Here is a 72,089-nt window from a genome sequence, read left to right as displayed (position 1 = left end):
CACCTCATGTTTAATGTCCCCACATGATGTAGAAAAATTAACCTCCACGGTCGAGAACTCCCGGATTTCCCCATGGATACCCATCATCTCCACTTTCCGTCCTTAGGGGTTGTAGCAAGTGACCCATGGACCAAAGTCACTCTGCTCCCCATATCCAGGAGAGCCTCTGTTTGGTACCAGTTCATGAGTACCTGGCATAGCTGGGGCTCGCTGTCAGAAGAACAGACTGGCTGGGCATACATAGACACATCGTGAGCATACCTGCAGTCCATGGGCTCAGACAATAAGGCAATAAGGGGCAGTTGACAGCTACATGGGCCCTCGGCATCACCAACAGTTAATTGCTTCAGCCTGACTATACCTTGGAGCCACTTTAGGGGAAGCAGAACTTTTGTCACCGTCACTTCGGGTTACCCCCTCATCTCAGACTCAATCCTGGTTAGCCCCAACTGTCATTTGTGGACTTTTCCCATGCTCCTGTACACAGTCCTGAGTGGCTGTATACCACTCAATCCAACTTATCAACTGGTCCAGAGTGCCCAGGTCCCCTTGCCCCACCCAGCGCTGCATGGGGCTGGCTCAGCCCACACCAGCCGGTCGACCACCACCCTCTCTTCCATCTGGGTCAGGGTCAAAGTCTCAGCCTGGAGCCATTCCTCCACCAACTGCAATAAGTCTTATGCCTGAGACCTGGCAGCATGTCTCTGCAATGAACCACTGGTACACCCTCTGATCGCCCCTTACCTTAGGGGTCTCTTCTTGACACTGCTGATTGCCCCTCAGTGCCCTCACCTTAGGGGTCTCCTCTTTACACTGCTGATCGCCCCTCACCTTAGGGGTCTCCTCTTTACACCACTGATGCTCCAGTTGCTGCCACTGCAACTGCAGCACCTTTTGCTGCTGCCGAACAAAAGTCTCTTTAATGCATTTACTTCACAGCATTAATGTCCTACTCACAGCATTACACAGTACACGATATCCTCCAGATCGCAGCTGGGAACCATATCTTCAAGTTTGCAGCCGATAAACACCCCAGTCCACCTTCAAGACCAGTTGCCGTGGGCGACTGCACCGCTATGTACGCTGTGGGTGCCAGGCATCTCAGCTCTCCTGGCTGTTTGGCTCCACTTGCCTGTGTTGCCTCACACAGGTAGAGCTCTGCAGCGCTGATGCTCTGCACTCTAGCAAACACCAGACTGACAGTGACTCTGACACACCCAAACCCTTTACTGCAGGGGTTTTAACCAAAGAACCTGTAGCCTTCGGACACATGGAAAAACAGGCCAGAAGGAAACGGACTGCCACACTACCATCCTGTAGTCCATTTTAAAACAAAAACCCAGCAGGTATATATATGTATATATACCGTATATGCCTGAATAGTTGTGTACTTAGCTTAATGGCATCTTCTTCCAACATGTTTCACCACTCATTTAGTCATTCAGGGATTTAACAGGGAATTCCTTCAATTAAGACAAGAAGAGGTGACTATAAGCATTACTGCAATGAAGATAACAGCTCACAGGCCCAGGCAATATGCCCCACATAGCCCCTACATACAACATGATCCCACATATAGCCCCCTACATACAGTATGAGTCTCTACACGGTCCCCTACTTACAGTATGGGCCCCCATATAGCCTCCTATATACAGTATGAGCTCGCACATAGCTCCATATATACAGTGTGAGCCCACACATAGCTCCCTACAGTATGAGCCCCCATATATCCTCCTGTATAGAGTATGAACCCCCACATAGCCTCCTATATACAGTATGAGCCTCCGTATAGCCTTCTTTATACAGTATGAGCCCATATATTATTATTATTATTATTTATTATAGTGCCATTTATTCCTTTGCGCTTCACATGTGAAAAGGAGAATACATAATAAAAAATAAGGACAATAATATTAAACAATACAAGTCACGACTAGTACTGGAGGAGAGAGAACCCTGCCCACAAGGGCTCACAATCTACAAGGTAAGGGTGGGGATACAGTAGGTGAGGTAGAGCTGGTCAGGCAGCAGTTTCGTAGATCAGGGTTTACTGCAGTTTGTAGACTTGTCAGAAGAGGTAGGTCTTCAGGTTCTTTTTGAAGGTTTCCATGGTAGGTGAGAGTCTGATATGTTGGGGGAGAGCTTTCCGGAGTAAGGGAGATGCACGGGAGAAATCTTGTATGCAATTGTGGGAAGAGGAGATAAGAGGGGAGTAGAGAAATACAGTATGAGTATAAGTATGCCTCCTATAGACAGTATGAGGCCCCACATTGCTTCCTATATACCGTATGAGCTCCTATATAGTCTGCTATCTAAGGTATCAGTCCATTATTATACAGTATAATGGGCCCCATACAATGCTCTATACAGTATATAATGGGACCATATAATATTCCATACAGTATATAATGGCTCATATATTGCTCCATACAGTATATAATGGGCCCCATATATTGTTTCATATAGTATATAATGGCCCTCATATATTGCTCCAAACAGTATGTAATGGGCTCATATATTGCTCCATACAGTATAATGGGTCTCACACAATGCTCTATACAGTATATAATGTGACCATATGATGTTCCATACAGTATACAATGGCTCATATATTGCTACATACAGCATAATGGCCTCATGTCTTGCTCCATACAGTGTAATGTCCCTATATATTTCTCCATACAGTATATAATGGGCCCAATACATTGTTCCATACAGTATAATGGGCCCTTATACAGTGCTCCATACATTAAAAAAAAATAATCAAATACTCGCCTCTCCCATCATTCATCGCTGGTCCGGTCTCTCTGTAGTGATGTCATCGCAGCCTCTGCCCTGAGACGTCAGAATCAGAAGACACTGAAGACTTTCGAGCTGCAGGGATTTGGGGAACAAGGAGAGGTGATTATTTGAGGGGAGCCTACTCACTGACCCTATATCGTGCCAGTGTCCCCGTCATCGAGTGCCCCCTCCCTTGTTCATCCAGGGCCGTGTCTGCTGAACTGTGATTCGGCACTGCACCTGTAAATGTGTCAGTGTTCCCGCCCAGCCGCATCACTGTACAATAGACACAAAGCAGTTCGCAGTGCATGGCCATGTCTGCTATACTTACATCACACAGCAGGCTGCCGGCCCTATACAGCTGCTGAAGGAGCGGCCTGGGGGGCATCTGAACCCATGATTTCAGGCCCAGCTCAACCCTGGGAGAGAGCTAAGATGGGAGAGAGCTAAAGAGACCCCTCTGACCATAAAAGCTTACACGCCACAGGAGAGAGATTAAGAGAGGACCCTACTGATCATAAGACCTTACACTCTACAGATGGGAAAAGACCCCACTCATCATAAGATTGCATTCAATATAAGCAATAGAGAGGACCCTGATCATAAGAGCTTACACTCTACAGCACCAAACGAAAAATTAAAAAAAAAGAATGATGATCCAAAAGGTGCTGTCACTGCATTTAATGTTTTTATTAAAACGTCTTTCTAGAATGAACTGCTCTCTTCATCAGGTACACATAAAAATGTTTTTATACGGTACTAGGTATGATTATCTGTAAGATGTGATAACAATAGGACATTATGGGGATGCCCACATTGCCACAAAAAAAGCCTCTTGTTCGCTCTGTGATGTTTAAAGGGAACCTGTCAGCAGGATTGTGCACAGTAACCTACAGACAATGTCACGTCGGGGCCGTTATACTGATTACAATAAGGATGAGATACACATCACTCCGTTACTGGAAGGTACACAGAATAGAATACCACTCCTAATTCATAAAAGATTAATAATAATCTTTATTTTTATATAGCGCTAACATATTCCGCAGCGCTTTACAGTTTTCACTCACATTATCATCGCTGTCCCCAATGGAGCTCACAATCTAAATTCCCTATCAGTATGTCTTTAGAATGTAGAAGGAAACCGGAGAAGCCGGGGGAAACCCACGCAAACACGGGGAGAACATACAGACTCCTTGCAGATGTTGTCCTTGGTGGGATTGGAACCCAGGACTCCACTGAGCCACCATGCTGCCCTAATATAATATAATATAATCGCGCAGAGAAACGGGCGCTTTCCTGTGGGCTATATACCCGTTTCTCTGCCTGATTTTTGGATTTCCTATACTCTTATTGGGACTCATCCGTCTTGTGGTTCTTTTTTAATCGTTGTTTTCAGTTTTGAGTTAATGATATGCCCGTACTGGGGGGCGGCCTGTGGAGGGTCTTCATGTGGTGCTCTGATTAGGTATTCATAATGCAGACTGCTGACAGGTCACTGATCCCTCACTGACCTGCCCACTAGTTTGCTTCATTCAGAACCTTTGCAATTTATGCCCTTTTTGATCAAATGCAGTGTTATTTTTCCCCTCGACATCAGTGATGATCTCGATGGGCTCCATTTTGAGTCAGTGTGGTTTGATATGCAGTATTAGTGTCCGTTGCACGCTGGATCCAGTACTGTGCAATGGTTTCCTTTCATAATGAAAACCATGAGGGGAGGTAGAGGTCAACAGAGCCCAATGGTTATAAAAATATTCCTCCACTTACCGACACGCCAAGAATTCCAGTGGAACATGAAGATACTGTTATGTGGTGACTGGGAAAGGACACAGCTGTAAGGACATGTTAATAATGACATTAAAGCTAAGCTTCACTTAACTTTCCAAGTGTTATTCTCTAGAAATTCCGTTTATTAACCTCTGACAGAAAGAATGAAGAAGTAAAGTAAGTTTCAATAAATATTAATAATTCCATTTCTGCTGCATGTTCCTCTCACATTTTCTTCTGCTGAATATTTCAGTAGGGTCTTTACTACATGCTCAGCAGCTTGACAATTCAGTGCAATGTACACATATCAAACTGGCAAGGAGAAGTAACTTACATAGTAATTTCACTGTGCGGGTGATTATCCTGCCAACATCACGTTAATGCAATACTGCGTAAAAAAAATACTACCTGTGATGTTAAATAAAAATACAGTCAGTACTGACAATAATAACTACTCCATCTATGATACCATTACATGTTCCAAGTGTAAAAAAGGGGGGGAAAATGGTAATTTGCTAGATTTGGAAAGTGCATAAGGTCTTGTTCAGATTACCATATTGAAACATGGGCCAGTCTCGTTCACACAATGCGGGTGTGACCAGCTCTATGCATGGGTTTGTGAAAATGGACCAGAATAGTGCACAAACAATTTTTCTACATGCACACCATTAATCTGTGAAGAAATTCGCCAAAGTGCAGTGGCACATGGACTGCGATGGGTCAGTGTGTTCTCTGTGATATAAACAAACAACAAAAGGAGCGATTAAACACTTGTCTGAATGAGCCCTAAGAAGTCTTCCATTGTCCCTCCTTGCTAACTTCAAATGAAACCAATCTATGGTCAGGAGGCAGCTTTCTGCAGCAGAAACCCACCAAATATTGTCTGCAATGAGTGACCAGATAACATCATTCAGGTTTCTTTAAGGGGACACTGTCACCTGAATTTGGAGGGAACAATCTTCAGCCATGGAGGCGGGGTTTTTGGGTTTTTGATTCACCCTTTCCTTACCCGCTGGCTGCATGCTGGCTGCAATATTGGATTGAGGTTCATTCTTTGTCCTCCATAGTACACGCCTGCGCAAGGCAAGATTGCACCTTATGCAGGCATGTACTACGGAGGACAGAGAATGAACTTCAATCCAATATTGCAGCCAGCATGCAGCCAGCGGGTAAGGAAAGGGTGAATCAAAAACCCCAAAACCCCGCCTCCATGGCTGAAGATTGTTCCCTCCAAATTCAGGTGACAGTGCCCCTTTAACTAAGCCAAAAACCCTGAGTTAGCAAACCAGCAAAATGGAGGGGATTAGTACTTTGTTAAGCTGAACACGTATTACATCAACTGCTTTGCTGTTCTTCATGACTCCACCATAAATATACAAGCTCATGGTGGTGTCATTACCATTATGTGGTGAAGGAGACAGAAACTGTCTAACAAAACGTGATTTTCATTTTTATTGATACTTTGCGTTCACAGAGCAACTTATCAGGAATCATTATGTAACGTAAAGCGAGGATATGTTCCAACCTAATCTCACAGGAATTGTGCATCTCATAGATCACAAGTCATATTATTATCATGAGTGTAGATCAAAGTTTTCGTAAGAGCTTGCTAAGCCCAACATAATGACTGCCGCACACTAGACTACCATAGCACACCACAACCATCAACTCGCCAGCTGCTACATTGGTACAACAAGCTTCGCATATTCTTGAACATCTTTATTTTAGAGAGAACCCAACATCAGAATTTTGCATATTGCTCTGACCTCAGTGTCCTGTTGTCAATGTAATGTCTATAATAAAGATTTTTTTTAGTCTATATATTGTGTAATAAATTGAAATTTCAAATGTTCTTACATGTATAGAAATCCTTTGCCCCGACGCTTGCACCCTCCAGACTCTTGCTTCTCATATCTAAGGCGTTCTGATCACGTCCAGCAACAGAGCATGTGACTGATTTCGGCGATGTCGCCTCTCATATCACCAGTTTCTACAGGAATATTCTGGGACTCACAAGAGATACTGTAACGCTCTGATGACTTGGATTGATGATGATGATGGATTTTATTTTTATATAAGGACGTGCTTTTTAAATATGAATTTTGTAGCACAACATCTGAACAAAATCAAAATTAAAAAAACTCCTTGACAACAAGACACTGGGGTCAGCGTAATGTGCAAGATTCTGGTGTCAGGTTCAATTTAAAACTGTAGATCTTTTGGTGATCTCTCATCTTAGGTGCTATGTTCTACTTCTACCTAATTATCTATATGGGACACATTTCAAGTGGACATGTCCTACTAGATGCACTGTAGGTGAACTCAGGACTCCACTATTAAATCATTGTATGTGAAAAATTTATTTTCTATGTTGAACTACCGTACTTTAATTTACGAAACAATATTTATTTTGATGAAAAAGACCAATCACTTGATAATTTGTATTCTATATAGTTTAGCCGGTTGGTCTTCATAGCTGGGCTGAAGAATAGTATAGAGAACTAGCACTGTCCTCTAGTGTTCAGTTTTTAAGCCCAGGCAAATAATAAAGGATTTAGAGGTTTTGCAAAAATACAAATACGTGGCATTGCGATATCTTTATTTTTTCTCTCTCTCCCCTCTCAGATATACGTAATATGGTATTTATCACTCACAAAATATACTGAAGATGGCTGCTAAGATTACCTCTCCTTAGCTTTGCTCTCAAGTGATGGCAATCTATATATGCAAATCCTAATCCATGACCTGATATGAATAACTTTAGAATATTTCACAGTCTGCCAGTTTTCCCACTGCGATAACCATTTAGACTGCCTTCGATAAAAATGGTTTTCAACAACAGTTGTGGTCAGCAGGAGATAAATTACATTTCTTACTGATGTGTGTGGAACAGTTTTCTCTTAATGTTCTATCAGACAAAAATACCTATTAAAACTGTGTGAGTGCTCCGTTTCTATTTTGCCTATTTTGCTCCATTGTAGTATACAATGTTGTGGGTGGAAATGTATCTCTATTAAAATGACCCCAGTGGTGAGGGTAGACAATACTGGTCACTTTGCAATATTTCTCAGCATGGAACAGTTATATTTAGTTAATTGAAGTTTCATAGGAAAATCAAAGAAAGCAAAGGTTTAGATTGCTGTAACGAAGAACTAATTTCTCTACTGACATTAAACCCTCAATAGGGCTAGAATATGTGTTAGTTTAGGAACACCTTGATGCTGTTCTGTTCGGGTCATAGTGACCCGTAGAGAATTTGTGAGGCCCTGTAGATATTTTTCTATAAGTTTCTAAAACTAGAGGTTACTTGACTTTTCTTCATTTGGGGGGACCTATCTATGATTGTTTTTGTGTGTGTGTGTTTACTTTTTGCTACATGCCGATTTGTACACTTGTCGTGTTCGGGTCATAGTGACCGGCATCATTTTTTACAGCTGTGAGGCCATATTTTCAGTGAAATAAAGGAGTTATAACCTCAGTTGGGTCTATTTATTGCATCTACTATTGCATATCAATTTATTTATTTCCTAAATTATTTCAATGGGGTCGTACACGCGCTCTGCCGGGTGTATGTATTGAGATCTGCGCACCATAAAAATGGCTTTATATTGATTATTTTTGGTGCACAGTCTATACTAAAATGTAGAGCGCATCCAGAGAGATCACTAGGTGTGCACTACACATGTATATTCTGCTCAGAACGGACAGCGCAGAACAATTCGTTTCGCACCATTATCAACCTTAAGGGCCTGAATAAGTTTTTATGGGTCCAATCATTTAAAATGGAGTCGGTCAAAACAGCAATAAAGCTATTGTTTGACAAGTGTTTTATGGTCATCTTAGATCTTAAAGACGCCTATTATCATGTCCCCATACACGCAGACCACCAGCGATATTTAAGAGTAGCAATTTTACTAGGTGGGACGGTTAAACACTTACAATACAAGGCACTCCCCTTTGGTGTTGCAGCTGCCCCTCGTGTGTTCACAAATTTAATGGTGGTGGTCATCTCCATTTACTTTCCTTAAATATTATAGATTAGATCTTGGTGGGTCCAACAATCTCACGTTTGGTAGAAGGGAGCTGGAAGCAGTAGTCCCTCCCTGATACTCTTTTCTCTGTAATTCTCTCGTTAGTGCTGTCATGGCGACTGAATAAATACTCAAGCTACTTACCAGGTAGCGGTGTTTTTCGGGAGCCCATGACAACACTCCTATATTCCCTCCCCTTCTACTGATATGTCTTATCACCACTTATTTATATAAATTTTCTAAGTTTAGTCACAAGGTGAAATGTGTTAATTATTTATGTGCTACTAACCAAGGAGGTCCTCTCATGCTCTGTAATCCAGCTGATGCGGGAGAGAGGTGCCGCCCTTTTATCTCTGTAGGTTTCCTGTGCCTGAAGGGCGGATCCCCTCTCTCGTTAGTGCTGTCATGGGCTCCTGAAAAACACTGCTACCTGGTAAGTAGCTTGAATATTTTTGCCATCTACATGGATTTGTTGTACAACCATGGATGTATGGAATAAAAATACTTGCACTGTTAACCTGCCTAAGTGATTTTTATAACCCAAAACATCAGATCCTCACATGCACCAAATACAGTATGATAGCTCTATGAGTATAACATATAATGGCATTTTTTATGTGAATGGTATACCACTATTATTTGTAAATATGGTATAGTATTAGGAAGTACCTAGGGATGTATGAGCAAATTTATTCCAGTGGAATTGAATTCTCCTTGAATTTTACAAAAATTCCACTTTTACAGAATACTGAGGGTTTTTTTCTTTAACCCCTTAGCGACCGCCGATACGCCTTTTAACGGCGGCCGCTAAGGGTACTTAAACCACAGCGCACTTAATTAACGTCGGTGTGGAAAAAGTAAATAGCGCCCCCCAGATTTGGATTTTCTCCGGGGTCTCGGCTACCGGGGTTAGCCGAGTCCCCAGAGAACATGATTCGGGGTTTTTTTTACCGACCCCGCTTTTGCGATCGCCGGTAATTAACCGTTTACCGGCGATCGCAAAAAAAAAAACGCGATTTCTTTTTAATTTCTCTGTCCTCCGATGTGATCGCACATCGGAGGACAGAGAAAAGGGGTCCCCGATCGCCCCCCGATACTCACCTGTCTCCCGCGGTGCTCCTCGTGGCTCCCAATGGACGCCGCCATCTTCAAAATGGCGGGCGCATGCGCAGTGTGCCCGACGGCCGGCCCCGGGAGAATCTTTGGGGTCTCGGCTACCGGGGGTAGCCGAGACCCCAAAAAGCATGATCGGGGTCGGTTTTACCGACGCCTGTTTTGCGATCGCCGGTAATTAACTGTTTACCGGCGACCGCAAAAAAAAAGAAAAGTGTAATTCTCTGTCCTCTGATGTGATCGCACATCAGAGGACAGAGAAATAGGGGGATTCGGGGACCCTATCATACTGTGTCCCTGGGTCCTCCTGCTGCTCCTCCTGGCCGCCGGCATCTTGTGGGGAAAAGAAAATGGCGGGCGCATGCGTAGTGCGCCCGCCATCTGTCTCCATCTGCCGGCTGGCAGGAGAAGAGCAGTTGGGGTTAAAATTAGGGCTAGGGTTAGGGTTAGGGCTAGGGCTAGGGTTAGGGCTAGGGTTAGGGCTAGGGTTAGGGCTAAGGTTAGGGCTTGGGTTAGGGCTAGGGCTAGGGTTAGGGTTAGGGCTAGGGTTAGGGCTAGGGTTAGGGCTAGGGTTAGGGTTAGGGCTAGGGTTAGGGCTAAATTTAGGGTTAGGGTTGGGGCTAAATTTAGGGTTAGGGTTGGGGCTAAATTTAGGGTTAGGGATGGCGCTAAATTTAGGGTTAGGCTTCTTTCACAATGCAATGCATCGGCCCGACATATGGACGCATGTGAAAATTGTGCACAACGGGGGCAGCGGATTTAGTTTTTCAACGCATCCGCTGCCCAATCTATGTCCTGGGGAGGAGGGGGCGGAGTTATGGCCACGCATGCGCGGTCAGAAATGGCGGATGCGTCGTACAAAAAAACGTTACATTGAACGTTTTTTTGTGCTGTTGGTCCGCCAAAACACTGATCCAGTGCACGACGGACGCGACGTGTGGCCATCCGTCACGATCCGTCGGCAATACAAGTCTATGGGCAAAAAACGCATCCTGCGGGCACATTTACAGGATCCGTTTCTTGTCCAAAACGACGGATTGCGACGGATGCCAAATGACGCAAGTGTGAAAGTAGCCTTAGGGCTAGGGTTAGGGTTGGGGCAAAAGTTAGGGCTAGGGTTGGGGCTAAGGTTAGGGTTAGAGTTGGGATTAGGGTTAGGGTTTGGATTAGGGTTGGTATTAGGGTTAGGGTTGGCATTAGGGTTACGCTTGGGATTAGGGTTAGGTTTGGGATTAGGGTTAAGGTTAGGGTTGTGATTAGGGGTGTATTGGGATTAGGGTTAGGTTTGAGGTTAGGGTTGAGATTAGGATTAGGGGTGTGTTGGATTTAGGGTTTTGATTAGGGTTATGGTTAGGGTTGACATTAGGGTTGTTTTGGGGTAAGGGTTGTGATTTTCGTTAGGGTTAGTGATTAGGATTATGGATCAGGTTGGGATTAGGGTTAGGGATGTGTTGGAGTTAGGGTTGGAGCTAGAATTGGGGGGTTTCCACTGTTAAGGTACATCAGGGGGTCTCCAAACACGACAGCCAATTTTGCGCTCAAAAAGTCAAATGGTGCTCCCTCCCTTCTGAGCTCTGCCGTGCGCCCAAACAGTGGGTTACCCCAACATATGGGGCATCAGCGTACTCGGGATAAATTGGACAACAACTTCTGGGGTCCAATTTCTCCTGCTACCCTTGTGAAAATAAAAACTTGGGGGCTACAAAATCTTTTTTGTGGAAAAAAAAATATTTTTTATTTTTATGACTCTGCATTCTAAACTTCTGTGAAGCACTTGGGCATTCAAAGTTCTCACCACACATCTAGATAAGTTCCTTGGGGGGTCTAGTTTCCAAAACGGGGTCACTTGTGGGGGGTTACTACTGTTTAGGTACATCAGGGGCTCTGCAAACGCAACATAACGCCCACAGGCCATTCTATCTAAGTCTGCATTCCAAAACGGCGCTCCTTCCCTTCCGAGCTCTGCCGTGCGCCCAAACAGTGGTTTACCCCCACATATGGGGCATCAGCGTGCTCAGGATAAATTGATCAACAAAGTTAGTGGTCCAATTTTTCCTGTTACCCTTGTGAAAATAAAAACTTGGGGGCTACAATATCTTTTTTGTGAAAAAAAAAATATTTTTTTATTTTCACGACTCTGCATTCTAAACTTCTGTGAAGTACTTGGGCATTCAAAGTTCTCACCACACATCTAGATAAGTTCCTTGGGGGGTCTAGTTTCCAAAACGGGGTCACTTGTGGGGGGTTACTACTGTTTAGGTACATCAGGGGCTCTGCAAACGCAACATAACGCCCACAGGCCATTCTATCTAAGTCTGCATTCCAAAACGGCGCTCCTTCCCTTCCGAGCTCTGTCGTGCGCCCAAACAGTGGTTTACCCCCACATATGGGGCATCAGCATGCTCAGGATAAATTGATCAACAAAGTTAGTGGTCCAATTTTTCCTGTTACCCTTGTGAAAATAAAAACTTGGGGGCTATAATATCTTTTTTGTGAAAAAAAAAATATTTTTTTATTTTCACGACTCTGCATTCTAAACTTCTGTGAAGTACTTGGGCATTCAAAGTTCTCACCACACATCTAGATAAGTTCCTTGGGGGGTCTAGTTTCCAAAATGGGGTCACTTGTGGAGGGTTTCTACTGGTTAGGTACATCAGGGGCTCTGCAAACGCAACATAACGCCCGCAGACCATTCTATCAAAGTCTGCATTCCAAAACGGCGCTCCTTCCTTCCGAGCTCTGCCGTGCGCCCAAACAGTGGTTTACCCCCACATATGGGGTATCAGCATACTCAGGATAAATTGGACAACTTTTGGGGTCCAATTTCTCTTGTTACCCTTGTGAAAATAAAAACTTGGGGGCTACAATATCTTTTTTGTAGAAAAAAAATATTTTTTATTTTCACGACTCTGCATTCTAAACTTCTGTGAAGCACTTGGGCATTCAAAGTTCTCACCACACATCTAGATAAGTTCACTGGGGGTTCTAGTTTCCAAAATGGGGTCACTTGTGGAGGGTTTCTACTGGTTAGGTACATCAGGGGGTCTGCAAACGCAACATAACGCTCGCAGACCATTCTATCAAAGTCTGCATTCCAAAATGGCGCTCCTTCCTTCCGAGCTCTGCCGTGCGCCCAAACAGTGGTTTACCCCCACATATGGGGTACCGGCATACTCAGGACAAATTGGACAACAACTTTTGGGGTCCAATTTCTCTTGTTACCCTTGTGAAAATAAAAACTTGGCTACAATATCTTTTTTGTGGAAAAAAAATATTTTTTATTTTCACGACTCTGCATTCTAAACTTCTGTGAAGCACTTGGGCATTCAAAGTTCTCACCACACATCTAGATAAGTTCCTTGGGGGGTCTAGTTTCCAAAATGGGGTCACTTGTGGAGGGTTTCTACTGGTTAGGTACATCAGGGGCTCTGCAAACGCAACATAACGCCCGCAGACCATTCTATCAAAGTCTGCATTCCAAAACGGCGCTCCTTCCTTCCGAGCTCTGCCGTGCGCCCAAACAGTGGTTTACCCCCACATATGGGGTATCAGCATACTCAGGATAAATTGGACAACTTTTGGGGTCCAATTTCTCTTGTTACCCTTGTGAAAATAAAAACTTGGGGGCTACAATATCTTTTTTGTAGAAAAAAAATATTTTTTATTTTCACGACTCTGCATTCTAAACTTCTGTGAAGCACTTGGGCATTCAAAGTTCTCACCACACATCTAGATAAGTTCACTGGGGGTTCTAGTTTCCAAAATGGGGTCACTTGTGGAGGGTTTCTACTGGTTAGGTACATCAGGGGGTCTGCAAACGCAACATAACGCTCGCAGACCATTCTATCAAAGTCTGCATTCCAAAATGGCGCTCCTTCCTTCCGAGCTCTGCCGTGCGCCCAAACAGTGGTTTACCCCCACATATGGGGTACCGGCATACTCAGGACAAATTGGACAACAACTTTTGGGGTCCAATTTCTCTTGTTACCCTTGTGAAAATAAAAACTTGGCTACAATATCTTTTTTGTGGAAAAAAAATATTTTTTATTTTCACGACTCTGCATTCTAAACTTCTGTGAAGCACTTGGGCATTCAAAGTTCTCACCACACATCTAGATAAGTTCCATGGGGGGTCTAGTTTCCAAAATGGGGTCACTTGTGGGGGATTTCTACTGTTTAGGCACATCAGGGGCTCTCCAAACGCGACATGGTGTCCGATCTCAATTTCAGACAATTCTACATTGAAAAACGGCGCTCCTTCACTTCCAAGTTCTGCGGTGCGCCCAAACAGTGGTTTACCCCCACATATGGGGCATTGGCGTATTCAGGAGAAATTGCATAACAAAATTTATGGTTACATTTCTGTTTTTACACATGTGAAAATAAAAGAAATGGTTCTGAATTAAAATGTTTGCAAAAAAAAGTTAAATGTTCATTTTTTCCTTCCACATTGTTTCAGTTCCTGTGAAGCACGTAAATGGTTAATAAACTTCTTGAATGTGGTTTTGAGAACCTTGAGGGGTATAGTTTTTAGAATGGTGTCACACTTCATTATTTTCTATCATATAGACCCCTCAAAATGACTTCAAATGTGATGTGGTCCCTAAACAAAATGGTGTTGTAAAAATGAGAAATTGCTGGTCAACTTTTAACCCTTATAACTCCCTAACAAAAAAAAATTTTGTTTCCAAAATTGTGCTGATGTAAAGTAGACATGTGGGAAATGTTATTTATTAACTATTTTTCATGACATATCTCTCTGATTTAAGGGCATAAAAATACAAAGTTTGAAAATTGCAAAATTTAAAAATTTTTCTCCATATTTCTGTTTTTTTCATAAATAATCGCAAGTAATATTGAAGAAATGTTACCACTAACATGAAGTACAATATGTCACGAAAATACAGTCTCAGAATCAGCGGGATCCGTTGAAGCGTTCCAGAGTTATAACCTCATAAAGTGACAGTGGTCAGAATTGTAAAAATTGGCTCGGTCATTAAGTACCAAATTTACTCTGTCACTAAGGGGTTAATTCACACTGCTGAACCGCACAGGTCCAGCCAAACAGTTTGAAAAAAAAATAGAATAATTACCACTCACCTGTCCTGCCAACTGTGCATTTTGTCATCTGGTTCTCCTCATCTCTTTTCTCCCTCCCCAGGTCATGCGGATCTTCTTTGGACTCTTCACTCTAAACCAGGACTTCCAACACGACTAAGCCTCTGATGTTCCTGGGCACTGTGCTGTCGCAGAGTATGTTGTGATGTCACAAGGCTACTATGTGATGAATGAGGCTTAGCTGATTCAGAAGTCCAGGCCTGGCCTGCAGTAAAGTGGCCAAAGAGGAGTTACATGACAGGGGAAGGAGGAAAGAAGAGATGCAGAACGCCAGATGGTAGACTTTGGGGGCAGTGAGACAGGTGACTGGAGAGGTATTAATTATATTTTTCCACACTATATTTATAATGCTATACTAAGAAACATTCACTTTGCATGAAATTTCCTTGTAAAATCTGGGTGATGTGCCAAATTTGACTTGGGAGATCCTTTCATCTCTATATTTTTATTTTATAGCAGCATTCTTTCTGTGTGCACTTCGGTACCACTATTCATGTTAATTTGATTTCTTTATAGGGCGACCGACTGTCTGCTTGTCCATATATGCTGTATTGTTTACACATGCATGATTGTACATGTTCATGCACAACTCCTTTTGATAAAAACCTGTTCATGGCCCTGATAGTTATGCTAGTATTGGCTTTATGTAAGGGAAAAAATAAATAGTTGGCATATTTTTAACTAGAAAATCGTACAAAAGCACAATTTTTAAAAAGATGGACGTTCATTTTAATAATTTAAAGCAATAAGATTTTCCACAGTTATATGAAAGATTTATATTTTCCACAAAAGTACTCTAAAACAATGTTAATTCATTGAGGATGATTTGAAGTAGATGTCTCCAAAGGTCTCATTAACTGACATTCACTGGTACGTGACATTTACAAAATCTTATAAAATGGACCTTAGTTGTCAATGCTATGTATAGCTCTCTAAAGTGAAAAAAGGATGGAAAATGGAAACAATAGTTTTAAATATGTTCAATTTCATAAATTCAATACAAATTCAAGCTGATTTAGTCAATTTATAGCCACAGTGGTGGGTGAACTAGAAGCAGAATAAATAGTCACTCAGAAAATAAGGGGGTCTATGAAATAAAGTGAGGAAATATTCATCATTAAACGTAAAGAATATTAGAAAATGAGCAGATTATTTTATATGAATGTCTACCACTGCACTAGAAAAAAGGGAACAGCTGAGGAAAGTGATGTTCATACAATGTACAGTTGTGTTCAAAAGTTTACATTTTTGCTTTATTCAGAGAATATGAATGATAACACCAAAACTTTTTCTCCACTCATGGTTAGTGGTTGGGTGAAGCCATTTATTGTCAAACTACTGTGTTTTTAAATCATAACGACAACCCAAAACATACAAATGACCCTGACGAAAAGTTCACATACCCCATTTCTTAATACAATGTATTGCACCCTTTAACATCCATGACAGCTTAAAGTATTTTGTGGTATTTGTAGATGAGGTTCTTTATTTTCTCAGATGGTAAAGCTGCCTACAATACGCAAAACAGCACAGAGACAAGCCTCAAAACTTCTGGAACAAGGTAATTTGGAGTGATCAGACCAAAATTTAACTTTTTGGCCACAACTATAAACGTTACATTTGGAGAGAGGTCAACAAGGCCTATGATGAAAGGAACACCATTCCTATTGTAAAGCACAGAGGTGGATTTCTGATGTTGTGTGGATGTGTGAACTACAAAGGCACAGGAAACTTGGTCAAAGTAGAAGAAAAAATGAATGCAGCACGTTATCAGCAAATACTGGAGGCAAATTTGCAATCATCAGCCCAGATGCTGCGCATGGGATGTACTTGGATGTTCCAACATGACAACAATTGGCTACAGCAGAAGAAAGTGAAGGTTCTAGAGTGGCCATCTCAGTCTCCTGACCTCAATATCATTGAGCCACTCTGGGGAGATCTCAAGCGCGCAGTTCATGCTAGACAGCCCAGGAATTTACAGGAACTGGAGGCTTTTTGCCAAGAAGAGTGGACAGCTTTACCATCTGAGAAAATAAACAACCTCACTCACAACTTCCACAAAAGCTGTCATTGATGTTAGAGGGGCAATACAAGAAGTTAAGAAATGGGGTATACGAACTTTTGATCAGAGTAATTTGTAAGTTTTGTGTTGTCATTATGATTTAAAAAGAGAAAATGCAGTAGTTTGACAATAAATGGTTTCACTCAACCACTAATCATGAGTGGAGAAGAAGTTTTGGTGTTATCATTCATATTCTCAGAAAAAAAGGCCAAGAAAGCAAAAATTCTGTTGAGGTATGCAAACTTTTGAGCACAACTGTATTTATACTGTGTATATATATATATATATATATATATATATGCAGTAAATATATTATATATATATATATATATATAAATATATATATACAATGGGTGCAAAAAGTATACCGACCCCCTTAACCCCTTTACCCCCAAGGGTGGTTTGCACGTTAAAGGGAACCTGTCACCCCCAAAATCGACAATGAGATAAACCCACCGGCATCAGGGGCTTATCTACAGCATTCTGGAATACTGTAGACAAGCCCCCGATGTATCCTGAAAGATAAGAAAAAGAGGTTAGATTGTACTCACCCAGGGTCGGTCCCGCTGCAGTTGACGTCGCGGTCCGGTCCGGGGTCTCCCATCTTCTTACGATGACGTCCTCTTCTTGTCTTCACGCTGTGGCTCCGGTGCAGGTGTACTTTGTCTGCCCTGTTGAGGGCAGAGAAAAGTACTGCAGTGCGCAGGCGCCGGAAAAGGTCAGAGAGACCCGGCACCTGCTCACTGCAGTACTTTGCCCCTGGGTGAGTATACCGTATATACTCGAGTATAAGCCGAGATTTTCAGCCCAAAATTTTGGGCTGAAAGTGCCCCTCTCGGCTTATACTCGAGTCACGGTGGGCGGCAGGGGCGGCGGGTGAGGGGGAGAGGGCGCTGAGGCATACTCCCCTAGTCCCAGCGGTCCTGACGCTCCCTCTGCCCGTCACACGGTCTTCGGTGCTGCAGCTCTTCCCCTGTTCAGCGGTCACGCCGGGAGCAGGTAAGTATGTAATATTTACCTGTCCACGTTCCACACGCCGGGCGCCGCTCTGTCTTCGCGTCCTCTTGCTCTGACTGTTCAGGTTAGAGGGCGCGATGACGCATATAGTGTTCGCGCCGCCCTCTGCCTGATCAGTCAGTGCGGAGAGACACCGGGACGAGATGCTGGGAGCTGCAAGCAGCGAGGTGAGTATGGCATTTTTTTTTTATTGCAGCAGCAATGGCAGAGCTTTCTATGGCACAGCTATGGGGCAATAATGAATGGCGCAGAGCACTATATGGCACAGCTATGGGGCAACAATGAACGGTGCAGAGCACTATATGGCACAGCTATGGGGCAATAATGAACGGTGCAGAACACTATATGGCACAGCTATGGGGCAATAATGAACGGTGCAGAGCACTATATGGCACAGCTATGGGACAATAATGAACGGTGCAGAGTACTATTTGGCAGCTATGGGGCAATAATGAACGGCGCTGAGCACTATATGGCACAGCTATGGGGCAATAATGAACGGCGCAGAGCACTATATGGCACAGCTATGGGGCAATAATGAACGGTGCAGAGCACTATATGGCACAGCTATGGGGCAATAATGAACAGTGCAGAACACTATATGGCACAGCTATGGGGCAATAATGAACGGCGCAGAGCACTATATGGCACAGCTATGGGGCAATAATGAACGGTGCAGAGTACTATATGGCAGCCATGGGGCAATAATGAACGGTGCAGAGCACTATATGGCACAGCTATGGGGCAATAATGAATGGTGCAGAGTACTATATGGCAACTATGGGGCAATAATGAACGGCGCAGAGCACTATATGGCAGCTATGGGGCAATAATGAACGGTGCAGAGCACTATATGGCACAGCTATGGGGCAATAATGAACGGTGCAGAGCACTATATGGCACAGCTATGGGACAATATGAACGGTGCAGAGCACTATATGGCACAGCTATGGGGAAATATGAATGGTGCAGAGTACTATATGGCACAGCTATGGGGCAATAATGATCTATTTTTATTTTTGAAATTCACCGGTAGCTGCTGCATTTTCCACCCTAGGCTTATACTCGAGTCAATAAGTTTTCCCAGTTTTTTGTGGCAAAATTAGGGGGTCGACTTATACTCGGGTCGGCTTATACTTGAGTATATACGGTAATCTAACCTCTTTTTCTCATCTTTCAGGATACATCGGGGTTATCTACAACATTACAGAATGCTGTAGATAAGCCGCTGATGCCGGTGTGCTTAGCTCATTGTCGATTTTGGGGGTGACAGGTTCCCTTTAATGACAGGGCCAATTTTAACAATTCTGACCACTGTCCATTTATGAGGTTATAACTCTGGAACGCTTCAATGGATCCCAGTGATTCTGACAATATTTTCTTGAGACATATAATACTTCATGATAGTGGTAAAATCTAGTTGATATTACTTGCGTTTATTTGTAAAACAAAAACAGAAATTTGGCGAAAATTTAGAAAATTTCGCAATTTCTCAACTTTGAATTTTCATGCCCTTAAATCACAGGGATATGTTACACAAAATACCTAATAAGTAACATTTCCCACATGTCTACTTTACAATAGCACAATTTTGGAACCACATTTTTTTTTGTTAGGGAGTTATAAGGGTTAAAATTTGACCAGCGATTTCTGATTTTTACAACACCATTTTTTTTAGGGACCACATCACATTTTGAGTCACTTTGAGGGGTATATATGATAGAAAATACCAAAAAGTGACACCATTCTAAAAACTGCACCCCTAAAGGTGCTCAAAACCACATTTAAGAAGTTTATTACCCCCTTCAGGTGCTTCACAGGAATTTTTTGGAATGTTTAAGAAAAATGAACATTTAACTTTTTTCATAAAAAAATTACTTCAGATCCAATTTATTTTATTTTACCAAGGGTAATAGGCGAAATTGGACCCCAAAAGTTGTTATACAATTTGTCCTAAGTACACTGATACTCCATATGTGGGGGTACACCACTGTTTGGGTGCATGGCAGAGCTCGGAAGAGAAGGAGCGCCATTTGACTTGTCAAAGCAAAATTGGCTGGAATTGAGATAGGACTCCATGTCGCGTTTGGAAAGCCTCTGATGTGCCTAAAAAGTGGAAATGCCCCAGAAGTGACAACATTGTGGTAACTAGACCCCCAAAGAAACTTAACTAGATGTGTAGAGAGCACTTTGAACCCCCAAATGCTTCACAGAAGTTTATAATGTAGAGCCGTAAAAATTAAAAAATCATATTTTTTCACAAAAATGATCTTTTCGCCCCCAATTTTTTATTTTCCTAAGGGTATCAGGAGAAAGTGGACCACAAAATTTATTGTGCAATTTGTCCTGAGTAAGCCGATACCCCACATGTGGGGGTAAACAACTGTTTGGGCACATGACAGAGCTTGGAAGGGAAGGAGCACTGCTTGACTTTTTCAAAGCAGGATTGGCTGGAATTTAGATCAGACGCCATGTCGTTTTTGGAGAGCCCCTGATGTGCCTAAACTGTGGAAACCCCCCACAAGTGACCCCATTTTGGAAATTAGACCACCTAAGGAAGTTATCTAGATGTGTGGTGAGCACTTTAAACCCCCAAGTGCTTCACAGAAGTTTAAAATGCAGAGCCATGAAAATTAAAAAATCATATTTTTTTCACAAAAATGATCTTTTTGCCCCCATTTTTTTATTTTCCCAAGGGTATCAGGAGAAACTGGACTCCAAAAGGTGTTGTGCAATGTGTCCTGAGTGCGCTGATACCCGATTATTGGGGGTAAACCACTGTTTGGGCGCATGGCAGAGCTCGGAAGAGAAGGAGCATCATTTTAGAATACAGACTTTGATGGAATGGCTTGCTGGCATCACGTTGCATTTGCAGAGCCCTTGATGTACCTAAACAGTAGAAACCCCCACAAATGACCCCATAATGGAAACGACCCCCAAAGGAACTTATGTAGCTGTGTTGTGAGAAATTTAAACTCCCAAGTGTTTCAGTAAAGTTTATAACGCAGAGCCGTGAAAATGAAAAATCTTTTTTTCCACAAAAACGATTTTTTAGCCCCCAGTTTTGTATTTTCCCAAGGGTAACAGGAGAAATTGGACAACAAAAGTTGTTGTGCAATTTTTCCTGAGTACGCAGATACCCCATATGTGGGAGAAAACTACTGTTTTAGCACACATCGGGGCTCGGAAGGGAAGAAGAGGCGTTTTGGAATGCAGACTTTGATGGAATGGTCTGTGGGAGTCACGTTGCATTTGCAGAGCCCCTGATGAACCTAAACAGTAGAAACCCCCAACAAGTGACCCCATATTGGAAACTAGACCCCCAAAGGAACTTATGTAGATGTGTTGTGAGAACTTTGAACCCCCAAGTGTTTCACTAAAGTTTACAAGGCAGAGCCATGAAAATAAAAAACATTTTTTCCCCACAAAAATTATTTTTTTAGCCCCCAAATGTTTATTTTCCCCATGGTAAAAGGAGAAATTGGACAACAAAATTTGTTGTCCAATTTGTCCTGAGTACGCTGCTACCCCATATGTGGGGGTAAACCACTGTTTGCGAGCACGTCAGGGTTCGGAAGTGAAGAAGTGGAGTTTTGGAATGGAGACTTTGATGGAATGCTCTGCAGGCATCACGTTGCATTTGCAGAGCCCCTGATGTGCCTAAACAGTGGGAACCCCCCAATTCTAACTCCAACCATATCCCCAACACACCCCTAACCCTAATCCCAACCCTAACCACACCCCTAACCCTAACACACCCCTAACCCCAACACACCCCTAACCCAAATCCCAAACCTAACCATGACCCTAACCTCACTCCTAACCCGAAAACACCCCTAACCCTAATCCCAACCCCAGTACACCTCTAACCCCAACACACCCCTAACCCTAATCACAACCCTAACCACATCCCTAACCCTGACACACCCCTAACCCAACCACAAACGTAATCCAAACCTTAACCCCAACTCTAGCCTCAAGCCTAACTTTAGCCCCAACCCTAACTTTAGCCACAACCCTAACCCTAACCTTAATGGGAAAATGGAAATAAATGCATTTTTTTATTTTATTATTTTCCCTAACTAAGGCTGTGATAAAGGGGGGTTTGATTTACTATTTATAGCACATTTTTATAGGGGGTTTTTATGCTTAGCAGCTGTCACACGCTAAAAGACGCTTTTTATTGCAAAAAATTGTTTTTGCATTACCACATTTTGAGAGCCATAATTTTTCCATAGTTTGGCCCACAGAGTCATGTGAGGTCTTGTCTTTTGCAAGACGAGTTGATATTTTTATTTGTACCGTTTTCGGGCACATGACATTTTTTGATCGCTTTTTATTATTTTTGGGAGGCATAATGAACAAAAAACAGCAATTCATGAATTTCTTTTGTGTGGGGCGTTTATACTGTTCTGCGTGTGGTGAAATTGATAAGGCAGTTTTATTCTTTGCGTTCGTACGATTACCGCTATACCTCATTTATATCTTTTTTTATGTTTTGGCGCTTTTATACAATAAAAACTATTTTATATAAAAAATAATTGTTTTTGCATCGCTTTATTCTGAGAGCAATAACTTTTTTATTTTTTCACTAATGGTGTTGTATGGCAGCTTTTTTTTTGCAGGACAAGATGACGTTTTCAGCAGTACCATGATTATTTATATCTGTCTTTTTGATCACGTGTTATTACACTTTTTGTTCGGTGGTATGATGATAAAGCATTGTTTTTTGCTTCGTTTTTTTTTTTTTTTTACGGTGTTCACTGAAGGGGTTAACTAGTGGGACAGTTTTAAAGGTCGGATTGTTACAGACACGACGATACTAAATATGTGTACTTTTATTGTTTTTTTTTTATCCATAGGATGAATCTACACAGACACACGATCAGGAATGAAATGGACACACCGGTGGGAAAACATTTCTCTGGACCTGGACACAGAATGACAGATTTAAAAGTCTTAATACTATAAGGTAATTTTACGGACCACAGGGAAAGAAAAATTTGGGAATAGAAACTAATGAATATGTTTAATTCGTTGACACTAGGACTCAATTTAACACCTGGATTTATGAGTCACTACATGGATACAATTCACACCTCCACCTGACCTACTCCAGATAACTAAGAACATTGTTCCCACTGCCTCTCCATTTGTAAGAAAATGCCTAATTTGATTTCCTTGGCTTATCTATGGACTCATCATACTTCCCATCCCCTAACAAATGTCCTACTGTAGTATTCTTAAATATTGTGCTTGTTTCTTATTAATCTATTTGTAATCTTGCCTGAAGAAGGAGCCACTGTGCTCTGAAAGCTTGCAAACATATTACTTTCTGGTTAGCCAATAAAGGTATCACTCCCAGAATAATTCTGTCATCATTGGGCAGAATAGTATTCACATTGGAACTATATATATATAATTTATTTTTTATTTAGAAATTAAAAAATATATATTTTTACATATGTTAATTTTTTTTCTTTTTTACTTTTTTACTTTGTCCCAGGGTGGGACATCACTATACATTGTCAGATCGCTGATCTGACACTTTGCAGAGCACTGTGTTGTGAATTCTGTGGCAGAGCTCCCTCCTGTGGTCACAAGTGGTACTTCGGCTGATTCTCTCTGTGAGCTTCCGTTGGTGGAGGAGAGTGGTACTGCGGCTTCTGAGTTTCCTTCCTCAGGTGATGTGGTGAAGTCGTTAGCTGCTGCTCTATTTAACTCCACCTAGTGCTTTGATCCTGGCCTCCAGTCAATGTTCTAGTATTGGACCTGTTTCCTCCTGGATCGTTCCTGTGGCCTGCTGCTCTGCATAGCTAAGTTCCGCTTTTGCTATTTGTTTGCTGTTTTTTTCTGTCCAGCTTGCTTATTTGTTTTTTCTTGCTTGCTGGAAGCTCTGGGACGCAGAGGGTGTACCTCCGTGCCGTTAGTTCGGTACGGAGGGTCTTTTTGCCCCCTTTGCGTGGTTGTTTGTAGGGTTTTGTGTTGACCGCAAAGTTACCTTTCCTATCCTCGCTCTGTTCAGAAAGTCGGGCCTCACTTTGCTAAATCTATTTCATCTCTACGTTTGTCTTTTCAACTTAACTCACAGTCATTATATGTGGGGGCTGCCTTTTCCTTTGGGGTATTTCTCTGAGGCAAGGTAGGCTTATTTTCTATCTTCAGGCTAGCTAGTTTCTCAGGCTGTGCCGAGTTGCATAGGGAGCGCTAGGCGCAATCCACGGCTGCCTCTAGTGTGGTTGGAGAGGATTAGGGATTGCGGTCAGCAGAGTTCCCACGTCTCAGAGCTCGTTCTATGTTTTTGGGTTATTGTCAGGTCACTGTATGTGCTCTGACTTCTATGTCCATTGTGGTACTGAATTACCAGATCATAACAGTACTGGAGGCCCAAAGTACTAATGATTCTCAATAGAGGGAAAAAAGAAGTTCTGAGACCATTTTTTTTTCTCTGCACTGTGTTTTGCCTTTTTTTTCCCCTAGACATTTGGGTGGTTCAGGACACAGGTGTAGCGATGGACATTAAAGGTCTGTCTTCATGTGTGGATCAGCTCACGGCAAGAGTACAAAATATTCAAGACTTTGTGGTTCAGAATTCTATGTTAGAACCAAGAATTCCTATTCCTGATTTGTTTTTTGGAGATAGAACTAAATTTCTGAGTTTCAAAAATAATTGTAAACTATTTCTGGCTTTGAAACCTCGCTTCTCTAGTGACCCAGTTCAACAAGTTAGGATCATTATTTCTTTTTTACGTGGCGACCCTCAGGACTGGGCATTTTCTCTTGCGTCAGGAGATCCTGCATTAAGTAATATCGATGCGTTTTTCCTGGCGCTCGGATTGCTGTACGATGAACCTAATTCAGTGGATCAGGCAGAGAAAAATTTGCTGCCTCTGTGTCAGGGTCAGGATGAGATAGAGGTATATTGTCAGAAATTTAGAAAGTGGTCCGTACTCTCTCAATGGAATGAAGGTGCGCTCGCAGCTATTTTCAGAAAGGGTCTCTCTGAAGCCCTTAAAGATGTCATGGTGGGATTTCCTATGCCTGCTGGTCTGAATGAGTCTATGTCTTTGGCCATTCAGATCGGTCAACGCTTGCGTGAGCGTAAATCTGTGCACCATTTGGCGGTATTATCTGAGCATAAACCTGAGCCTATGCAGTGCGATAGGACTTTGACCAGAGTTGAACGGCAAGAACACAGACGTCTGAATGGGCTGTGTTTCTACTGTGGTGATTCCACTCATGCTATCTCTGATTGTCCTAAGCGCACTAAGCGGTTCGCTAGGTCTGCCACCATTGGTATGGTACAGTCAAAATTTCTTTTGTCCGTTACCTTGATCTGCTCTTTGTCATCTTATTCTGTCATGGCATTTGTGGATTCAGGCGCTGCCCTGAATTTGATGGACTTGGAGTATGCTAGGCGTTGTGGGTTTTTCTTGGAGCCCTTGCAGTGTCCTATTCCATTGAGAGGAATTGATGCTACGCCTTTGGCCAAGAATAAGCCTCAGTACTGGACCCAGCTGACCATGTGCATGGCTCCTGCACATCAGGAGGTTATTCGCTTTCTGGTGTTGCATAATCTGCATGATGTGGTCGTGTTGGGGTTGCCATGGCTACATGTCTATAATCCAGTATTAGATTGGAAATCCATGTTTGTGTCCAGCTGGGGTTGTCAGGGGGTACATGGTGATGTCCCAGTTCTGTCTATTTCGTCATCCACCCCTTCTGAGGTTCCAGAGTTCTTGTCTGATTACCGGGATGTATTTGATGAGCCCAAGTCCGATACCCTACCTCCGCATAGGGATTGTGATTGTGCTATCGATTTGATTCCTGGTAGTAAATTCCCAAAGGGTCAACTGTTTAATTTATCTGTGCCTGAGCACGCCGCTATGCGGAGTTACGTGAAGGAGTCCTTGGAGAAGGGGCATATTCGCCCGTCTTCGTCGCCATTAGGAGCAGGGTTCTTTTTTGTGGCCAAGAAGGATAGTTCGCTGAGACCTTGTATAGATTACCGCCTTTTAAATAAGATCACGGTTAAATTTCAGTACCCCTTGCCGTTGTTATCTGATTTGTTTGCTCGGATTAAGGGGGCTAGTTGGTTCACCAAGATAGATCTTCGTGGTGCGTATAATCTTGTGCGTATTAAGCGAAGCGATGAATGGAAAACTGCATTTAATACGCCTGAGGGCCATTTTGAGTATCTAGTAATGCCATTCGGACTTGCCAATGCTCCATCAGTGTTTCAGTCCTTTATGCATGACATCTTCCGAGAGTACCTGGATAAATTCCTGATTGTGTACTTGGATGACATTTTGATCTTCTCGGATGATTGGGAGTCTCATGTGAAGCAGGTCAGAACGGTGTTTCAGGTCCTGCGTGCCAATTCTTTGTTTGTGAAGGGATCAAAGTGTCTCTTTGGTGTTCAGAAGGTTTCATTTTTGGGGTTCATATTTTCCCCTTCTACTATCGAGATGGACCCTGTTAAGGTCCAAGCCATCCATGATTGGACTCAGCCGACATCTCTGAAAAGTCTGCAAAAGTTCCTGGGCTTTGCTAATTTTTATCGTCGCTTCATCTGCAATTTTTCTAGTATTGCTAAACCATTGACTGATTTGACCAAGAAGGGTGCTAATTTGGTCAATTGGTCTTCTGCTGCTGTGGAAGCTTTTCAAGAGTTGAAGCGTCGTTTTTCTTCTGCCCCTGTGTTGTGTCAACCAGATGTTTCGCTTCCATTCCAGGTCGAGGTTGATGCTTCTGAGATTGAAGCAGGGGCTGTTTTGTCGCAGAGAAGTTCTGATTGCTCGGTGATGAAACCATGCGCCTTCTTTTCCAGGAAGTTTTCGCCTGCTGAGCGAAATTATGATGTTGGCAATCGAGAGTTGCTGGCCATGAAGTGGGCATTTGAGGAGTGGCGTCATTGGCTTGAAGGAGCTAAGCATCGCGTGGTGGTCTTGACTGATCATAAGAACTTGACTTATCTCGAGTCTGCCAAGCGGTTGAATCCTAGACAGGCTCGTTGGTCGCTGTTTTTTGCCCGTTTTGATTTTGTGATTTCGTACCTTCCGGGCTCTAAAAATGTGAAGGCGGATGCTCTGTCTAGGAGTTTGGTGCCCGACTCTCCGGGTTTATCTGAGCCGGCGGGTATTCTCAAAGAGGGAGTAATTGTGTCTGCCATCTCCCCTGATTTGCGGCGGGTGCTGCAAAAATTTCAGGCTAATAAACCTGATCGTTGCCCAGCAGAGAAACTGTTTGTCCCTGATAGGTGGACGAATAAAGTTATCTCTGAGGTTCATTGTTCGGTGTTGGCTGGTCATCCTGGAATCTTTGGTACCAGAGAGTTAGTGGCTAGATCCTTTTGGTGGCCATCTCTGTCGCGGGATGTGCGTTCTTTTGTGCAGTCCTGTGGGATTTGTGCTCGGGCTAAGCCCTGCTGTTCTCGTGCCAGTGGGTTGCTTTTGCCCTTGCCAGTCCCGAAGAGGCCTTGGACACATATCTCTATGGATTTTATTTCAGATCTTCCCGTCTCTCAAAAAATGTCAGTCATTTGGGTGGTTTGTGATCGCATCTCTAAGATGGTCCATTTGGTACCCTTGTCTAAATTGCCTTCCTCCTCTGATTTGGTGCCATTGTTCTTCCAGCATGTGGTTCGTTTACATGGCATTCCAGAGAATATCATTTCTGACAGAGGTTCCCAGTTTGTTTCGAGGTTTTGGCGTGCCTTTTGTGCTAGGATGGGCATTGACTTGTCTTTTTCCTCGGCTTTCCATCCTCAGACTAATGGCCAGACCGAACGAACCAATCAGACCTTGGAAACATATCTGAGATGCTTTGTTTCTGCTGATCAGGATGACGGGGTGTCCTTTTTGCCTTTGGCTGAGTTCGCCCTTAATAATCGGGCCAGCTTGGCTACCTTGGTTTCGCCGTTTTTCTGCAACTCTGGGTTCCATCCTCGTTTCTCTTCAGGGCAGGTTGAGTCTTCGGACTGTCCTGGTGTGGATGCTGTGGTGGACAGGTTGCAGCAGATTTGGACTCATGTAGTGGACAATTTGACCTTGTCCCAGGAGAAGGCTCAACGTTTCGCTAATTGCAGACGCTGTGTGGGTCCCCGACTTCGTGTTGGGGATTTGGTTTGGTTATCTTCTCGTCATATTCCTATGAAGGTTTCCTCTCCTAAGTTTAAACCTCATTTCATTGGTCCGTATAGGATTTCTGAGGTTCTTAATCCTGTGTCTTTTCTTCTGACCCTTCCAGATTCTTTTTCCATTCATAACGTATTCCATAGGTCATTGTTGCGGAGATACGTGGCACCTATGGTTCCATCTGTTGATCCTCCTGCCTCGGTTTTGGTGGAGGGGGAGTTGGAGTATATTGTGGAGAGGATTTTGGATTCTCGTGTTTCAAGACGGAAACTCCAGTATCTGGTTAAGTGGAAGGGTTATGCTCAGGAAGATAATTCCTGGGTCTTTGCCTCTGATTTCCATGCTCCCGATCTTGTTCGTGCCTTTCATATGGCTCATCCTGGTCGTCCTGGGGGCTCTGGTGAGGGTTCGGTGACCGCTCCTCAAGGGGGGGTACTGTTGTGAATTCTGTGGCAGAGCTCCCTCCTGTGGTCACACGTGGTACTTCGGCTGATTCTCTCTGTGAGCTTCCGTTGGTGGAGGAGAGTGGCACTGCGGCTTCTGAGTTTCCTTCCTCAGGTGATGTGGTGAAGTCGTTAGCTGCTGCTCTATTTAACTCCACCTAGTGCTTTGATCCTGGCCTCCAGTCAATGTTCTAGTATTGGACCTGTTTTCTCCTGGATCGTTCCTGTGGCCTGCTGCTCTGCATAGCTAAGTTCCGCTTTTGCTATTTGTTTGCTGTTTTTTTCTGTCCAGCTTGCTTATTTGTTTTTTCTTGCTTGCTGGAAGCACTGGGACGCAGAGGGTGTACCTCCGTGCCGTTAGTTCGGTACGGAGGGTCTTTTTGCCCCCTTTGCATGGTTGTTTGTAGGGTTTTGTGTTGACCGCAAAGTTACCTTTCCTATCCTCGCTCTGTTCAGAAAGTCGGGCCTCACTTTGCTAAATCTATTTCATCTCTACGTTTGTCTTTTCATCTTAACTCACAGTCATTATATGTGGGGGCTGCCTTTTCCTTTGGGGTATTTCTCTGAAGCAAGGTAGGCTTATTTTCTATCTTCAAGCTAGCTAGTTTCTCAGGCTGTGCCGAGTTGCATAGGGAGCGTTAGGCGCAATGCACGGCTGCCTCTAGTGTGGTTGGAGAGGATTAGGGATTGCGGTCAGCAGAGTTCCCACGTCTCAGAGCTCGTTCTATGTTTTTGGGTTATTGTCAGGTCACTGTATGTGCTCTGACTTCTATGTCCATTGTGGTACTGAATTACCAGATCATAACAGCACTGTGTCAGATCAGCGATCTGACAGGCAGTGTAGGAGGCTTGCCGGAGCCTGCTCTCAGCAGACGCAGACAAGCCACCTCCTAGCAGGACCCGGAAGGACCCCCGTGACCATCTTGGATCCGGGGCCTGCAGGGAGGAGGTCGGAGGAGACGCTCAGAACAACGCGATCACATCACATTGTTCTGAGGGTCTCAGGGAAGCACGCAGGGAGCCCCCTCCCTGCATGATGCTTCCTTATTCCATCAGAATGCTGCGATCATGTTTGATAGCAGTGTTCTGGGAGTTAATGTGCCGGGAGCGGTTCTTGACCGCTCCTGGGACATAGTGCCGGATGTCCGCTGTGATAATCAGCTGACACCCGGCCGCGATCGGCCACCCATGAGCACGGCTTATCGCATGTGACGTACTATCCCGTCGAGGGTAAAATAGGCCCAAGTCACCTCGACGGGATAGTACGTCGAAGGTCAGAGAGGGGTTAAAATTTTCACTCTTTGTTTCATTGCAACCATTTGGAAAATTCAAAAAAGTTCATTTTTTTCACATTAATGTACACTCTGCACCCCATCTTGACTGAAAAAAACAGAAATGTAGATATTTTTGCAAATTTAATAAAAAAAAAAACTGAAATATCACATGGTCATAAGTATTCAGACCCTTTGCTCAGACACTCATATTTAAATCACATGCTGTGCTGTTCCATGTGATCCTCCTTGTGATGATTCTACTCCTTTATTGGAGTCCAGCTGTGTTTAATTAAACTGATAGGAATTGATTTGGAAAGGCAGACACCTGTCTGTACAAGACCTCACAGCTCACAGTGCATGTCATACCAAATGAGAATCATGAGGTCAAAGGAACTGGCCAAGGAGCTCAGAGACAAAATTGTGGCAAGGCACAGATCTGACCAAGGTTATAACAGAATTTCTGCAGTACTCAACATTCCTAAGAGCACAGTGGCCTCCATAATCCTTAAATGGAAGAAGTTTGGGACCACCAGAAGTGTTCCTAGACCTGGACGTCCAGCGAAACTGAGCAATCATGGGAGAAGAGCCTTCGTAAGAGAGGTAAAAAATAACCCCAATATCACTGTAGCTGAGCTCCAGAAATGCAGTAGGGAGAAGGGAGAAAGTTCCACAAAGTCAACTATCACTGCAGCCTTTCACCAGTGAGGCCTTTATGGCAGAGTGGCCCTACAGATGCCTCTCCTCAGTGCAAGAAAGCCTGCATAGAGTTTGCTAAAAAACACATGAAGGACTCCCAGACTATGAGAAATAAGATTCTCTGTTCTAATGAGTTGAAGAAAGACCATTTTGATGATGATTCTAAGCAGTAAGTTTGGAGAAAACCAGGCACTGCTCATCACCTTCCCGATACAATCCCAACAGTAAAACATGGTGGTGGCAGCATCATGCTATGGAGCTATGGGGGTGTTTTTCAGCTTCAGGGACAGTACGACTGGTTGTCATTGAAGGAAACATGAATGCGGCCAAGTACAGAGATATCCTGGATGAAAACCTCTTCCAGAGTGCTCTTGCCGAAGGTTCACCTCCCACCAAAATAATAACCCTGAGCACACAGCTAAAATAACAAAAGCGTTGCTTCAGAACAACTCTGTGACCATTCTTGACTGGCCGAGCCAGAGCGATGACCTAAACCCAATTTAACATCTCTGGAGAGACCTGAAAATGGCTGTCCACCAACGTTCACCATCCATCCTGACAGAACTGGAGAGGATCTGCAAGGAAGAATGGCAGAGGATCCCCAAATCCAGATGTGAAAAACTTGTTGCATCATTCCCAAGAAGTCTCATAGCTTTACTAGCTCAAAAGGGTGCTTCTACGCAATACTGAGCAAAGGGTCTGAATACTTATGACCATGTGATATTTCACCCTGGGGTGCAGATTTACATTAATGAGAAAAAAATGAACTTTTTTGAATTTACCAAAAGGCTGCAATGAAACAAAGAGTGAAAAATTAAAGGGTTCTGAATACTTTCCGTACCCACTCTGTGTATATATATCTATATATATAATTGTCTAAGGGGTACTTCCGTCTGTCTGTCCCGGATATTCATTGGTCGCGGCTAGAGTTGAGCGACTTTTACTTTTTTAGGATCGAGTCGGGTTTCGCGAAACCCGACTTTGTTAAAAGTCGGGTTAAATCGGCTGATTATTGCAAAAAGTCGGGGGCCGACTGAAACACGAAACTCAATGCAAGTCAACGGGGAATCAAAGTCGGCAGTGAGTGGAGGACAGGAAAACACCTACAGTGTCCATTTTAATGCCAAAAACATCAATTCTTATTTCTTAAGCTTGTCAATCTTAATTTACTTTATAATAATAGGCATTGAAAACAGGGGGTCATTTGGCTAAAGTTGTGGGGGGTAGGGCTGGCTCAAGATTTTCGTGGGCCCAGGAAACGCGGAATACGTCATGGCGGTGGAGCAGGGAGAGGTAAGTATTTCAACTTTGCAAGTGCTGTGTGTTAGGAGTCGAGTTTCCTCTGCTGCAGAGGGGGAATCTCGATCTGTGTCTGCTGCGGTCTCCCATTCTGCATCGGCCGCAGTGGAGCCTGCTCAGCAAAGACGTCGCTCCCAGCGTCTCACTGAGACTGGTACGGTGCAAAGGGTTACTACTGCCTCTCCAGGTTCAGCTACTGTACCCTGCACTGATCTGCAGCGAGCAGGCTTTTCTGGGTCTAAGTCCGGCTTTGCACACTGAGCATGCCCAGGGCAAAATCTCTCAGTGGAGATCTAGGGTCACATGCTCAGGAAGGTCCTGAAGGTGCTAGGACTAAATCCTGCTTTGCTCACACTGAGCATGCCCAGGGCAAGATCAATGGAGATCCAGGGTCACATGCTCAGGTACTGCTGCAAATCCATTGGTCCTTCTTTGAAGGGTCCTGAACGTGCTGCAGCTATATAAGCTTCGCATGACCGCACGGCCATGCGCTAGTATACAATTGTTATCGTGTGTGTGTTGATGAGTGCAAGTCGTTCCTTAAAAAACCCATCCCTTGTGTATGACTGTTCGTGTAAGGTGTATGGCTGCAATCTAGCACCCGCATGAACTCACAACTTTAACACACGAAGCAGCGTCTAACTGCTGTTACCGCCAGCGCAGCGCCGTGCGCTATTAGAGCGCTTACCTTACCCAAGTCTGAGTGGTTAGTGGCGTCCGCTAGTGTGGCACAGCATGCACTTCTGTGCATAATAGTTATCGCTGATACCCCAATTGTGGTGTCGATCGCAAGAGGTCTACACTAACTCTAATCCTGTGTCCTGGGATAGTGTTCTATGGTTCCTTGCTTGCGCTCTCTGTGCGGTACCGCGACCCTGTGACTTAACAGGGATCGCTTCCTTCACACAGGGTGAAGTTAACCCGTGTGCAAAATCTCATTGTATCGCCATATAGTGCCGCCATTCACTTAGCAGCAGGTTCTTTCCTGCACGGTGGATCCCGGGTGGCGAACGCACCAATCTTTCCTAATAAATATATTTGGTGCATTCCGCCAACCCTAACACTGTGATCCTGAGCAAGCAGGGAGGGCCCACTCGTTGGCACTTGGCACTGGCACAGGGCCCCTCATAGTACGGCAGTGTGTTTAACGGCGGGTGGTGCCTCCCACTGCCAGAGACACTTTTGCGTACTATGAGGGGCCCTAATGAAGGAACCTGCACTTTCATCTGCACCTTCCTCTTTGTCCCCGTGTAAGGTGGTATAGTATGCGGGAAGGGGAACCTGACTTTCAGAAGGGTCAGATTCTGGCTGTGTAGAGTACAATGGGAGTGTAGTGGTCTGGGTCAATGTACCAGGAGACTCATCTAGCAGTGGCTGGGCAATGGGCAGGATGAGGAGGAAACACAGATATAGGCCCAAATAATAAAGTAGGCTAAATGCAGTTCAAAATTGGTAACAGGACTAAACAGGCGGCATAGCTTTTTTAAGTGGAGGACAACTGTATTGAGTGGCGCAGACACAGTTAGTAGGCCAAAAATAAAAAAGTAGGCTAAAAGCAGTTCAAAATTGATATCAAGACAAAACAGGCGGCATTGCTTTGTTCAGTGGAGGACAACTGTAATGAGTGGCGCAGACACAGTTTGTAGGCCCACAATAAAAAAGTAGGCTAAATGCAGTTCAAAATTGGTAACAGGACTAAACAGGCGGCATTGCTTTGTTCAGTGGAGGACAACAGTAGTGAGTGGCGCAGACACAGTTAGTAGGCCCAAATAATAAAATAGGCTAAATGCAGTTCAAAATTGGTAACAGGACTAAACAGGCGGCATAGCTAGGTACTGGGGTGGGCACCTCTGCTGAGTAGCAGACAGTGGTAGTAGGCGTAAAGTATTAACTGGTCTAAATGGAGGCCAGGGCCCCTGTATATTTTAACTATCATCTATCATTTCAACAAATTTGTATTGGCAGTGCCATTGAAGGATTTAACAGCACAGACTACACAGTGGTGGAGCAGGAAGAGGTAAGTATTGCAAGTGGTAGAGCACTGTTCGAGCTGGGGGGGAACATTCTCGTGGGCGGCGGTACTGGCACAGGGCCCCTCATATTACGACGGTGTGTCTGACGTTGGTTGAGCACCATCACCGTCAGAGACACCTCATTGTACTATGAGGGACCCTGTGCCAGTGCCGTCGCCCAAGAGTGGGCGCACCCACCTGTCCAGGCAAACGGCACTTGCACGGGTGCTTTCGCCAGGTGGTGACCACGGCCCTGTGGGGGGAGTCAGCCCATTTAGGGAGGTTTAAAAATGGCCTATGGTGGACATTCAGCAGCTGCAAATGGCAGAATTGGAGAAGTTAGAAAGAGGAGGCCAAAAGCAAGACATTTTTCAGGCAAGCTACGTGTCAGCAGGAGAAGGTGGGGCAAAATAATTTGAAATCCATGATTGGGTCATTTTAATGAAGGTTAGATCATCAACATTCTGGGTAGCCAGACGTGTTCTTTTTTCGGTCAGTATTGAACCAGCAGCATTGAAGACTCTTTCTGATAGCACACTAGAAGCAGGGCAAGTGAGCTCCTGTAATGAATATTCTGCCAATTCAGGCCAGGTGTCTATTTTAGATGCCCAGTAATCAAAGGGGAATGACCTGTGAGGGAGAACATCGATAAGGGAGGAAAAGTAGTTCGTAACCATACTGGACAAATGCTGTCTCCTGTCACTTTGAATCGATGCAGCAGTTCCTGTCGTGTCAGCAGTCATTGCGAAATCACTCCACAACCTGGTCATAAACCCCTCTGTCCAACACCTCTAACACCTCTGCCATGTTGCCCTCTATGTCTCCTGTGAGAACCATCACCGCCGCTGTGTGCTGGGAATGCCTGAACCAAACGGTCTACAAGAGTTGCTTGTTTGGTAGCCAATATTTGCTCAAGGTTCTCATGTGGCATGATATTTTGTAATTTTCCTTTATATCGTGTATCCAGGAGGCAGGCCAACCAGTAATCGTCATCGGTCATCATTTTGATAATGCGGTGGTCCCTTTTCAGGATATGCAAGGCATTCTCAGCCATGTGGGCCAATGTTCCAGGTGTAAATTCACTGCTTGTGCTGGATTGAGGAGCACTTTCTTGCAAATCAACATCACTTGTGTCCCGCAAAAAGCCTGTACCTGACCTTGCAACGCCACCAGTTTCTATTGCCCCCTGTGAAGCATCCTCCTCCCATAAATATTCATCCCCATCATCCTCCTCCTCCTCCTCTTCGTCCACCACCTCGTCCAGGAGAGTTCCCTGAGCAGACAATGGCTGACTGTCATCAAGGCTTCCCTCCTCCTCGGCTGCCGACGCCAGCTCCTTAATGTCCGACAAACTTTGCATCAGCAGACGCATTAGTGGGATGCTCATGCTTATGATGGCACTTACCAGCTGTGTGCATTCCTCAAAACACTAAAGGACTTGACAGAGGTCTTGGAGCTTCGACCACTGCACACCAGACAACTCCATATCTGCCATCCAACTGCCTGCCCGTGTATGTGTATCCTCCCACAAATTAATTACAGCACGCCTCTGTTTGCACAGCCTCTGAACCATGTGAAGTGTGGAGTAGCACCTTGTTGGAACAAGATGTACACTGCCCAGCCATGATTGAGTTTGTTGCTGCAAGTACTTGGCCAGTACTTCCACGCTGTGTCTGTTGTCGCCCAAACACATCATTTCTAACACAGCCTGCTGACGCTTACCACTAGCTGTTCGATAATGGGACATCTCGTGTGCAACACTGGCAGCTGCGGATGGAGTGGTCGTGCAACTGCGCTCTGTGGACGAGCTTTCACTTCTGGAGGAGGAGGAGGGGTGGCGAAAGCCTACAGCCAACTGTTTCCTAGACTGTGGGCTAGGCAGAACTGTCCCACTATGGCTGTTCCCTGTGGACCCTGCATCCACCACATTAACCCAGTGTGCCGTGATGGACATGTAAGATCCCTGGCCATGCCTACTGGACCATGCATCTGTTGTGAGGTGCACCTTTCTACTGACTCATTGCCTCAGTGCATGGACAATGTGGTCTTTGACATGCTGGTGGAGGGCTGCGATGGCTTTTCTTGCAAAGAAGTGTCGACTGGGTAGGTCATAGCGTGGTACTGTGTAGGCCATCAGGGCTTTGAAAGCTTTGCTTTCAACCAACCGGTAAGGCACCATCTCTAATGAGATTAGTCTAGCAATGTGGGCGTTTAAACCCTGTGTACGCGGATGAGAGGATGAGTACTTTCTTTTCCTAACGAGAGTCTCTTGTAGGGTCAGCTGGACTGGAGAGGTGCATATGGTGGAACTAGCAGTGGTGGTGGTGGTGGACATGGCGGATTGAGAGAGGGTTGGTGATGGTATTCTCGATGTTGGCCTACATACAGTGTTTCCTACCAATAACATTGTGATTCCCGGACTGCTTTGGCCTTGCGACGATACCCCCACATTTGCTGCTGGTGGTGTCCTAACCGGTGGGCTTACAGTGAGGGAAGCAATGTAGCATTGCTGACTACCTTCATTCTGAGCAGGTGCACCAACGGTACGGGACGTTTGGTAGTTAGTCCAGGCTTGCAAGTGCATGCTGTTTAAATGACTAAGCATACACGTTGTATTTAAATTTTGAAGATTCTTCCCTCTGCTAAAGGTCTTTGAGCATTTCTTACAGATAACTTTTGACTGATCATTCGGATCTTGGTTAAAAAAATGCCACACTGCACTCTTCCTACTATGGAATACCTTTTCAGGCATTGCACGCTGTGCTACTTTCACTGGATGGCCACGCTGTCCTAAAACTGTTTTTGTTTTTGACAAACGTTTTTGGCCTGATACGGGCCTGCCAGATGACAGCTGTTGTAATGTAGATGGCTGCTGCGGATCGTCCTCCTCCGCTTCAGAGCTACTGGCAGTGGCACCCTCTTCCCCCAATGGCTGCCAATCTGGGTCAACAACTGGGTCATCTATCAACTCCTCTTCAATGTCATGTGCACCTTCCTCTGTGTCACCCTGTAAGGTGCTATAGCGTTCGGGACGGGGCACCATAGTCTCATCAGGGTCAGATTTTGTCTCAGTACACTGCGAGGGCAATGTAGTAATCTGATTCAATGGAACAGCATTATAATCTAGCTGTGGCTGTGCATCCGTGCACTCCATGTCCGATTCATCTTGTAATGGACAGTTAACAATTTCCCGTTCTAACCCAGGCACAGTATGTGTAAAGAGCTCCATGGAGTAACCTGTAGTGTCGCCTGATGCATCCTTCACTTTTGGTTTGGGTGAAGGACACAAGGAAACGTCTTGTTTCTGACCGGGAACATCCACTGACGACTCGCTGCTTTTATATTTGGAACTTTCTGAAGAGGAGGCGAAAGAGCTAGAGGCTGAGTCAGCAAGGAAAGCTAAAACTTTTTCCTGCTGCTCCAGCTTTAAAAGCCGTTTTCCTACTCCCAGATAAGGGAGTCTTCGAGGCCTTGTGTAGCCAGACGATGACACTGGCTCAACACCTCCAGCCTTAGGTGCTATTGTGCTTTTGCCACTACCACCAGATGCACCACCACCACCATCAGTACCAGCTCACAACCACCGCCCAGGGCCTCTTCCACCTGACTTCCTCATTTTTTGGAAAATCTAACCAAAATAACAACCGTTATATGGTACTGTAAAACAAGGTAGAAGGTGTATATAAACGTGTTGAGATTTTAAATCTCCCTTTTTTTGGGGGAGACTGAACAAAAAATCAGGCCCTGTGCAAAAAACAACACAATGTAAGTGGCTGAAAGTGGCTGGCTGATATACCACAAACTAACAGGACTGAAATATATCCACTTTGTGATAATTTGAATCTCACTTTTTTGGGGGGAGACTAAGCCAAACCTCAGGCCCTGTGCATAAAACAACACAATGTAAGTGTCAGAAAGTGGCTGGCTGATATACCACAAACTAACAGGACTGCAGTATATTCACTTTGTGATCATTTGAATCTCACTTTTTTTGTGTGGGGGGGGGACCAAACCTCAGGCCCTGTGCATAAAACAACACAATGTAAGTGGCAAAAAGTGGCTGGCTGATATACCACAAACAAACAGCGCTGCAGTATATCCACTTTGTGATAATTTGAATCTCACTTTTTTTTTGGTGGGGGGGAGACTAAACCAAACCTCAGGCCCTGTGCATAAAACAGCACAATGTAAGTGGCAGAAAGGGGCTGGCTGATATACCACAAACTAAGAGGACTGCAGTATATCCACTTTGTGATAATCTGAATTTCACTTTTTTGGGGGGGAGACTAAACAAAACCTCAGGCCCTCTGTGCATAAAACAACACAATGTAAGTGGCAGAAAGTGGCTGGAAGATATATGAAAAAATACAAGGACTGTAGTACAATTTCAATCTCCCTACAATAATCTCAGGACAAGTATGGCAGCAAAATGCTGCACACAAAAGTGTGGACAAATAAACAAGATAACTGTGCGGAAAGGAGCAATAGGATTTTTGCTTTTAAAAAAGCAGTTGGTTTGCACAGCGGCGTGCAAACAGCAATGCAGCTATCAGGGAGCCTTATAAGGCAGCCTAATAAGTTACAGAACTGATGCACAAAAATATAGCATCCACTGTCCCTGCAAACAAATGGTGGTGTTGGACAGTGGAAATCGCTACAGCACAAGCAGTTTCGGGGCTTAATCTTCCCTCCCTAACTATATCCCTTCTTCTGATGAAGCTGCTGCTCTCCCTATGCTACGATCGGCAGAAGTAAGATGGCGGTCGGCGTGCACGCCCCTTTATAGCCCCTGTGACGCCGCAGAAAGCAAGCCAATCACTGTCATGCCCTTCTCTAAGATGTTGGGGACCGAGACCTATGTCATCACGCTGCCCACACTCTGCGTCTTCCTTCATTGGCTGAAAAATGGTGCTGAACGCGTCATACAAAATGCGACTTAGGCACAAAGATCGCCAACCTCATTGCCGGTCCCACACTAGGATCGGGTCGGGTTTCATGAAACCCGACTTTGACGAAAGTCGGCGATTTTTTAATTTGTCCAATCCGTTTTGCTCAACCCTAGTTGTGGCCTCTGTCTGTCATGGAATCCAAGTCGCTGATTGGTTCCGCCAGCTGCCTGTCATGGCTGCCGCGACCAATCAGCGATGGCCACAGTCCGATTAGTCCCTCCCTACTCCTCTGCAGTCACTGTCCGCCACCCGCATACTCCCCTCCGGTCATACACACACACACACCCCCTGCAGTGTGTGCTGGGACTCCCCCCGCAGACTCTGGCAGTGCCAGTCTCCTGCCCGCACACAGCTCAGGTGGTGGGCTCCACACTCCCACCAGCCTGGTACACCGCCCTCAGCCTCCCAGGCCCGTCCCCTGCTTACCGTCACCCCGTACTTGAGAGCGATGCCCTGCAGGGTGTCCCCAGGGCAGACAGGGTGCTCTATGTACCTCTCGGCCCTGGGCGCCGTCACGCTGGCCGCAGCTGTACCACCGGGCACAGTCCTGCCATCTTCTGCAGAGGAATACACGCTCCGGTAACGGTAAGAGCACTACATGTGCTGAACTGGAGCCTCCACTGCCAGCAGCCGCTGGCAGGGGGCGTTCCTCTCATCCAGCACAGGGAAGCGTGGCCGTGTTATCCCGGGACCCCCGGTGTGGAGCACGTGTCCAGGAATGCTCCGCCCCTGGTGGCATCTCCAGGCTGCACGGTGTGCACGGCGGACATGCTGCGAACTCAGCAGACAGTAGCATTCATCTTATTTACTCTATCAGTGCTGTTAGTATTTTATGGGCAGTATATTATGTAACTGGGCAGTATACTACGTGTCTGTGCTGTATACTACGTGATTGGGCAATATACTACGTGGCTGGGCAATATACTACATGGCTGGGCAATACACTACGTGTATGTGCTGTATACTACGTGACTGGGCAATATACTACGTGGCTGGGCAATATACTATGTGGTTGGGCAATATACTACGTGGCTGGGCAATATACTACGTGGCTGGGCAATATACTACGTTACTGGGCAATATACTGCGTGACTGGGCAATATACTATGTGGCTGGGCAATATACTACGTGGCTGGGCAATATACTACGTGGCTGGGCAATATACTACGTGGTTGGCCAATATACTATGCGGACTGTGCAATCATCTACGTGGACATGCATATTCTAGAGTACCCGATGAGTTAGAATTGGGCCACCATCTAGTATATATATATATATATATATATATAGATATATATAGATATATACAGCAATAAGAATGAAATATAAACAAAGCTGAACGGTGGACTACCATAGTATGCTGATGGATTGCAGAGGGTTACTTTGTTAGATCAGTAGGAACATAACATGGATCTTAGGAAATTGACGGTTTCAATTAGAGCTCCTGTCTCTTTGTCTCCCAGAGGAGGCCGAGTGCTCACAGTTCACTGCTCTTTGGCATTTCTGATTCTTGGGCTTGTGTTAGGGAAAAGTTACTGTTTGTCAAACAGTTTCAGCTTTAGTTTTACTAATAGAATTTAATAGAATACTTTATGTAACAGTAAATTTACCTTTGTACATATGATAAATAAAATAAATAGAGCAAAGTATATTCACTTCTGAACAACAATTTACAAATAGAATTAATTTAAATACATTGCTCATCCTGTAGTAAAGGGATTGTCAAGGACTGACATATTGATGACCCATTGTTAGGATTGGTCATCAATATGAGATTGGTAGGAACTTGATACCTAGCAGCCCCACCATTCAGCTGATATCAGCTCAATCAGTGGTTGGATGAGCAAGCAATGAACAGAGTTGAAATGCTGCAGCGCCAAACATTGCTTAGTGGCCGCTGCTGAGTACTGCAGTTTATCGCCCTTCATGTGTCTACTTGAAAACTTTTGCAGGTTATTAGTAATTCTGGTAGTGTTGTCCTTACACTAGATACTAAATCTTACAGGGGTTGTCCAGTACATGTATTGTATTCTCATCATCAATATCAGATTGGTAAGGGTTCAACTGGCACCCCCACTGATATGCAATCTGCAGCTGTACACTGTGTACAGCTGTGGAACCACACGACTCTGCTAATTCTTTTCAGATCTGATCCCATTCAGTTCAATGCTGATTGGTTGTGGTGCAGGTGTTGGACCGCCAACAACCTGACATTGGTGACCTATCATAGGGATAGGTCATCAATATGCAATATGACTCTGGACAACCCTTTTCAATATAGGAAACTAATTCTACTACTTCCCCATAGGAAGTGACCTAAGCTATTATTCTGTTTTGCTCAAAAGTTTACATACCCCAGCAGAATTTTGGCTTTCTTGTCCTTTTTTCAGAGAATATGAATGATCACACCAAAACATTTTTCTCCACTCATGGTTAGTGGTTAAGTAAAGCCATTTATTGTTAAACTACTGTGTTTTCTCTTTATAAATCATAATGACAACCCAAAACATACAAATGAACCTAATCAAAAGTTTACATAACACATTTATTAATACTGTGTATTGCCCCCTCTAACATCAATGACAGCTTGAAGTCTTTTATGGTACTTTTGGAAGAGGTTCCTTATTTCCTCAGATGCTAAAGCTGCCCTCTATTCTTGGCAAAAAGCTTACAGTTCCAGTAAATTCCTGGGCTATCTACCATGAACTGCGCATGTGAGATCTCCTCAGAGTGTAACACAAAAAAGCATGAGAAATAATATTAAGCCTGCTCATCTACCACCTATGTATGGATGTGTGGACAACTGCAACGCACAAAGCAGAAAAAACGGACGACTAAGCAGTCATGAAATCCAATAATAACAATTTTATTAGCTAAAATATATAAAAAACATAGTAAGTCAGACATCATAAGGGTATATAAACTTTTGATCAGGGTCATTTTTATGCTTTGGGTTGTCATTATGTTTTAAAAAGAGAAAACACAATAATTGGTTTCACCCAACCACTAACCATGAGTGGAGAACAAGTTTTGGTGTTATCATTCATATTCTCTGTAAATGAGTGTAATGAGCGGTACCATGTACACAGCTAACTGCTGAGCTGATAGCAGTCAGTGGTCTAGCACACACAAACTCATCACCAGAGGTGCCGGTATTCTAGGGCTTATTTCAGCCGGGACCCTGAAAACATACACACAAAACTCCTTACCGGAGGTGCCGGTATTCTAGGGGCTTATTTCAGCCAGGGCCCTAAATACATACACACAAGACCACACTGGCGCAAAGCACATAACATAGATTGATACTAGCGCATGGCTGTGCGGTCATGCGAACCTTTTATAGCTGCAGCAAGTACAGGACCTTCCCAGAAGGACCAATGGAAGGCTGCCACAGAACTTGAGCAACTTCAGGACCTTCCTAGAGGACCAATGAGAGTTGCTGCAGTACCTGAGCATGTGACCCTTGATCATCAATGAGAGATCTTACCCTGGGCATGCTCAGAAGGGGAAAAGTAGGACTTAGTCCCAAAGACGTCTGCTCGTTGCTGACCAGTGCTGGCTACAATGGCAGAAGCTGGAAAGGCAGCAGTAACCCTTTGCACAGTGTCAGACTGAGCAAGACACTGGGACTGATGCCTCCACTGAGCAGGCTCCACTGCGGCAGGAGAAGAATGGGAGACTGCAGCGCAGATGGCCCAAGATTCACCCTGTGCAGAGGTGGGAACTCGACCCCTAACATTATGTTTCAAACAAAGATACCAAATGTAAATTTTTGGTGAAGAATCAACAACAAGTGGAACTCAATTGTGAAGTTGAACGAAATTTATTGATTATTTTAAATTTTTGTGGAAATTCAAATACTCAAAATTTATGCGTGCAATATTATTCGGCTACTTTAACTTAATACTTTGTTACGCCACCTGCAGCTGCAAGTCACTTGGGGTATGTCTATATCATTTTTGTACATTGAGAGACTGATATTCTGGCCCATTTTTCTTTGGCAAACAACTCGAGCTCAGTGAGGTTTGATGTAGATCGTTTGTGAACAGCAGTTTTCAGCTCTTTCCACAGATTCTTGATTGAATTGAGGTCTGGACTTTGACTTGGCCATTCTAACAACTGGATACGTTTATTTGTGAACCATTCCATTGTAGATTTTGCTTTATGTTTGGAATCATTATCTTGTTGGAAGACAAATCTCCATCCCAGTCTCAGGTCTTTTGCAGACTCCAACAGGTGTTCTTCAAGAATGGTCTTGTATTTGGCTCCATCCATCTTCCCATCAATTTTAACAATCTTCCCTGACCCTGCTGAATAAAAGCAGGCCCAAACCTTGATGCTGCCACCACCATGTTTGTCAGTGGGGATGGTGTGTTCAGGGTGATGAGCTGTGTTGCCTTTACGCCAAACATATCGTTTGGCATTGTTGCCAAAAAGTTCGATATTGGTTTCATCTGACCAGAGCACCTTCTTCCATATGTTTGGTGTGTCTCCAAGGTGGCTTGTTGAAAACTTTAAATTACACTTTTTATGGATATCTCTGAGAAATGGCTTTCTTCTTGCCACTCTTCCATAAAGGCCAGATTTCTGCAGTGTACGACTGATTATTGTCCTATGGACAGACTGTCCCACCTCAGCTGTAGACCTCTGCAGTTCATCCAGAGTGATCATGGGCCTCTTGGCTGCATCTCTGATGAGTCTTTTCCTTGTTTGAGATGAAAGTTTAGAGGGACGGCCAGGTCTTGGTAGATTTGCAGTGGTATGATACTCCTTCCATTTTAATATGATCACTTGCTCCTTGGGATGTTTAAAGTTTTGGAAATCATTTTGTATCCAGATCCGGCTTTGAACTTCTCCACAACAGTATCACGGACCTGCCTGTTGTGTTCCTTTGTCTTCATGATGCTCTCTGTGTTTCAAATAGAACCCTGAGACTATCACAGAGCAGGTGTATTTATACGGAGACTTGATCACACACAGGTGGATTATATTTATCATCATTAGGCATTTAGGACAACATTAGATCATTCAGAGATCCACAATGACCTTCTGGAGTGAGTTTGCTGCACTGAAAGTAAAGAGGCCGAATAGTATTGAATTAATTTGTAAAAAAAATTAAAATAACCAATACATTTCGTTCACTTTCACAATTGAATTCCACTTGTTGTTTATTCTTCTCCAAAAATTTACATTTGGTATCTTTATGTGTGAAGCAGGATTATATTTGGGAAAAGGTTGAAAAGTTCCAGGGAACCGAATACTTTCACAAGGCACTGTATCAGTACGGATAAGAGAACACATTTACAATATTGAATGAGGTTGTAAAGGACACCCCTTTTCCAAGCACTTTTGCTTTAAACATAACCAATCTACAACAAACACTATTTTTGGGGGGCTAGAACAAATCCATAGGGATTGGAGAGGGGGTGACTATATGATGTGTGATACAGTGACTGGTGTCATTGTGAATGGCTGGTATGTGATGCAGAGACAGAGGTTGTCCTCTGCGCTTTAAGCCCATAATGTTGTTGTTCTGAGACTTGTAGTTCGACAAGTGTTTGTTTTGTTATAAAGTTGGCTTACAGGGTTAGTCGGAGAGCTGGGCGGGTCTGACTAACCACACACACTTCCCACATATGGGGCTACATATTTTTACCAGGTTTTAGGTCACATGTTCAGAGTGTATGGACCTGAATGGTCAGAGTGTGAGGTCCTGGATAGCCTGGATGTCCCTCGAGCGTGGGAAAATTTTCAGAAAAGTTCCCAGGCTCGAGTTCATATGAGGACATCCAGCAGAGGGCGCATCACCGCGAATGAAGGTAACTACAGGTCATTGACCTACTTTACATTCGCTGGGGTTTTACAGCCAGGAGCCCAGCTGCATTATAGCAGAGCTCCTGCCTGTAAAATTATTTAACCCCTTCAGATGTATTTACATCGTGGGACATATCGACGGAAGGTATGAGATATTGTTGGTTTATTATTTTTAATTTGTTACAGGTCGAGGGTCTTCAGGTGGATTGAGTGTCTAATAAAATATTACAACAACCTGTGTATTTATTTCATTAAAATACTTTACAATATTGTGTGTGTGTTTTTTTTTACCATTTCATGCTATTGGATTAATAATGAATAGGTGTCATAATTGACGCCTCTCCATTATTAATCTGGCTTAATGTCACCTTACAATAGCAAGGTGACATTAACCCTTCATTACCCCATATCCCACCGCTACACGGGAATGGGAAGAGAGTGGCCAAGTGCCAGAATAGGCGCATCTTCCAGATGTGCTTTTTCTGGGGTGGCTGGGGCAGATGTTTTTAGCCAGGGGGGGGGGGGCAATAACCGTGGACCCTCTCCAGGCTATTAATATCTGCCCTCAGTCACTGGCTTTACTACTCTGGCGGAGAAAATTGTGCGGGAGCCCACGCCAATTTTTCCCGCCATTTAACCCTTAAATTTAATAGCTAGAGCGCCCAAATTTTGCACATACACACTACTAACATTAGTAGTGTGGAATATGCAAAAAAATGGGGATATGAGATGGTTTACTGTATGTAAACCATGTCTCATATCATGTCGGGTTTAGGAAGGAGATAGCAAAAGCCGGCAATTGAATTACTGGCTTTTAAGCTATCTAGCGCTGAATGAAATATTAATATATATATATACATATATGTGTCTCAATGACATACAGTGGGGCAAAAAAGTATTTAGTCAGTCAGCAATAGTGCAAGTTCCACCACTTAAAAAGATGAGAGGCGTCTGTAATTTACATCATAGGTAGACCTCAACTATGGGAGACAAACTGAGAAAAAAAAATCCAGAAAATCCCATTGTCTGTTTTTTTAACATTTTATTTGCATGTTATGGTGGAAAATAAGTATTTGGTCAGAAACAAAATTTAATCTCAATACTTTCTAATATATCCTTTGTTGGCAATGACAGAGGTCAAACGTTTTCTGTAAGAAAGGTTAGACTGACCAGCGCAGCGTCTTAACCTTAGGCTGCGCTGGCTTCTCCCCTTTTTTGCTCTGTTATTGGTAAGTGGCTGACCACCACTGTTGCCGTGCGCCGCGCCTGGTTATGTGCGCCATTTTTTCTGTGTCTCAGTGATTGATAGGCTGCTGTCCACACACAGCAGCCCTGCCCTGCCTCAGGCTTTGTTTAATTATGCACCTGTGCCTCAGCCTGTTTCACTCTTCATCTGTGGCTCTGGATAGGCAGTGTGGAGGTTGGATCCGAAATGTCTGTCAGGACCTGGTCAACCTTTATCCTCGCTTGCCTACTCTGGCGCCATGGGGGTGACTCAGTATATGCTCCAGGTACAGCATGTTTTTAATGTGGTCTTACATTTAGTTCATTTAGGAGGCCTTTATGGCACAGCGAATATAAAAAACGTAGTGTAGGACTGCCCCAATATGAGATTGCCGTGAAGAGGCGGGGTGGCTCAAAGAATTGATCAATTGTTTGCTAAATGTCTCATTTTGAAAATACAGTTAGAAATTAATATGTGCATATGCACTTTATGTATTGCGTCTTAACCTTAGGCTGCGCTGGCTTCTCCCCTTTTTTCCTCTATATGTGCTTGTTGTTTTGAATATATCCTTTTTCATTATTATTATTATTATTATTATTATTATTATTATTATTATTTATTATTATAGCGCCATTTATTCCATGGCGCTTTACATGTGAGGAGGGGTATACATAATAAAACAAGTACAATAATCTTGAAAAATACAAGTCACAACTGGTACAGGAGGAGAGAGGACCCTGCCCGCGAGGGCTCACAATCTACAAGGGATGGGTGAGGATACAGTAGGTGAGGGTAGAGCTGGCCGTGCAGCGGTTTGGTCAATCGGTGGTTACTGCAGGTTGTAGGCTTGTCGGAAGAGGTGGGTCTTCAGGTTCTTTTTGAAGGTTTCGATGGTAGGCGAGAGTCTGATATGTTGTGGTAGAGCATTCCAGAGTAAGGGGGATGCACGAGAGAAATCTTGTATGCGATTGTGGGAAGAGGAGATAATAGGGGAGTAGAGAAGGAGATCTTGTGAGGATCGGAGGTTGCGTGCAGGAAAGTACCGGGAGACGAGGTCACAGATGTATGGAGGAGACAGGTTGTGGATGGCTTTATATGTCATGGTTAGGCTTTTGTACTGGAGTCTCTGGGTGATGGGGAGCCAGTGCAGGGATTGACAGAGGGGAGAGGCCGGGGAATAGCGGGGGGACAGGTGGATTAGTCGGGCAGCAGAGTTTAGAATAGATTGGAGGGGTGCAAGAGTGTTAGAGGGGAGGCCACAGAGCAGGAGGTTACAGTAGTCAAGGCGGGAGATGATGAGGGCATGGACTAGGGTTTTTGCAGATTCTTGGTTTAGGAATGTGCGGATCCGTGAAATATTTTTGAGTTGGAGGCGGCAGGAAGTGGAAAGGGTTTGGATATGTGGTTTAAAGGAGAGATCAGTGTCAAGGATTACCCCAAGACAGCGGGCTTGTGGGACTGGGGAGAGTGGGCAGCCGTTTACTGTAATGGATAGGTTCGTTGGGGAGATCGCGTGAGATGGGGGAAAGATGATGAATTCTGTTTTGTCCATGTTAAGTTTTAGAAATCTAGTGGAGAAGAAGGATGAAATAGCAGACAGACATTGAGGGATTCTGGTTAGTAGGGAGGTGATATCTGGTCCAGAGATGTAGATCTGTGTGTCGTCAGCATAGAGATGATACTGAAAGCCGTGAGATTCTATGAGCTGTCCCAGGCCAAAGGTGTAGATGGAGAAGAGCAGGGGTCCTAGAACTGAACCTTGCGGGACTCCGACAGATAGGGGGCGAGGTGAGGAGGTGGTGTGTGAGTGGGAGACGCTGAATGTACGGTCAGTTAGGTATGATGAGATCCAGGATAGGGCCAATTCTGTGATGCCAAGGGATGAGAGGGTCTGCAGCAGCAGGGAATGGTCCACTGTGTCAAAGGCAGAGGACAGGTCCAGGAGGAGGAGGACAGAGTAGTGTCGCTTGCTCTTGGCGGTTAATAGGTCATTGGTGACCTTAGTTAGGGCAGTTTCAGTGGAGTGGTGTGACCGGAAGCCTGATTGAAAGCGGTCAAAGAAGGAGCAGGAAGATAGATGGGAGGACAGTTCAATATGGACATGTTGTTCCAGTAGTTTTGAGGCAAAGGGGAGAAGTGATATAGGGCGATAGCTAGATACAGAGGATGGGTCAAGAGAGGGCTTTTTGAGGATAGGTGTGATTGTGGCATGTTTAAAGCTTGAGGGGAAAATGCCAGTTGTTAGTGATAGGTTAAAGAGATGGGTTAGGGTTGGGATGAAGACTGTGGTGAGGTTTGGGATGAAGTGGGATGGGAGTGGGTCAAGTGCACAGGTGGTGAGATGCGATCTTGAGAGTAGAGTGGAGAGTCCGTCTTCTGTAATGGTGGAGAAGTTGGTTTTGGAGGTGGAGGGCTGGGTAGTTGGGAGGAAGGGTTCTGGGGGTTGTTTACTAAAATTGTCTCTGATGTTCTCAATTTTCTGCTTGAAAAATGAGGCGAAGTCTTCAGCTGAGATGAGTGGGGAGGGAGGAGGTGCTGGGGGACGGAGGAGAGAGTTGAAGGTGTTGAATAACTGTTTGGGGTTGTGAGACAGGGAGGATATGAGAGATGAGAAGTAGGTTTGTTTTGCTGTGGCGAGCATGGTTTTGAAAGCAGTGAGGGACTGTTTGAATGCGATGAAGTGCTCGATGGAGTGGGATCTTTTCCATCTGCGCTCAGCAGCTCTGGAAGCTCGCCTCAGTTCTTTTGTCATGCTGGTGTGCCAGGGTTGTCTGTTGATTTTGCGAGCTTTGGTATGTGTGAGAGGGGCAAGAGATTCCAAAGCTGCAGCTATTGTGGTGTTATATAGAGCGGCAGCATCATCCGCATTGTGTAGGGAGCTTATGTCTGTGAGAGGGAGGAGGGATTCAGAGAGTGAGTGAAGATCAAGGTGTTTAAGATTTCTGCGAGGGTGTGAGAGTTTGTGGGGTGGGGGTTGTAGACAAGGAGTGGAAAGGGAAGAGAATGTAAGTAGGTTGTGGTCAGAAAGAGGAAGAGGTGAGTTTGAGAGGTTAGATAGGGAGCAGAGGCGGGTGAGAATGAGGTCCAGTGTGTGACCATCTTTGTGGGTGGCTGTAGAAGACCATTGAGTGAGGCCAAAGGAGGAAGTGAGAGATAGAAGTTTAGTGGCAGCTGAGAGGGAAGTGTCAATGGGGATGTTGAAGTCGCCCATGATGATAGTGGGGATGTCAGCGGCGAGGAAGTGGAGTAGCCAGGTGGTGAAGTGGTCGAAGAAGGTGGTGGCTGGCCCTGGGGGACGGTAGATGACAGCCAGTTGGAGGTTGGAGGGGGAGTAGATGCGCACAGAGTGCACCTCAAAGGAAGGGAGGATAACAGAGGGTGGCAGTGGGATTGGGGTGAAGGAGCAGTTATCTGACAGGAGAAAACCAACTCCTCCGCCATGCTTGCTGCTGGGGCGGGGTGTGTGAGAAAGGTGGAAGCCACCGTAAGAGAGTGCCGCAGGGGAGGCTGTGTCAGAAGGGGTGAGCCAGGTTTCAGTGATGCCGAGGAAGGAGAGTTTGTTATTGATAAAGAGGTCATGGATAAATGACAGTTTATTGCAGACAGAGCGTGCGTTCCATAGTGCTCCAGATAGGGAAATTGGGGGAGTGGGGGCAGGATGAATGGGTATGAGGTTACTGTGGTTGCGAGGACGTGTAGAGGATCGTGGCAGGGGATTAGAAATGAATGTGGGGATGTGATGAGGAGGGCCAGGATTTGGGGATATGTCGCCAGCAATGAGGAGCAGCAGACAGAGCGTTAGAAGGTGTGAGCTGGATAGGTCATGATGTGGCCGTGTGTGCCTGGCGAGAAAGGATTGTATGTGGAGGAATAGTTCTGTGGAGGAGGTGAGATGACTGGGGAGGATGGAGGGAGAAATGACTAGTTCTTTACTGGGTGGAGGGACTACAGGAGATAGGAAGAAATAGAGTAGTATGGGGGTGAATGTGAAAAGAAACCGAAACATTATAGTGGTTTTCTATTCCTTTACCTTCCAGTCAATTCCAGTCGAATTCTAGTCTAATTCATTGGGCAGCACGGTGGCGCAGTGGTTAGCACAGCAGCCTTGCAGCGCTGGGGTCCTGGGTTCGAATCCCACCCAGGACAACATCTGCAAAGAGTTTGTATGTTCTCTCCGTGTTTGCGTGGGTTTCCTCCGGGCACTCCGGTTTCCTCCCACATTTCAAAGACATACTGATAGGGAATCTAGATTGTGAGCCCCATGAGGGACAGTGATGATAATGTGTGCAAAAACTGTAAAGCGCTGCGGAATATGTTAGCGCTATATAAAAATAAAGATTATTATTATTATTATTATTATAGCAATTAAAAAACTGCAATTTAAAAATGCAATTTCTAAGATGGTCAGACACGTCTGGTCAGACTCATGGCTATGAATTTATGGGCACCTAAGGGCTCACAGCTGAGAGGGAGGATGTGGGCGTGTGTGTCTAGAGCACATGTTCACAGTTAAGCCAGGTCATAAAGAGGGGGTGGGGTAGATGGCCACTCAGGTATGCAAGCAAGAAGCAAGGGAAGTGAAATACTAATGGATAGAAAACAATGGGTAAGCAAAGCATACCAGGTGGGAATTATATGCAGTTCACATAAACACACATTGCAGGAAAGGCAGAGTAGATGGACAGCAGCATACCAGGTGGGAATTATATGCAGTTCACATAAACACACATTGCAGGAAAGGCAGAGTAGATGGACAGCAGCATACCAGGTGGGAATTATATGCAGTTCACATAAACACACATTGCAGGAAAGGCAGAGTAGATGGACAGCAGCATACCAGGTGGGAATTATATGCAGTTCACATAAACACACATTGCAGGAAAGGCAGAGTAGATGGACAGCAGCATACCAGGTGGGAATTATATGCAGTTCACATAAACACACATTGCAGGAAAGGCAGAGTAGATGGACAGCAGCATACCAGGTGGGAATTATATGCAGTTCACATAAACACACATTGCAGGAAAGGCAGAGTAGATGGACAGCAGCATACCTGTGGGTAGACAAAACAGCTTGATTAGAGGATACAGGTGGTGATGAGGATGATGAAAGTACAGCAGTGATGAATGCTCAAATGCCCCATGGAATTCTAGTCTAATTCATAGCAATTAAAAAACTGCAATTTAAAAATGCAATTTCTAAGATGGTCAGACACGTCTGGTCAGACTCATGGCTATGAATTTATGGCTATGAATTTCATTGCAATTTGCTATGCCTGACTAACAATTAAATTTATCAAGCAGGCATTTGAGCAATGGGGATTAGTCTGGATGGTATCTTATAGGACTAATTACCGCACATGTTCACACTATACAGCGCAGAGAGATTTTTTTTCATTTTAATTTTAATCTTATCAATAATACACCACCAGGGGTGTTTTTTTTTGTCTTGTAGCTTTTTTATATATCGTATGTCTTTGCACATGTATCCCTTTGCCTGGTTAAATCCATATTTGTCCAATATTTGTCCAATATTTGTCTGAATATGTTGCCCTGGTTAAATCCAAGAACATATGTTATTTTAGGATGGAAAAAATGACAATTCATAGGTTTCTGTCTGCATATCCTGGACACCTCTAATATTGGGCATCATTGATTTTCTTCTGCTTGGCAGAAACTGTATTCTTGTCCTCTGTGTGTTGGAAGTAAAGTGTATTGTGAAATGTTTTACATTTAGTTGATAAAAGACAAGTAAATTTTTACTTTTCTGATTCATAGCTTTCATGGATGATTTCCAGAATTTTTTCCTGTTTGCGTTAAAGTTTATTTCCTCTTATAAAAAAAACTTTCATGAACGGTAATAGAGCATATGGCTTGCAAATAAGCACAAATTGCTCACACAAAATTAAATATTAATCAAAACACAAAAAAAGGCACCTGTAGCGCTCACACTCAAGGAAAACCTGCAGCAGATATTTTAGCGGAACCACCCACCCGCAAACATAGATAAATCTAAAAAAGAAAAAAAGAGAATATCTGCGCTGGGAAAAAAACAGAGGACCATAAAAACTGATAAATACGTACGTTGATCTCACAAAAAGACTGAAACCATGTTAAAATAAGAATAAAAGTAAAAACAGCACCATAAGCAACTGGGAGAGCAACCTAATACTGCCAGATATGTAAAAAACAAATAATAAACACTATAGTGTCACTACCTGACAAGGTCGTCCAAGGAGGATAAGGATAGATGCAGTATGGTAGGTTGGAGTATCCCAGTATGGAGTAAAGTGAAGTCCGTGCCTGATGGCAAATATGCAGGAAGCGGTGGAGCGGCTTATTCCGATGTCCCTTGATACTTGCAGTGCCCGGAGGAGGTCAGGTGGAACGAGTATCGAAAATAGTCTGGTACGGATCAAAGTGGCAGACACTGCCCCGGCCGGTGGCAGCGCTAGCCTGCATTCAGTGTGGCGTGTCCGCGCTACTAGACAGAGCCGTTAGGTGTACTGCTGGCGCAGGACCTAATGTGACGTCACAATCACGTGGGGAATCACATGATAGGCTACAGGGAGAGCTTAGGACCAATTCCTTCCTACGCGTTTCGGAGACAAAACGATCTCCTTCCTTAGGGATGATCCTGTGGCAAATAGAGCGCTCTTATATAGTTAGCGGTGGACAGACAGCCATATTAGGAGTTGAACGCAAACAACTCGATCTCGCTATTGAGACCTCTTGGGATTAATGTATCCAATAGAAAAATCATTTTCGTCTCTACCCTAGACATTTCTTTAATGAAATCCCCCCCTCTCCAGCAACTTTGTACTATTTTAAGGCCAGTAAAGTTAGTTCCATGAATAGACCCTCCGTGATGAGTCAGAAAATGTTTGGAGAGGGGATGCCCAACAAATTTTTTCTTTATATTTCTAATATGTTCATTAATCCTTGCGTGAAGGGCTCTCTTAGTTCTGCCTATATATACCTTTTCACAAGGACAAGAAATTGCATAAATAACCCCCTTGGTGTTACAAGAAATAAAATTCCTAATCCTCCAATTGATAGTACCTTTCTCAAATAGTTGTTGTTTCCTACTTTTTAACAGTATGCATGGTTTGCATTTTAAACATGGAAAAAAACCTTGAGGTGTATTTGTATGTAAGTGAGTAGGGAAAAGAGTACGTGGAACTGTCGGAGCTATCTTGTTACCCAGATTAAGGGCTTTTTTGTAGATAAACAAGGGACGTTCTGGAAGCTTATCACCAAGCTTATCCCAGCGCAGATATTCTCTTTTTTTCTTTTTCAAAATTAAATATTGCTGGTTTACGGAGCACCAGTTTGGCTCTAGAATTAATGCTTTTCTAGCTCATTGATCTACTGAAGCCTACTTAAAAATTCCTGAAAAATTACCAAAATAGAAGAATAAAGGCATTTATAGATATATACTAGGAGACTGGTTCTATGTAAGGCCACCATCTGTTACGTCTATGAAGATCGCTTGCTCTAGAAAACACAATGGTGGTGCCGAGCTAAGTATTCAGCTCCTTGACTCACAGTTTTACAACTGCAGCCCATCACAGTGGCAATATTGAGAAGCTGACAGATGGGATTGTGATTGCTGCTGCCGAGTGGTTGTATTGGCACTGGTATGATTAGGACTGAGTCATTCATTTCTCTGAACGGCAGGATATCAGGTACGCCCCCAATTTGTCTTCACCACTTCCTTCAGTCCTTCTGTAATTCATTGTATAGGTAGTTTTGTTAACCCATTGTCTTGAATGTTTGTATATTTTATGTTATCTGTTATTTTGATACTGTAAATTGTAGACCAATAAAATATGCTCATTGTATTTTATGCTACTATTTGTATTTTTGTTGGGTGAAAGAATTCTCCATTTATCTGATGTGGCTTCTGTGTGGAGCTCTCTGATCTATCATATTGGAAAGGACATTGTCCTATTTGTAGCATTGCATGAGTATTCCAGTAAAGAGGCGTTTTCACCTGAGAGCTCAGATCCTCACTAATAATGTGAATGGGGGACTTAATGGATGAGGATGTTTGAATAGTGCGACACTCAAACAAGCGCACTGACACTCTATTCGTTGTCTACGGAACTGCCAGAAATGGCAGAGTGCTACACCCAGATGTCTCTGGCAAGCCCATAGAGAACACCAGAAATGGCACAGTGCTACACTCAGATGTCTCTGGCAATCCCATAGAGAATGAATAGAGTGCCAGTATGTATTCTAGACTGCCATGTTACTTAAAAGGGAAAAAGAAGTGCTTAGACCCCTTCCTATCTAGAAGTCATCATCTATCCTGTGTACAGGTGATTCTTTCTGGAATAATTCTATAAGGAGAAATACTTTTGGATTTTTTTTACTTTAGACTTCGCTTATTGAATCGACTGGTTGGTAGGAAGTGACGGTCCCAGTGCAAAGAAAGGTTTGATTATATCCTGAAACAAACAAGGCCAGTAGGGTGGGATGCAGTTTTATTGTTTCTCCCTTATTTTTCATTTTATGAAATGGTTGTGAATAATTTAGCAGGTTGAATTATCCTTCCATCTGTTTTCTGTAAAGCAGAACACACAATATGGTTTGAAATCCTGCCAAAATAAATCTTCCTCACATTATTTGTATAGGATTTTAGTATCACAGAAGACTGTTTAGCCTTTGGCGGTTAACAGCGTGTTTCATTTGTGCACCATGTAAAAGGGCAATTTGTATTATTGGCTGGGTACCTTCTGTGAGGATTGACTACATATTTGGCACATGTTGCTAATTAAAGTCTTATTCATTCAAGTGCAATCATTGGATAACCATTTCTATCATAAGAAATTATGAGTATTATTATAATGTGTCCGCAAGTAAACTTTTTTTCATATATATTAGGTTTATGTTGGCGTAGAAGTCTCACATAAGTGTAGGTGAATGCTTCAATAGTGTACAGCAAGTGGTTAACTGTAATTGTGTAAGTCTGTGAAATCCATCACCAGAGAAAGGCAGTAAACAGCCGAAGAGGAAAACATCAAGTTTAGTGGATTGCGAAGCCTCCTGTAATACAAGCAGAGGAAAGGAGACTTATCTGAGTCCCTGTCAACTGCTTGTATCGCGTGTGTTTAATGTGCCCTTTGTCGTTCTACGTAGCGTATGAATGTATTATGGAGAAACTGACAGTAATGTGTTTGCACAGTGTGCACTGGAATAAACTAAAAAAGCAGGGTCTGACCTACCTATAAAATCAAACTTGGAAGAGAGGTATTCACTAGTGATGGGCGAGCACTAAAATGCTCGGGTGCTCGTTGCTCAGGTCGAGTAAATTGGAATACTCAGGTACTGGGCAAGAACAACGAGCCCAATGTAAGTCTATGGGAACCCGAGTATTTTTACCGTGATCCCCCGGGGGTCCTTTTAAGGTCTAAAAATGTCTGAAAATGAAGGAAACACTGCTCAAATGAAACAGGAACCTCATTGGGATCGCCCCTGGAAGCTTTCCTGACTCCTTGTTCACAGCTTTAATCATTTTTTTCCGAGATTCATGCTATTTTTCCCGGTGCCACAAAAGACACATTAAGGGTATGTTTCCACGTTCAGGAAACGCTGCGTTTTTGATGCAGCATTGAGCCGCAGCGTCAAAAACGAAGCGTCGAGATGTTACAGCATAGTGGAGGGGATTTAATGAAATCCTGTCTCCACTATGCAGTAAAAGACGCATGCGGCATACCCGTGAAAACGCACATGCGGCGCGTCTTTTAAGAACGCAGCATGTCCTTAAATTGCAGAAAATACGCAAGGACAACGCAGGTGACCTGCCAGTGACCACAGGTGCAGATTTGTTCAGGATTTTACCTGCATAAAATCCTGACCAAATCCTGATGTAATCCTGAACGTGGACACATACCCTAAAACGAAACCAAAACGGGTTTTGCTGGGAAATATGTCAAGGTACATCCTTTGCAGGTTAATGGCTCGCCTGTAAGGCCAAATATTTAACCCTAGACCGAAAATTTCCTCTCCTACTTAGGCTTAAGGACCTTTTTTTTGGTCGCTGATCACCCGCTGTCATCACTGGATCGGCGTGTGTGACGCCGATCCAGCGATGTGTTCACTTGTAACCAGGGTAAATATTGGGTTACTAAGCGCAGGGCCGCGCTTAGTAACCCGATATTTACCCTGGTTACAATTGTAAGAGTTAAAAAAAAAACAGTACATACTCACATTCCGATGTCTGTCACGTCCCCTGCCGTCAGCTTCCCTGCACTGACTGTCAGCGCCGGCCGTAAAGCAGAGCACAGCGGTGACGTCACTGCTGTGCTCTGCTTTATGGCCGGCGCTGACACAGTCAGTGCGGGAAGCTGATGGCGGGGGACGTGACAGACATCGGAATGTGAGTATGTAGAGTTTTTTTTTTAACTTTTACAATGGTAACCAGGATAAATATCGGGTTACTAAGCGCGGCCCTGCACTTAGTAACCCGATGCTTACCCTGGTTACCCGGGGATTTCGGCATCGTTGAAGACAGTTTCAACGATGCCGAAGTCGTTCCCCTGATCGTTGGTCGCTGGAGAGCTGTCTGTGTGACAGCTCCCCAGCGACCACACAACGACTTACCAACGATCACGGACAGGTCGTATCGCTGGTCGTGATCGTTGGTAAGTCGTTTAGTGTAACCGTACCTTTAGTTCAGACGCTGCGTTTTTGAAGGTTTTTTTTACTTTAACATTGCTTTCAACCACTAGAAATGCATTCACTGGGAAATGTCATTGTAACATTTCACACCCTTAGCTGGCCATGTGGTGTGTGACACAGAAGCAGACATATCTTGTTTCATTTACGAAGGAGGGACTCTTAAAGTCACAGGGCCTATTTTTACTGGTGCATCAGGCATCATTAATCTTCTTAAAGGGAACCTGTCACCTGAATTTGGCGGGACTGGTTTTGGGTCATATGGGTGGAGTTTTGGGGTGTTTGATTCACCCTTTCCTTACCCGCTGGCTGCATGCTGGCTGCAATATTGGATTGAAGTTCATTCTCTGTCCTCTGTAGTACATGCCTGCACAAGGCAAGATTGCTTTGCGCAGGCGTGTACTATGGAGGACAAAGAATGAACTTCAATCCAATATTGCAGCCAGCATGCAGCCAGCGGGTAAGGAAAGGGTGAATCAAACACCCCAAAACTCCGCCCATATGACCCAAAACCAGTCCCGCCAAATTCAGGTGACAGAGTCCCTTTAAAGAGCCATTGTGAAACAGTGGGTCTCCTAAGCTGTTGTAGCCTATGCTGTGAGCAGATGGGCTGCCAAGAATTACGATGCACCACAATACCCCTGTCATAAGATGTCCAGGGGGGACTCCTGAAAATGTGTTGCATTGAATTCAAGGCCTGCCCAGCTACCAATTCATATGCACCCCAATAAGCCTTTGAACCCACATAGTGGATGTGCCCATGAAAATCCACTTCACAATATGCATTTTGTACTCCCGTACTCCTTGGTTTTACACATTGGCCGCAAGGCCAGCCCTGCTGCATAGTCATATGCACCCCATTAGGTCTTGGAACCCACATAGTGGATGTGCCCATGAAAATCGACTTCACATTATGCATTTTGTACTCCCGCACTCCTTTGTTTTACACATTGGCAGGAAGGCGAGCCCTGCTGCATAGACAGTCATATGCATCTCATTACGCCTTGGAACCCACATACTGGATGGGCCAATGAAAATCCACTTCACAATATGCATTTTGTACTCCCATACTCCTTTGTTTTACACATTGGCAGCAAGGCCAGCCCTGCTGCATAGTCAGTCATATGCACCTCTTTATGCCTTGGAACCCACATACTTGATGGGCCCATGAAAATCCACTTCACAATATGCATTTTGTACTCCCATACTCCTTTGTTTTACACATTGGCAGCAAGGCCAGCCCTGCTGCATAGTCAGTCATATGCACCCCATTAGGCCTTGGAACCCACATAGTGGATGTGCCCATGAAAATCCACTTCACAATATGCATTTTGTACTCCCATACTCCTTTGTTTTACACATTGGCAGCAAGGCCAGCCCTACTGCATAGTCAGTCATATGCACCCCATTAGGCCTTGGAACCCACATAGTGGATGTGCCCATGAAAATCCACTTCACAATATGCATTTTGTACTCCCGTACTCCTTGGTTTTACACATTGGTGGCAAGGCCAGCCCTGCTGCATAGTCATATGCACCCCATTAGGCCTTGGAACCCACATACTGAATGGGCTCATGAAAATCCACTTCACAATATGCATTTTGTGCTCCGTACTCCTTTGTTTTACACATTGGCAGCAAGGCCAGCCCTGCTGCATAGTCAGTCATATGCACCCCATTATGCCTTAGAACCCACATACTGAATGGGCCCATGAAAATTCACTAGTATTTTTTTAATGGTATGATGGTTCCCTCTTTGCAGAATTATTTACAGGAGAATTTGGCAATTGTGTTTGCCATGTTTTTAACACTAAGGTTCAGATACAGCTTTAAAAAAGGCTAATCCTTGCAATACCAAGCAATTTCATTCCAAACTACAAAATTCAAGGAATATTAAGACTGAATAGTGTGAGTGTGTACATTATTGTATATGTTAACAATAACATACAAAGGTTAATAAGTACATATAAGGATTACATAAATATACTGATTACGTATATATGAAGACTAACTTCATACAGTCTACTTAGATCATCACCAATAGGCTAAATATCATCCGTCTGGAATATCCGAGAAGCAGCACCAAGACACAGAACTCCTGGGAGATTACCTACACTGCATGGGCATCCCGAATTATGCAGGTATCAGCACACTGTACATGTACAAGTGCCCCAGTTTTGGCATCTGTCTTAGTCATGTTTTTCTGGTCTTATATAGTGATTTACACTATGTAGTAACTCTAGTTTCACCCAGACCTTCAAGTGGCCACTTTTCACGGTTGGATGAAACTGAGATATCATGGACTCATCAGATGAGGGGCCATGAACCCCTAGAAAATAAAAGCCAAAAGGATTTAGGTCAAACCACCACAGGCAGAGTTTCAGTAAACCTTAATGTTTTACAATGACAAACAGCAAACATATAGAGGCTTAGAACTGTTTGTGAAGTGAATAAACAAACATTTATCAAGATTGTGTCACTATGAGCATTGTCTGTCACATCTGTAAATGTTTTACAAGACATGCAGCTATGTGATTGTCTGAATGCATTCGGTGTACAGTATTTCAATCTTGTTTACAAATTGCCATTTGTATATTCGCCATTTGTGCATTTCCAGCAGCCAAAGTTATGGCCCTCAAGGAGAGAAACTAATATAGTGGATAAGGCTATATTTTTAATAAACTACTGTGCCAAACTAACAGCATTGCTTTGTCAAATTTATATGAAGTGTATTGTGTCCAATTTGAGCAACTAGGCAACACAAAAAGGAACTTTTCAAGTGAGCTCTTTAAGGTACACAAATGTTAAGTGTTTGCCATCAAGGATGTGATTTCACCAATGGGGAGTACCTTTTTTAAAAATATATTATTGCCATCACAGCCCTCCTTGCCCAAACTTCACTGGCCTATAACAGTACAAAGCATGTTCACCCAGGTCATGTCGTCGGAGGTAAGGAAGAGACATTGCAGGAGACAGAGTTAGGGCCAATGTAATGGTGTGGATCTCTAAGACTTGTAATGCAGTGCATGATCTGCCAAACAATTCCCCATTTGGGTTACCTTTTTTAAAAATACACTAGTGCCATCGCATGCCCCTAGCACAAACTTCAACGGCCTATAACAGTACTGAGCACGTTCAACCTGTGATCTAGTGGCTGGTGCATTTTAGATTGCAGGAGACCGAGTTAAGAAGTTGGTCCAATGGAATGTCATGCCCAATTCCCCAATGTGGGGTCCATTTTTAAAAAAATAAAAGAGTGCCATCACAGCCCCCTTGCCCAAAATTCACTGGCCTATAACAGTACAGAGCACGTTCACCCTGGTGATCTACTGGCAGGTACAGGACAGATTTCAGGAGACCGAGTTAAGAAAAAGGCCCAATGTAATATCATGCCCAATTTCCCAATGTGTTGTCCTTTTTAAAAAAAATAAGAGTGCCATCACAGCCCCCTTGGCCAACATGCACCGTACAGAGCACGTTCACCCTGGTGATCTACTGGCAGGTACAGGACAGATTGCAGGAGACCGAGTTAAGAAGTTGGCCCAATGTAAAGTCATGCCCAATTCCCCAGTGTGTTGTCCTTTTTGTAAAAAATAAGAGTGCCATCACAGCACCCTTGGCCAAAATGCACCGTACAGACCATATTCACCCTGGTGATATAGTGGTTCTGGATGAGGAGGATGAGGATAAGGAGGAGGATAAGAACAAACAGACCAGATATAGAAGTGTATACCCATGTGTGGTTGTCAAGTGGTGCATGAGAATAAACCTCCCCAAAAGAGAGAATGTATTTGAGGTTATGTTTCGCTGTTTTCACTTAGTGGCGTACAGAAGTCTTTCCTAATCCAGGCCTTGTTCATTTTTATATACAGTCAGCCTGTCAGTATTTTCAGTCGGATGCGCTTATTTGTTATAATTCCACCAGCGGCACTAAAAACCCTCTCTGACAGAACGCTAGCAGCAGGGCAGGCCAGGACCTCCAAGGCGTAGAGAGCCAGTTCATGCCACGTGTCCAGCTTGGATACCCAATAATTAAAAGGCACAGAGGAATCACGGAGGACGTTTGTATGATCTGCAAGGTACTCCCTCACCATCTTCCCAAACATTGCACTTCTTGTGACAGCACCCCTTGCCTCTGTGCCACCACGATGGGAGGGTCTGAGAAAACTGTCCCAGAACTTGGCCATTGTTCCCCTGCCTGTGCTGGATTGTACTTCTGTCTCTCTCGCTTGGAGTCCTTGGTTGTACAACAAACTCTGATGTCTGCTGCCAGCATTCTCACATGGGAATTTTCTAAGTAATTCCACTACAAGGGCCCTGTGGTACTGCAACATTTTAGTACACCTCTCTGCCTCAGGCAGAAGAGATTGAAAGTTCTCCTTATAGCGTGGGTCTAGAAGTGTCACCAACCAGTAATGAGTGTCACCCAAAATTTTGATAATCCGAGGGTCACGTGAAATGCAGCGCAACATAATGTCAGCCATGCGTGCCAGACTTCTAACAGGCAATACTTCCGTGTCCTCACCAACAGGACAACTGACCCTGCTGTCCTCCTCCTCATCCTCCTCCTCCTCATCCCTGTCCTCAGGCCATCCCCACTGAACAGAAGCTAATACAGATGTGTTTGTAGTACCGTCTATAGCGCATGAAAGTAGCTCCTGTTCTTGCTCCTCTTCCTCCTCATTGCCTACCAATCCACGTTGAGAAGACATGAGGCTGGGCTGAGTGTTATCCCCCTGTATGCTTCCTTGCTCCATGTCCTCGTGCTCTGCCTGCAATGCATCCTCTTTGATTGTGAGCCGAGTTTTTTCCAGAAGGCTGGGAAGCGGGATTGTGATGCTAATTATTGCATCATCGACGCTCACCATCTTGGTGCAGTCATCAAAGTTTTGGAGGATTTTGCATATGTCTGACATTCATGTCCACTCCTGAGGTCTTATGTGTGGAGTCTGACCTAAAATTCGACAGCCTTGTTGATGTTGGTAGTCAACAACGGCCCTATTCTGCTCAGAAATCCTTTCCAACATATGCAGCGTAGAGTTCCAGCGCGTGGGGACATCATACAACAGTCAGTGAGCGGGAAGCTGAAACGCTGCTGAAGCACGCCAAGGGCGGCTGAAGCTGTAGCTGACTTTCTAAAATGGGCAGACAGACGGCGTACTTTCACTAGCAGATCCGGCAGCTCCAGGTAGCTTTTCAGGAAACGTTGAACCACGAGGTTAAGCACATGGGCCAAGCAAGGTATGTGTGTGAGCTCACCTTGCCTTAGAGCCGCCACCAGGTTATGGCCATTGTCATCTAAACATCTGACTGCTCTTTCAGCGCTGTCCACAACTCTTCTGCATTGTGCGGTTCGTCACCTATGCAGATTAGCTTCAGCACGGCTTGTTGCCGCTTGGCTGAGGCAGTGCTGCAGCGCTTCCAGCTTCTGACTGAAGTGTTGATTTTAGACATGGAGGATGAAGAGGAGGAGGAGGAGGTACAGGTGCTGTAGACTGTGGGGGCAACCCTGATTGGCGTAGGGCCAGCAATCCCCAGCGTGGGGAGGATGTGTTCCATCCCAAGGTTCGACTGGGTCCCGGCTTCCACTATGTTAACCCAGTGTGCCATCATTTGAGGTGTACCGCCCCTGTTAACAAGCACTTGTCCACGTGTCCGTGGTTAGGTGGACTTTCCCGGTAACAGCATTGTTGAGAGCACAGGAAATGTGTGACACATGCTGGTGTAATGCCGGTACGGCACACAGGGAAAAATAGTAGTGACTGGGGACCGAGTACCTTGGGACAGCTGCCGCCATCAGGTTGCGGAAAGCTTCCATCTCAACAAGCCTAAAAGGCAGCATTTCTAGCACAAGCAGAAGAGAAATATTAGAATTGAGGACTATGGCCTGTGGGGCGTTGGCTGGGTATTTCCGCTTGCGTTCCAAAGACTGGGTTATAGAAAACTGAACCCTGTGCTGGGACAAGGATGTGGACGGGCTTGCTGATGGTGCTGCTTGACTGTGGGCCACAACAGGTGCAGGGCTAGAGGCATCTTCACATGCACGGTGTACTGGGGTTTTGCTTCTACGCAAAACAATGGAAGAAGCAGTGGTGTGACCAGAAGGTAGTGGTCCTGGAGTCTGGGGTTATGCCCACAAAGTTGGGTGCTTTGCTTGCATGTGCCTGATCATGCGGTTGATGGTCATGCTGGTTATTTTGCTACCCCTGCTGATGCGGCATGGCACGTGCTGCAAATGGCCTGTTTGGGGTTATTGGCAGAGTCTTTAAAAAATAGCCAGACTCAGGAAGATCTCACAGGTGGAATGGCAACTTCACTCAAGTTGGTGTTACGGGGAACGGTTGCACACCTTCTGTCTGTGGACTCCGCACTGCTGCTTCTTCCTTCTTCCTACCTGTTGGGGGGATATGCCTCCTTCCCCATTTGTGCTGCTGTCCTCACTATGCATGTCTTCTTGCCAGGTTGGGTCACTATGTCATCCACCACCTCGTCTTCCACATCCGCACCGTGCTCCTCCTCCTAACTTTCTGGCAATTGTGTCTTATCATCGTCCACCTCTTGTGACACTTTCCGACCATCACCTTCGTGTGACCAGGGCTTTGGGAAGCTCCACATGCGATCTCTTCTTTCCCCACTTCAAGTTGACCGGCAGAGATTTCTGAATCTTGAAATGGAAAACTGAACAGCTCTTCAGACTGTCCAAGTGTGGGATCAATTGTCTCAGGGCACTCGGCATGGTGGGAGGAAGGAGGATCAGGGTGAGGAATATCCTGGCCACACTCACGGCTACTCAGACGTGACCGTGGGGAAGACAAGGTGATGGTGGTGAATAAGTGACTGGAAGCATTATCCGCTATCCAACCAACAACTGTTTCACACTGCTCTGGCTTCAATAATGTTGTGCTGCAGTCCCCTAGAAACTGGGACAGGAAGGTCGAGCGAGAAGATGTGGGTCTTTTTTTGTTGCCCACTTTCACCTTGCCCACGGCCTCATCCTCTGGATGCACTATCAGCATCACGCTCACTTCCCCGTCCCTTGCCCCTTGCCTTAACAATTTTAAATGGACTACTGCACTATTTCAAATGCTCAACACAAATGTCTTTATTAGTAGCGAAATCATATGTGATCAGTATGCCTGCAAATCAACGATTTTTCAAACCCAATCACCAGGCAGGCCTCAGCCTGACCTAACAGACTGTATTCAATATTTTTTTTTTAAGTTAATTTATGCAAAATAGTGCTGTATAGAATTTGAGTATCACACAGCCAAAAAATAAGGACACCGGCCTCCAATGCCCAAACTTGGAGCACAGAGATATATGACGGCTGTAACGGAAATACCACACTGGCAAATCTGTGGCTTTTGAATATTTTTTATGCAAAATAGCGCTGTATAGAATTTGAGTATCACATAGCCAAAAAATAGGTACACCAGTCTCCAATACCCAAACATGGAGCACAGAGATATATGACGGCTGTAACGGAAATACCACACTGGCAAATATGTGGCCTTTCAATTTTTTTAATGCTAAATAGCGCTGTATAGAAATTGAGTATCACACAGCCAAAAAATAAGTGCACCGGCCTCCAATGCCCAAACTTGGAGCACAGACATATATGACAGCTGTAAAGGAAATACCACACTGGCAAATCTGTGGCCTTTGAATTTTTTTATGCGAAATAGTGCTGTATAGTATTTGAGTATCACACAGCCAAAAAATAAGTACACCGGCCTCCAATGACCAAACTTGGAGCACGCAGATATATATGGCTTTTTTCGGTGAATTTAAAACATCCAAAAAAAAGAAAGGGGCACAAGGGTAGCACACACAACTATGCTATGTATGCCTGACAAACTATAACTTTTCAACAGGCCTCAGTCTGACAGAACAGACTGTATTTTTTTTTTTTGGGGGGGGGGAGGAATAATAAAAAAAGGTGTATAGACAGTAAATAAGCTGCAGCGGCAGGCAGTTATGGAACTTTGGGAAGGATGCAGTGGGACCAATGGACGTACATACAGTGCCTGCAGGCTTGGCACTGATGTGGATATGCTGTGCCCTGCCTACCTAGCGCTGCAATATCGGGACCCACGAATTAGCCCTAAAAGGGACTTTTAGTTTCTGAGGAGTTGTGGATGTAAGAGTTGCAAACCTACACTACCTCTAAAACCACGATTCTGACCCTTTCTTGGCATCAGCTCACCCTACTCTCACTGAAACAGAAACAGAATGCGGCGAGCAGGGCGGCGCAAGGTCTCTTATACTCGGGATGATGCTGTACGGCCCAGCCAATCACTGCACGACCACAACAAAGATGGCGGCGGCATTTCATGGCCTGGCTGACAATCCCTGCACCATGATTGGGGCTCCAAAGTCTGCCAAAACTGCTGGGTGAAGACTGCAGTTACCGCCGAATAATACTGGAAATGCTCGCTGCTTGCCGAGTACGCCGAGCATATAGTAACATAGTAACATAGTAACATAGTTAGTAAGGCCGAAAAAAGACATTTGTCCATCCAGTTCAGCCTATATTCCATCATAATAAATCCCCAGATCTACGTCCTTCTACAGAACCTAATTGTATGATACAATATTGTTCTGCTCCAGGAAGACATCCAGGCCTCTCTTGAACCCCTCGACTGAGTTCGCCATCACCACCTCCTCAGGCAAGAAATTCCAGATTCTCACTGCCCTAACAGTAAAGAATCCTCTTCTATGTTGGTGGAAAAACCTTCTCTCCTCCAGACGCAAAGAATGCCCCCTTGTGCCCGTCACCTTCCTTGGTATAAACAGATCCTCAGCGAGATATTTGTATTGTCCCCTTATATACTTATACATGGTTATTAGATCGCCCCTCAGTCGTCTTTTTTCTAGACTAAATAATCCTAATTTCGCTAATCTATCTGGGTATTGTAGTTCTCCCATCCCCTTTATTAATTTTGGGAGAACTACAATACCCAGATAGATTAGCGAAATTAGGATTATTTAGTCTAGAAAAAAGACGACTGAGGGGCGATCTAATAACCATGTATAAATATATAAGCATAGCGATACTCAGGCGAGTAACGAGTAGTGGCGAGCACATTTGCTCATCACTAGTATTTACATCTACCCAAGAATTCAGACTTCAGTCTTAGAGAGGCAATCACATTAGACACGTTAGGACCCATCAGTTTTTGAGGCCACCTTGTGGGTTGCTGGGCATACATGAGTTAGCCAAATTATGTACTAAGTGTCTCATCTCATCAACTAGTATCCAGAAGCAGTATTGCTATTCATATTTCATATATTTCACATTGACATGCTTTAGCACTACAGAGTGCAACTTTTTTGGTTTACTGTGTATGGAGGCAGCTGCTCCTAGCTGGCACCTGATCACATTAGCTTGGAAGTGCCAGTCAGTCTTCTTGGCACTGTATGCATTGGAATAGATTTGGAAAAATTTGGGAAAAAAATGACGTGTGGAGATAAATTGACAGTCAGTATATTGTCTTTCTCCCTGTACACAATGTTAGGGCTAGCAGAACGCACCAAATAATTAGAAAGATGGTATAAGGTGCGTTCGTAGCCCGGGGGTCCACAGTGCAGAGATGGAACCTGCTGCTGAGTAATGACGGACTATATAGCGTATAATGTGGATACACACACGGGTTAGCTTCACCCGGTATGAAGGAAGCGAACCCCGTTGCTTCACAGGGCCGCGGTAACGCACAAAGAGCGCAAGCAAGGAGTCACAGAATTCTGTCCCAAGACTCAGGGAAAGAGTTCCTCTATACCGCTACTGGGGTGTCAGAGTTTAACTGAAATAATAATTTATTGCACAAGAGTGCGTGCAGTGCCGCTCTGGCGGACGCCACTAACCACCCAGATTTGGGCCAGGAAAGCGCTCTATTAGCGCACGGTGCTGCACTGGCGGTCACTGCAATCAGACGCTGTATCGTGTGCTAGGTGTGCAGGTAGCACTGTCGGGCGCTAGATAGCATCCACTATTTGCGAGCAGTCAGCAACACTAGGAGGTGGATGATTAAGGAGTGACAGTCACACATCTACACATACACGTTATCAAGTATACACTAGCGCATGACTGAGCGGCCATGCAAACCTTTTATAGCAGCAGTGCAACTGGATCTTCCAGATGGTCCAATTGGAGCCGCAGCAGGACCCGAGCATGTGACCCCCGACCTCCAATGGGAGGTTGTCCCGTGGGCATGCTCAGTATGGGAAAAGCAGGACTTAGTCCCAGAAAGACCTGCTCGCTGCTAATCAGTGCTGGCTACAAAGGCAGAGCCTGGAAAGGCAGGAGTAACCAGTCGCCCAGTATCAGCTTGAGCCAGACTCTGGGACTGACGGCTCTGTTGAGCAGGCTCCACTGCGGTTGGGGAAGAATGGGAGACTGCAGCGGAGATGGTTCGAGATTCCACCTGTGCAGAGGCAGGAACTCGACACACAATGAGACATAGTTAAAAATTAAGGGCAGCTCATTAACTTGCATCCATTCTGTGAAAATTGTGCAAATTAGTGTAATCATGTAAAAATAAACTATGACACGTTATGCAAGAGGAGGACTAAGAAATATTTTTATATTATGACTCAGCTAGCATACCACAGGCCCAGCTGACAGTTGTTCTATTATTTCAGTAAGAAAAGCAATTCATTATACAAAATGATTCTTACAGTAAATATATTGCTTCATACAGACAATATCTCCCCTCTGTACCAGTCTGTCACTGTAAACCTGTTTACTGTAAACGATATCTATAACCCTGTATGCAACCCCTTTCTCATGCACAGCACCATGGAATTAATAGTGCTATATAAATAAATAATACTAATAATAATAATAATAATAATAATGAGAGAACAGAGCAGGCTAAAACATAAGGCGTACCCTCTGTTTCTCTTGTGCCCTTAAATTATTGTTATGCATTATGCACAGTGCGGGGCGGGGATTCCAAAGGTGTCTGGCCGCAATGCCAGTGCAGGCGCAGTCTGCAAGCCTCGCTGGGATGTCAGACGGCCAGAGCTTACTGAGTCTGCGCAGCACAGCAGTACACTGTGCAGGCGCCGGTTTTGCAACGTACACAGCGCTGAGGGGGCGGCGCCGAAAGCGCAGGAAGATTGGAGTGACGGCAGAGGAGCGGTTAGAGCTGGGGAGTGAGGACCCGCCTCCCTGGCTAGAGACAGGAATTGTGGCTAAGTATAAAAACGCTTTATTTGGGGTATACTTGAACCTAAAACTAAAAGAGCCACCTTGTTAGAATGCAGCATTACTGCTGCACAAGGTGGCTCTTTTAGTTTATAACGGCTGGAGGGGGGTGACAGTGGCCCTTTAAGTAGTGGTTGAAACAACACTGCATTAGGCCTACAAGTTGGGTCTGGGTTGTAGGGACGGTGTCTGCCGCTCCAAGGTGTTCTCCAGGATTCTGAAAATGCTCCAGGTACAGTTCGCATGTAATGTGGTCCTTTTTTTTTTACTCTTTATACATTCAGGAGGCCATAATGGCACAACATAAATAAAATACGTAGATTAGGACTGCCCCATTATGAGAATGCCGTGAAGTGGCGGGGTAGCTCAAAGAATTGATCAATTGTTTGCTAAATGTCTCATATTTGAAATACAGTTAGAATTTATGTGCAATTGCACTTCAGTTATTGCGTTCTGACCATAAGCAGTGCTGGCTTCTTCCCTTTTTTTTTGCTTTGTTCTCCAGGTTGCCTCTCCCTAGCTTCTATCTTCAAGCTCTTGTTAAGTAGTTGTTGAAACAACACTGCATTAGGCCTACAATTTGGGTCTGGGTTGTAGGGACGGTGTCTGCCGCTCCAAGGTGTTCTCCAGGTTGCCTCTCCCTAGCTTCTATCTTCAAGCTCTTGTTAAGTTGTTGTTGAAACAACACTGCATTAGGCCTACAAGTTGGGTCTGGGTTCTAGAGACGTGTCTGCCGCTCCAAGGTGTTCTCCAGGGTGCCTCTCCCTAGCTTCTATCTTCAAGCTCTTGTTAAGTAGTTGTTGAAACAATACTGCATTAGGCCTACAAGTTGGGTCTGGGTTGTAGAGACGGTGTCTGCCGCTCCAAGGTGTTCTCCAGGTTTCCTTTCCCTAGCTTCTATCTTCAGGCTCTCGTTAAATTGTTTTTAATATAACACTGCATTTGGCCTACTTGTTTTGTTGGCCCTACTAACGGTGTCTGCCGCTCCTTGATGTTCTCCTCCACTGAACAAACCAGTGCCGCCTGTTTACTTCTGTTAACAATTTTGAACTGCATTTAGCCTACTTACTGATTTGGGCCTACTCACTGTGTCAGCCTCTCATTACAGTTGTACTCCACTGAACAAAGCAATGCCCCCTGGTTAGTCCTGTTACCAATTTTGAACTGCATTTAGCCCACTTTATTATTTGGGCCTATATCTGTGTTTCCTCTTCATCCTGCCCATTGCCCAGCCAGTGATAGATGAGTCTGCTGGTGCATTGACCCAGAACGCTACATTCCCCGTACACGCTACACAGCCAGAATGTGACCCTGCTGAAAGTCAGGTTCCCCTTCCCGCATACCATACCACCTTACACGGGACAAAGAGGAAGGTGCAGATGAAAGTGCAGGTTCCTTCATCAGGTGGGGGGGAATACACGTTGGCAATGTCCCTGGCACAGGGCCCCTCATAGTACGCAAAAGTGTCGCTGCCGGTGGGAGGCGCCCCCACCATGCAAACACACCGCCGTACTTTGAGTGGGGCCCCCCTGCTTGCTCAGGATCACAGCACTTGCAAAGTTGAAATACTTACCTCTCCCTGCTCCACTGCCGTGACGTGGTCCAAATTTCCTGGGCCCACTAAATACTTGAACCATCCCAACCCCCCACAACTTTAGCCAAATGACCCCCAATTTCCAATGCCTAACTATTATTATAAGGTTAAGATTGACAAGCTTCAGTAACAAGAATGGATGTTTTTGCCATTAAAATGGGCACTGTAAGTGTTTTCCTGTCCTCCACTCACTGCCGACTATGCTTACCCATTGACTTGCTTTGGGTTTCGTGTTTCGGTCGATCCCCGGCTTTTTGCGATAATCGGCCGATTTCACTCGACTCGACTTTTGAGATACTCGGGTTTCGCAAAACCCGACTCGACCCTAAGAAACCAAAAGTCGCTCAACCGTAATTTTAACTTTTTTTGAGGGTTTGCATCAGTTCATGTAAAGAACATGCCTATATCTGTGGACATTTATATATAAAGAAATCTCCAGATCAACATTTTTGTAAACTATGCATATATATGAAGAAAGTGCACACAAACTGAGTACAATAGTGGATCTGTTAGATAATTAAGCAAGGAGACACTACCCCACCTGTGGCACGCACACAGAGAGGAGGTAACGACAAGCGTAGGAAGATGACAGTCCATTCAGTCCATACAAGGCCAGTAGATCCAAGGATCACAACTTGGCTTCATCTTGCAGGGTCGGTTACTCCACCTGTGGCACACACACACACAGAGGAGGTAACGACGAGTGTAGGAAGATGACAGACCATTGAATCCATACAAGGTACAAGGCAAGTTGATCCGAAGATCACAACCTGTCTTCTCTAAATGTATCCATGGTTTAGCGATGGTCAATGGAGCAGATCTGTATTCTTCCAACCGGGGCCAAAAAGCCCTAGGTTGTTTCCTGTGGAATGATAGATCCATGTATCTCGTGATGGAGCCATGATGTAAAATGGCTGCTGTCCTGTCTCTGGTCCTTTGGATGTATGGATGTCTTGGCAGAATCTCTCACTGTCCCTCCCTGTCTTGCTGTTGCTCAGTCTCTTTATACAGAAGCATGTAACCTATTTTTAGATTTAACAAGTGTCCTTCAGTCCAGCATCACAGATAAGGGGAAAAATGGTGATGAGATCAAGTAACAGTACTTGATTATTTAATCTATTTGCGTAGTTTTTCCCTCTCTGCTTGTGAAGTCAACAAACTAAAATGGATGTGCTGTTATACCCTATTCAGCTATAACATAGACTATTGGACATCCATTATCCATATAGCGCTGCACTGAACATCTGTAGATACATATGCACTTATTTGCCATGTATGTTACTACCTTAACTGTTATTAGGATGGTTATCATAAACGCTGCTCTGCATGCATCAACCCTTGGTTATTACAATAAAAATAGCACCTCTGGCTCCTTTTATTCTGTTTCTATTGTCACTGTTTCACCCTTTATCTTGCCCATTATTTATGTGTTTTCTGTTTATATTATATTTACAATGAATTGTTTCAATAAAATATGTTTTTTATTGACAAGCATGGGCTCTATCTTCTCTTTGTTTAACTGTGAACATTTGATTTTATTTTTAATGTGAAGCAAACAGCAAATAGGACAAAATAACTGAAAACTTCAGTGTGCATAACTATTTACCCCCCTAAAGTCAGTACTCTGTACAGCCTCCTTTTGCGGCAATTACAGCTGCAAGTCCTTTGGATAAGGCTCTATGAGCTTTCACATCTTTCCACTGGGATTTTTGGCCATTCCTCATGGCAAAATTGCTCCAGCTCCTTCAAGTTAGATGGTTTCCTCTGGTGGGCAGCAATCTTCAAATCTGACTGCAAATTCTCAATTAGATTAAGGTCTGAGCTTTGATTAAGCCACTCAAAAACATTTACATGTTTCCTCTGAAACCACACGAGTGTTGCTTTAGCAGTATGCTTTGGGTCATTGTCTTGTTGGAAGGTGAACCCACTCTCAAACTACTGAGAGACTAAACAGGTTTTGCTCAAGAATATCCCTGAATTTCGCATCATTCATCTTCCCCTCAACTCGGTCCACTTTCCCTCTCTCTGCTGCTGGAAAGCGTCTCCACAGCAAGATGCTGCCACCACCATGTTTCACTGTGGTGATGGTGTTCTTGGGGTGATGAGGTACGTTATTTTGGCGCAAGACATAGTATTTACCTTGGTGGCCAAAAAGTTCAATTTTGGTCTTATCTGACCACAGCACCTTCCCCCATACATTTGAGGAGTCTCTTACATGTCTTTTTGCAAACTCAAAATGAGCCTTACAATTTTTGTGTGTAAGTAAAGGCATTTTTTCTGCCCAATCTTCCATAAAGGCAACCTATATTCTACTGTCGTTGTATGGACAGATACACTGCAGCTCATTCAGGGTTTCCTTTACCAAGCTAAATTAAAAAAAAAAAACTTAAGTAGTTTAACATGTCCTTTTATTAATCCTCACTTAATTTGCATATTAAAAATACTAATCTAAAACTGAAAATGAGTAATCTATTCTGTTGGGATTTTCATTCACTTTCTGGCTGTTTACTAGAATCATTTCCACATGCAAAAAAGTGTGAGATAATGTCAATTTGGAGGAATAGTGAATAACATATACTGGGATTTACTAACTTTTTGTGTGTTGGTAGGTGAAACATGTTAGTTAATAGGGACCTAAGATAACAGCCTAAGCACCAATTCAAACAGTGCAAAGGAGTGTAAAAATATGTCAGCGTGGATAAGAGAAGTGGGCAGACATAGAAAGTTTGACCTGGCTGAAGCTGTGCTGTAATTTAACTCTTCAAAGGTCCACAAAGGCCACAGAAACACCTTACTTGGCAATATAAGAGGACTGCGAAGTTTTTTGAGTAACTCAGAGATAAATTCACCCTCAGTGTCTATAAT

Source organism: Ranitomeya imitator, chromosome 1 (assembly GCF_032444005.1).
Source record: "Ranitomeya imitator isolate aRanImi1 chromosome 1, aRanImi1.pri, whole genome shotgun sequence".
In the NCBI taxonomy this organism is placed as follows: domain Eukaryota; kingdom Metazoa; phylum Chordata; class Amphibia; order Anura; family Dendrobatidae; genus Ranitomeya; species Ranitomeya imitator.
This window is presented reverse-complemented; position numbering follows the sequence as displayed.